Source organism: Gracilinanus agilis, chromosome 3 (genome assembly GCF_016433145.1).
Source record: "Gracilinanus agilis isolate LMUSP501 chromosome 3, AgileGrace, whole genome shotgun sequence".
Taxonomy (NCBI): domain Eukaryota; kingdom Metazoa; phylum Chordata; class Mammalia; order Didelphimorphia; family Didelphidae; genus Gracilinanus; species Gracilinanus agilis.
Genome location: NC_058132.1, coordinates 596,038,803 through 596,110,891, shown reverse-complemented (window position 1 = coordinate 596,110,891; position 72,089 = coordinate 596,038,803). Strand labels below are relative to the sequence as shown.

Below are 72,089 nucleotides of genomic sequence, written 5' to 3'. Positions count from 1 at the left end.
AGGTGAACGGTATCTCTTTTCTAATATTTTTAGCTCAAGCCCACATACTTATTTCTTCCCCACCATTAATAGCCAGTGATTAGAGTCTCAGTTTTATTTAAGCAGTTAACATCAATTAACTCTGACAAAGGCTTATTTACTTGAATGAAGGCACAAAAACAGAAGTTCCAAATATTGCCTCTCCCTTTTCCCCCTCCCTATGATGTCTGGGGGGTGGGGGGTGGGGTGGGGTACAATTTCCTCCATTTTACCTTAGTACTTCAGTCATTAGGGAGGGCAGAGGCAGGCTTTTGCATAGTATTTGCCCCAAGTTTATTTCCAAATATGGTATGGCTAATGGGTGAATGAGTTTGCTTTTATGTTACTGTAAGCAAACTACTCAGATAATTTTCTCTTTAGTGTTTATTTTCCCCAAAATCCTTGCATGGACACTAACTCCCAGACTTCTGGTGGCTCATTCTCCTGACATTTTGAAGCTCACCATGTTGTAGCTATCTTCCACATTCTTCCGGAAAGAATAAACGCAACAGACAAAAGAACTTATATGATTCATGCCAACTCTGGATTAGTTGATGAGTTGGACTTGAGGTCTTTCTCCATTCAAAGGCCCCAGCAACTCCTCTTCTTTCTTTGGAGCTAACCAAGCAGTGAAGTGCAGCTCCAAGACTTACCCTGACTTACTAATGTCTACGAATGTATACTAGTTCTGACAGTGCAGACAGGAACCAGCTCTACAAGTCTGTGCATGCTCCAGATCAAGGAGCTGGGCATTTCCATCACATTTCATCAGACCTTTCTGGAAGCAGGCTCCTTAGCTTCCTCTGTGTGAAGTATTGCATCAGCTCCTCCCCCTTTACACCAACATAGACAGACAGGTCCGCATTTTTTCTTTATAGAAATTGAGAGGTCTAGGCCCATGGATACCTCTTCTCTGAAACACAGAATTACAAAGGAAATGTGACATTGAAATAAAGATGTAGTTCCCTCCCCCTTCACAAATATTTTGAAATCTGTCTATGGATTCTCTCAAATGGGATCCCCCTATTATGAATATTGCTCTAGATAGTATTCAAATGAGATAAATTTCAAGATTGTGCTCATTAAAATTCATTTTTAAAGTTATTCTTTTTTTAAAATTACTTTTGATTTTAAATTCCTTGAGGGAGAAGAATTGTGTAATATCTTATACATCTTTGTAGCTCCAGTAGCATTTAGCTAAACCGACCTGGCTATCAGTAATTATGTGTGGAATTGATTTAAACCTGTTTTGATGTGAAATGCTTAAAGAATATCTTTTACTCGAGACAATTAAATGCTAAGAAACTGCCTTGAACTTGAACTTACTGAGCTGAATTCACAAATTTTGTGAATCAGTGTGTCAATTTGTCAAATCAGTGATTTGAAAAATATAGACAACCTTTTTTACTCTTTTTTTTCTTTTCTTTACATCATGTGACATTGAACAATTAGATCACTAAAACAGGTTTTTGAACTGAAAATATGTTTGTTGAATGTGCCTTTCATTAATTTGTCTTTAAAATTATTTTAATTAAGGTCTTACTTAGAAGGAGATTCTTGAAATTTACTAATTTTTGGTTTGTTTTTCCTTATTTAATTTTAGTCATCATGCTTAATTGTGCCATCTTTAACAAAATTAACTGAGACTAGAAAAACACAAGGGAACCTGGATATAGTATTGTTTATTTAAATCTAGATCATAGCTCAGAATATCATGTCTTTTAATTTGCCAATGTTTTGGCTTTTTCTCATTTCTGTTGTCGTTAGTCTACCCTTATCATTCATGGGTATTGGCTAATTTCATCGGAAGTTTAAAAAGCTGCTCTAGACTTGAAAATATAATTTTGACTACTTAAGTTATTTATCTGTGCATAGTATGCTAAAAATAGAAGTTTACCAGAGAAAATATGTTGGCAAGTTTTTTTTAAATTAAATTAAAATTTTTATTTTCAGTTCCAAATTCTCCCTTTTCCTTTCTCCACTCTCTTTCCTCCCCATCTAGAGGGCAAGAAGTCTATCGTTATACATAGGAATCATGCAAAACATATTCCCATATTTTCCATATTGTGAGGGGGGAAAGCAAGAAAAATTAAGAGGGGAAAATATGTTTCAATATGCACTAAGAGTCCATCAGCTTTTTCTCTGCAAGTAAAGAGTAATTTTCATCATGAATCCATTGGAATTATCATCATTGTATTAATCAGAGTAGCTAAGTCTTTCACAGTTGCTTATCATTACAATATTGCTATTACCATAATATGGTTCTTCTGTTTTTGCTCACTTCACTTCATATCAGTTCATAAATCTCAGGTTTTTCTGAAACCATCCTCTTCATCATTTCTTACAGCAAAATAGTATTCCATCATAATCATATGCCACGACTTGTTTAGCCATTACCCAGATGATGTGCATCCCCACTATTTCCAGTTGTCACCCCAAAAAGCTGCTATATTTTTGTACATATGCATTTTTCTTTTTTCAAGGACATTGCTATCAGTAGAGTTTGAACCAGCTTGCCTAGCTTTCAGCTCATCTACCTGAACTATGAACTTTTGCTCAACACTGGGCATGCTTAATAGCTTTATGAATATTAACTTGCACACTCACAAAGCGCAGTGGCAGCCATTTTCTATACATGCAGTGTATATAATGGGGGGCACATGAAGGGGACAAGTATGTAGAGGCATCTCAGGAAGATTGTACACTTCACCATTGGGGAACAAAGGGGAGAGAATTTTGCATTAGGATTAGGAATAAAAAAAAATTTACTGCAACAAGCTGTTACATGTGTCACTTCTTGTTGTATGTGCCCATTCTTGTAAGAATGGCATAAAACAAGCTTTTATATACTCATCAAAGGAGAGTCCCAAATTTTATTTATAACAGTCATAAGGTAGTATTCCATCACAAGCATATGCCACAACTTGATTAGCCATTCCCCAATTGATGGCCATCCCCTTAATTTCTGGTTCTTTGCTGCCACATACAGAGCTGCTATAAATATTTTAGAAAACATAGGTTCTTTTCTTTTTTGCTTAATTCCTTAGGAAAGAGACGTAATAGTAGTCAAAGAGTATATACATACAGTTTTATAACTTTTGGGGCATTATTTCATATTGCTCTCCAAAATGGTTGGATCAGTTCACAGTTCTGCTAATAGTGTATTAATGTTCTTATTTTCCCACATCCCCTCCAACATTTATCAATTTCTTTTCCTGTCATATTAGTCAATTTGATAGATGTGAGATGATATCTCAGATTTGTTTTGATTTTCATTAATCAGTTATAATTTAGAGCATTTTTTCATATGGCTATATTATCCCCAAACTGACATATCAATTGGGGAATATCTCATATTCTTTAAAATTTGTCAAAGTTCTCTCTATGTTTTAGATATGAGACCTGTAACTGAAAAACTCTATAATTTTTCCCCTCAAATTTTTGCTTCTAATTTTGGCAACATTTGTTTTATTTGTACAAAAATTTTTTAACGCACTCAAAATTATCAATTTTACATCTCACAATGCTTTCTATTACCTGTCGACTCATAAATTTCTCTCCACAAATCTGAGAGGTAATATGTTCTCTGTTCTTCTGCTATCTCATTTTATGTCTAGGATATGTGCCATGTTGATCTTATTTCGGTATATTGGTCTTTACCTAGTTTTCTGCCAGATTGCTTTCTAGTTTCAACTATTTTTGCTAAATAAGGAATTGTTATTCCCAAAGCTTAGATCTTTGCTTTTGTCAAATATAAGATTAGTATAATATTTTACCAATGTTTGTTGTATGTCTGTTCTGTTCCACTGTTCAAATGATCTACTTTTCTGTTTCTTAGCCAGTACCAAGTAGTTTTGATAATTCTTGCCTTTTAATATAGTTTAATATCTGGTACTGCTAGACCTCCTCTTTTACAGTTTCTCTCCATTAATTTTTTTGATATTCTTCATCTTTTATTCTTTCAAATGAATTTTTTTCTAGTTTAAAAATATTTTTTGTCATTTAAATAGGATGGCATTGAATCAGTAGATTAGTATACATAGAATTGTCATTTTAATCATATTGGCTATGCCTACCCATGAACAATGAATACCTCTCTAATTATTTAAATTGGCTTTATTTGTATAAAAAGTATTTTATAATTAGATTCATGGTTGTTCTTGGGTTTGTTTTGCTAGATATACTCCCAGGTATGTTATTCTGTCTACAGTTATTTTAAATGGATCTCTTATTATCTCTTTTTGCAGGGCTTTGTCAGTGATATATAGAAATGCTGATGATTTATGTGGGTTTATTTTATATCTTGCTATTTTGCCAAAATGATTGATAGTTTCAACTTTTTTTAGTTGAATCTCTAGAATTTTCTATATGGATCATCATGTCATCTGTGGAAAAAAAAGTAATTTTATTACTTCTTTGCCTATTCTGATTTCATAAATTTTTTTCCTTGTTGCTGTTGCTAGTATTTCTAATAAATATTGGATAATATTGGTGATATTGGGCATCTTTGTTTCACTTTTGATGTTATTGGGAAGGTTTTGAGTTTATCTTCATTACAAATAATGCTTGCTAATGGTTTTAGGAAGATGCTTCTTTTCATTCTAAGGAAAAATCCTTTCATGCCCTTGCTTTCAAGTGTTTTTAATAGGAATGAGTGTTGTATTTTGTCAACAGCTTTTCTGCATCTATTGTTAATTTTGTTGTTGATGCAATTAATTGTGTTAATAATTTTTCTTATATTAAGCCACCTTTATATACCTGGTATAAATCCTGTTTGGCCATAATGTATAATTTTTGTGATATATTGTAGTCTCTTGGTTAACATTTTATATAGGATTTTTGCATCTATAATCATCAATGAAATTGGCCTATAGTTTTCTTTCTCTGTTCTCTTCCTGGTTTATCAGTACCATATCTGTTTCATAAAATAATAAAGTGATTTATTTAACATTGGAATTTAAATATTTAAGTGTTTGGTAGAATTCACTGGTAAATCCCTCTGGTCCTGATGCCTTTTTCTTAGGAAGTTAATTTATGGCCTGCTCAATTCCTTTTTCTAAAATAGGCCTATTTTAGACATTCTATTATCTCTTCTCTTTGTCTAGGCAGTTTATATCTTTGTAAGTATTCTTCATTTCATTTAAATTGTTAAATTTGTTGGCATATAATTGGGAAAATATCTTCCAATAATTTAATTTTTCATCATTAGTGGTAAATTCACTCTCTTCATTTTTGATGGTAGTGATTTCATTTTCTTCTCTTTTTAAAATCATATTTAGCAATGGTTTATCTATTTTTTAAAAATAAAACCAACTCTTAGTTTTTTTATTAATTCGATGGTTTTCTTACATTCAATTTTGTTAATATAACATTTAATTTTTAGGATTTCCAATTAGGTATTTAATTGGGGATTTTAAATTTGTTTTTTTAGTTTTTTAAATTGCTTACCCAGTTCATTGATCTGTTCATTCTCTTTTATTGATAAAAGCATTTAGAGATAGAAATTTTCCTCTGATTACTACTTTTACTGTATCTTATAGGTTTTGGATGTTGTTTCCTTATTTTAATTTCTTTAATAAAATTATTGTTCCTATAATTTCTCTAATGCACTCATTCTTTAAGATTGTTATTAAATCTCTAATTTATTCTGTTTTCATAGTTTCTTATTAAACATAATTTTTATTGCATTAAGATCTGAAAAGGATGCATTTAATATTTCTGTTTTTCTGCATTTAATTATAAAGCTTTTGTGTCTTAATATATATGGTCAATCTTAGTAAAGGGACCATATATAATCCTGAGAATGAGGTATATTCTTTTCTATTCCCATTCAGTTCTTTCCAGATATGTATTATATCTAGTTTATCTAAGATTTTTTTCATCTTCTTGACTTCTTTCTTATTCATTTTTTTGGTTAGATTTTTCTAGTTTTGAGAGAGAAAGGTTAAAGTTCCCCACTATTATAGTTTTGTTATCTTCTTCCACTTGTAACTCTTTTAGCCTTTCCTTTAAAACTTTGGATGCTATATAACATTTGATATATATAGCTTTAATATTGTTAATGCCCATTATCTTTGCTATCTTTTAACATAATGTCATTTCTCTGTTTATCTATTTTGGTTTTAACTTGGAGATAACTTTTGGTACCCCTGCTTTTTTTTTTTTTTTTGCAGCTGAAGCATAATATATTCTACTCCAGTCCTTTATTTTAACTCCATGTATGTTTCTTATTTTTGAATGTTTTTCTTGTTCTAGGTGGCAGACTGAGCACTGAATCAACAAACAACAAGGCCTGGAGGAAGTTGTATAGGCTACAGCCTCAACTTTGGAACCTTCAGTGAACTGACTGTGAGATTTGAGCAGCTGACAAGGAGAAGATTGTGGGGCCTAGGTGCACAGACCAGATATTCTTTCAAACCGTGGCTACAGAAGAGGAGGAGAAAACACACATGGGTGAGTGCAGTTGATGAGATAACCCTAGGAAAGCAGAATTCCTAGTTATAGTTTCCAGATAGAGGGGTGAGACAACACTTGCAGCCTCTGGAGAGACTGTAGGGAGTGAGAGGATTGGAGGTGAATATTGTTTGGGACCTTGTTATATAGAAATGAGAAAAACTAAAGAGGTCAAAGATTCCCAGAGAGCTCAAGAAATAACAAAAAAACCTGAAACCTGAGACATTATCTCTCACACACAGGAAATAAAGCTTGACACAAGCATAAAGTTAACAATTAAAAAATAGGTTGCTAAAATTAGAAAAATGTAAAAAATGAGTAAGCAAAAAAGAAAGAACCCAACATAGATAACTACTTTGGAAATAGAGAAGGTCAGGGTTCAAATTCTGAAGACAGTGAAATTAGAACATCATTCCCAGAACTTTAGAGAAAAAAACATAAAATAAACACAAGTCCAAAAAGAATTCTTGGAAGAACTTAAAAGAGATTTAAAAAAGCAAATAAATAGAATATAAAGAGACATATAGACATAGAAGTTATCATAAATCAGTTAGAAGATTAGGGAACATATTATCTATCAGATTATTGGATAGGAAAGGAATTTATGGGTACAAAAGATATGGAGAGCATTTAGAGTACATTAAATTAAGAAATTTTTGGTACAAGTAAAACACATGTTGCCATTATTAGATGGAAAACATAAAATTGGGGAAAATTTTTTATAGACAGCTTCTCAGACATAGTTCTCATACCTAAAATATATAGAAAACTTTGTAAAATTTATAAGAATAAGAGCCATCCTCCAACTGATAAATGGTTAAAACATATAAACAATTTTCACATGAAGAAACTAAAGCCACATGTAGGTGTATGAAAAAATGTTCCAAATCACTATTGATTAGAGAAATGCAAAGCAAAGCAATTCTGAGATACCATCTTATACCCATCAGATTGGCTTGACAAATGTTGGAGGGAATGTGGAAAAATGGGGACACTAATGCACTGTTGGTGGAATTGTGAACTGATCCAACCAATTTTGGAGAGCAATTTGTAATTATATCTAGAAGGTTATAAAACTAAAAACTAAAAATATAATATATAAAACTAGACCTAGAAATATCATTACTGGTTTATTTCCCAAAGAAATCAGGGAAGAAGGAAAAGAACCTATATGCTCCAAAAAATCTATAGTGGCTCTCTTTGTGGTGACAAAGAACTGAAAATTGAGGGGATGGCCATTATTCAGGGAATGGCTAAACAAATTGTAGCATTTCATTTGTAATAGAATACCACTGTGCTGTAAGAAATAATGATTAGGGTACTTTTAATAAAACTTGGTAAGAATGATACAAGATGACAAACACAAAATGAGTAGAACCAAGAGAACATTATACACAGCTATAAATTTAATACTGTGAAATATTCCCTCTTTTTTTTGGTACTCTAAGACAACCTTTGGATTTTACTTTTTAACCTCTGAATCATATCTCTTTGAGGGAATGGGTAGATCCTGGTACTATGTTGCCTTTCTAAGGACGTTGTAGTGACCCGTGGCATCTAGAAGACCCGCCTCTGATCTCGAATCCAAATTGGAGGGACTCAGGAAAAGGATGTCATAAGATGCATAAATTGGACTAGGGGAAGGAAATAGTTTTTTTTTTTTTGGACTTGGAACCATGGACAGAAAACGTGGCTAGGAGGGTGCTGGCCTGGTACATGCCTGAGGTCTGGCTGTGAACCTGGTATAGTGAGCCTTGGGAGGAGGTTGTTAAGGGATTATCTGTACACAAAAGTGCCTTCTTTTTCTCTGGCCTGCTTTTTATTATTTAATAAATAATTACAAATTATGATACAGTCTACAGAGAATTCTACAATTTGAAGAATAACTTGTGAATGTTAGCCTCCAAAAAATAAACTGAAAAGTGGAAATGAAAGACATTATCTATATCTATATCTGTTTGCTGGATGATGTCTTCTGTGGTGTGGGGAGGGAAGAAAGAGGCTGAGATATTTGTAAATAAATTATGTTAAAAAATGAGAGAGGTTGAGGGAAAATTAGAAAAAAATGGAAGAAAACCAAGAAAAATTATAAAAAGAGATCCAAAAACTCAATGAAGAAAATAACTCTTTAAAAATAAGAATGCGGCAAAGAGAAGCTAATAACTTCTTAAGACAAGAAAGAATGAAAAAAATAGAAGAAAATATGAAATATCTTCTTATAAAAGCAACTGAGCTGGAAAATAAGAGACATAATATAAGAGTTTTTGAACTACCTGAAAGTTATATATTTTTTAAAAAGTCTTGGCTCTATACTTTAAGAAATTATTAAGAAATTCTCCCTGAAGTTTTGGAAGTAGAGAATAGCTAGAAAGACTCCATTGCTAACCACTTGTAAGAGACTCCAATATGAAAACTCAGAATCCCATTGTAGTTAAATTTCATAACTTCCAGGTTAAGAAAAAAAATGCCACAAGCAACTAGAAAGAAACAATTTAAATACTGTGGAACTATAACCAGGATAAACAAGACTTGGCAACTTCTACATTAAAACAGCGAAGGGCATGGAATACAATATTTAGAAGAGCAGAGGAACCTGATTTACAATCAGAATGAATTATCCAGCAAAACTGAGCATAATCATGCAAGGCAAAAGATGGTTGTTTAGTAGAAGACTTTCAAGTATTGTTGAAGAAAAAACTAGAACTAAATAGAAAATTTATCTACAAGAATGAGAAACATAAGACAAACATGAAAGACCAATTATAAAGAATTCAATAAAGTCAAACTGTTTACTTCTCATATGAGAAAATGTTATATATAAACCTTAAGAATGATATGATAACTTGAGTAGTTTGAAAGGGCATATATAGATAGAAACTTTGAGGTTGAGTTTTATATAATGGAATGATTATATTCCACATATAATGGAATAAAATTAAAATTGGGGAAGGAGGTATAAAATGGAACAGTTCTCTCATACAAAATAGGCATGAATAGTAAAACTAAGAGGGAAGAGAAGGAGGGGATGGAGGGCTGGTAATACTAGCACCTTATTCTCATCAGATCTAGGTAAAAGGGAATAATATAGATATAGAGAAGGGAAAACATATAACTTACAAGGAAACAGGAAGGCAAGGTATAAAGGTAAGAGAGGGACTCTTAGAAGGATATATAGATTAAGAGAAAAGAGGGCAAGAGGAGAAAATAAGTTAGGGAATATTAGAGGATGTTCATATTAAGAAATAGGAGGGTAGGGGGCAGCTGGGTGGTTCAGTGGATTGAGAACCAGACCTAGAGACAGGAGGTCTTGGGTTCAAATGTTACCTCAGACACTTCTAGCGGTGTGATTTTGGGCAAGTCACTTAATCCCCACTGCCTAACCCTCATTGCTCTTCTGCCTTGGAACCAATACATAGTATCGATTTTAATATGGAGAGTAAGGGTTAAAAAAAAAAAAGAAAAGAAATAGATTTAATTGAGGAAATAATGGAGGAATTCTTAGAAGGGGTGTGGATTTGGGAAGTAGTGGTCAGAAGAAAATTATATTTCTGAGGAGGACTAGGATAAAAAGAGAGGCAGAGAAGGAAAAAAATAGAATGGAGAGAAATGCACAACTAATAATTATTACTTTGAATATGAATGGAATAAATTCACCCATAACATGGAAATGGATAGCAGAATAGAAATTACCTTTCCTAGGGATCCTTAGCACTGCTCACTATAGCAGCTCACTCTGATCTATATCATGATCCATAGCTCTCTGTTCATTTCCTGCCTCATCCTCTACATCCATTTTTTGGGAAAAATTGCTTTGTTTTCCAACCCCTTACATAACAATCTGGCTGCTTTACTAACCAGGCTATTTCCACTAAAGTCCTACTCCAGGCAGATTTTCTTTCTCCAGCTCAATTTATAAATGAGGACACTGAGGCAAACAGGGTAAGTTGATTTGTCTAGGGCCCAGTGATGGGCCAAAGGAAAGGAAATGCTCATCTGTCGGTCTGTTTCTAAGGCAACTCTTTCGAAGTTTCATTGTATTGTATCCTACTCGTATTCATCAGATTAGGAATAATGTGGCGCAGAGGGATAGAACATTTCAGGGGCCCATGCGTAGTTTGCCCATCACTGGCTAGGGTGACATAGCTAGTAAGTGCCTGAGGCAAAATTTGAACTCAGAAAGATGAGTCTTCCTTATACCAGTTTTAGCACTTTTTATCCACTAGGTGCTCTAGGCAGGTTCTACCAAGTTAGAAAGACTTCTAGTACAAACTTGGGACTAGTTTTTTTTTTTTTTAATTTTTATCAGAAGATATACCTAAGGTAGAAAAGGTTTATCACCAGAATGATGTCTCCTATGTGGTAGATTTCCTCTCTCCAGAAATTTAGATCTTCCTTTAAAAAAGGATTTGTGATCTTCATGAAGGGTGGAAATATCTATACAGAGATAATCCTAGGATCTAATATAGGATGAGATGTTCAGATCTTAATGAATTATTCTTTCTAGGGTTATTTTTATTTTGAAAAGGAAGTCTTGGAATGCCTCAACCCAGTGATGGGCAAACTATACCCTATGGGCCAGATCCAGGCCATAATTTGCCCATCACTGCCTTAACCAATTTCCTAATCACTACATCTACCTCAACCCAATCCTTCTAAACCAGGGGTTGGCAACATATGGCTCTCAAGCCATATCTGGCTCTTTTTGCAAGAGCCATAAAGTCAATTTTTTTTTCAGGTGCTGTTACAGGAGCGCGCACTGTGAGCACTGTATGGCTCTCACAAAATTACATTTTAAAAAATGTAGTGTTTATGGCTTTCACGGCCAAAAAGGTTGCTGACCCCTGTTTTAAACCTTTCTTTTGGAGGAAGGAAAAGCAGGAATAGGAAAGTAATAGTCTTGTTGCAGTTAGTTCTCATCAGATTTCACTGGGACTATTATGTTCAGTTTTGTTATCACAATTGAATGTCATTGATAAGTTAGAATGGGTAGAGATGAGGGCAACCAGGCTGATCAAACAAAGGCAATATTATGAGAAGTTGAAGGGGAGAAATTTAACCTGGGAAAGACTTAGGGGGACATAGTTGGTAGCTGTGTTCAAGAATATGAAGGGCTTTTCTCTCAAAGGGCAGCACCAGGAAGCAAATTTGGACTTGCCAGGAAAAAATCTGGGAGAAAGGGTTTAAAAGGTAGAGATTTTCTTTGAGGGGTTTTCAAGCAGAGATTGGATGACCTTTTGCTAAGTATGTTCCAGTGGAGATTTCCTTGGCAGGAGTTGGACCAAATAGGTTCATCCTAACGCCCAAATTCTGATTCTTAAAACAAGCCATCAAAAGACACCTAAAATTGTATCCTCGGAGGCTCCCAAGTGGATAGAATCCACTTAGTGAAGGAAGGAGCCCAGGCTCTATAGACTTAGGGCTGAAAGAGGGTTCATTTTATAGAGCTGGAGAAAAGCGGCTTGCCCAATCATGAGGAATAAGCGGCTTAGAGCCTAGGGTTCTTTGCACATAACCCAGTTCCTCTCCTAGAAAACCTCGGTTCTGAGTCCCCACACAAAGACACTTTATTCCCGACTCCGTGCATTTTCACTGAAAGCTCTTCTTCGAGTCCCAGTTCCACCCTCTCCTCCTTCTACAAGCCTCCCTGGATCATTCACCCTTAATGCTTGCGGCTTCCCTCTGAGATCACCTACATTTTAACCTGTAAATTTTATCTTGTCTGTATGTATGCACATTGTCTCCTCAACTAGCCTATGAACCCCTGGGGCGAGGCTGTTTTTGCTTTTTCTTTGTCCATTTTGTATCTCCAGTCCCGTGCCTGGCATGTAGTAGGCGCTGAATACGTTCTTGTTGATGGGCCATTGCAACCTTGGGCAAGCTCCCTTCACTCCAGTGGAACGGAAGCGAGCTGAGCTGAGCTGAGCCAGCTCTAAGATCCTAGAATGCGGGTGCCATTCACCCTCCTCCGAATGGGTGATTAGGACGTGCCCCCCAGTAACAGGGTTCCATAGGAGCTTCGGCACCGCGCTTACCAGCTCGAGCCGCAGGCAGGCAATGGCTGAGGGGGATTGGGCCCAGCATGACCTCACTCGGGTTACACCGCGGGGTCGGCCCGGGACACCCCCTCACCCCCCCAATCACTTACAACCCCTCTTCCCGCTTCTCCTACCTCCCCCCCTAAAGTCTTCGCTCCTTTTCTGGGCGGGGAACGGAAGTGACGTCAGGCATATCGGAAGTCCCTGCGGCCGCGGTGTTGTGCTGTGGGGAAGAGAGAGACAGCTTTCGGATCCAGGAGAGAGATTTTCGCCTTTCTGAGGCCGGTACCGCGCCGAGACCCCCGAGAAGGAGCCGTCGCCATGTCTGACCAGGTAGGCAGTTTTGAGTCGCGGCTTGCCGGGGAATCGACTTGGGGCCTGCGATCTCGCGGCTCCACTAGCCCCTCGGCTGGGGCCAGGAATGGGGGTGGGGAGGAGAGGACAGAAGATACAGGGGAGGGGGCTGTGGGCGCGGGGCGAGCAACGAGCCGGAGCTGGCGCCGGACTCCCTAGACGTCCGGGGATCGGCCTCCAGATGCCGGAATCTCATTCTCTGCGAGTTGTCCTTGCACCTTCCTCTGCCCCCGGGCACTCCAGGCACCCCGGGTCCTCGTCCCCTTGCGCCCGGTATCTACCGGCCGCGGAGCCTATCCTGCTGCCCTGGCGAAGGCCCCCAGGGTGCGGCCGTGTCCCCCGGGTGCCGCAGGGCCCCGTAGCGCTTGGCGACGACCGCGGACGCCTAGGCCTGGTTATGTAACGGGAGAGGCAGCTCGTCGCCGGCGGCCGACATAGCCTCGAGCAGGGGGGTGGTAGGGAGGGGGGAAGGGGGGAACCGAGTGAACCGCGGATTCTCCTTTCGAAGCCGGGAAAGCTGCGGCGGCCAGGGCTGCAAGGTCGCTTGGGAACCCGACAGCGCCAGCTTCCAGCCTGGCGACTGGGCCCGCGACAGGGCCGGTCCCGGCTCTGCCCAACGCTCGAGCTTTTTCTCTTTCGATGCCCCTTCCCTCCCCCCGTGGATGGGGTGGCGGCGGCTCCCCTTGTTCGGTGAACTTTTTCTTTTCATACTTTCGATTTGTTCAACGTCTCCAGATTGAACAACCTCCAGCTCGTCTACCCCAGCCCTTTATCTAGGCATTGGCCTAGTGATGACTGATGTTTGCGTCCACCCCTGAGTAAAACAAAAGGATAGGAACGTAGAGGGAGCTTCCCGCGGGCTTCCGAAAGCTATTATGCCAGGCTACCCTGTTTGCATCTTAGCCTGGCTGAATTAATTTAAGCTTTGAGGCCAACCAGAATCTTGGTAGAGGAGTCTTTTCCCACTTCCTACGTAGTTAGTCCTGTGTTTATAGCTAATTTACTGTGCACTTGTTAATGTTCAAAGTATTCTATTAATGTCAAAATGGAATAATACTTAGTCAGTTAGCTTATGAAAGAAAGGCCTATATTTTTTTCTTTTGATTCAAAACACTACAGCAGGGTTGGAAATTTAAATTTGGCAAACTTAACCACGTGTCTGTTTATTTGCCAGTTCTTGCCATCACTACTATTGAGGGAAACACACTGGATTTTTGGAAAGCGAGACAATTGAAAACGTGTTTCTGTTGTATAAAACGCCAAGTATTATTTAGGTTAGTTCTAGTTGGTAGTAGGCATGTTAATGGGCTAATTCCCAAGCTGGCATCTGAATATCATCATAACATATCTCATTAAAATGTTTTTCAGTTACTAGTCAGAGAATACATGTAAAATGTTTCATCATTTTGTTTGATATTTAGGAATACTTGGGAAACATGTTACAATTTTTTTGTAAAAGTAGTTTGGGGGATAAGTGAACTACAAGGATACAAATAGGCATTTATTAAGCACCTGTTATGTGTCAGGTGATTTGCAAGTATCTTACTTGATCCTTGAGAGGTAAGGTACCATTATTATCCTCCATTTTACAGTTGAGGAAACTAAGGCAGACAGGTTAAGTCACTTGCCCAGGATTACAGAGTTGATAGAGTCTAAGGCCAATTTAAATTCAGGATTTAAAAAAGTTTTAGCTATAGTGCTCTGACACCTAGATACCTCAAAATAGAAGGGAATTTCCTAAGGGAAAAAAAAAATTACTGAATATCTTGCTCCAGAATAAAGTAGGCAAGAAGTATGAAATATTGGTAATTCATTGGAAAGCTCAGAGGTAAATTGATAGTTCTGGATAGGGAATTCAGATCATCCAATTAACACTTATTAAAAGATGAAAGGCTGAATTTAAAAAAAATGAAAAAACCTTCAAAGTTTATAATTAAGAGCAGAAGTTCTACATTTTCAAGTACAATGCTATACAATTTATAGAATATCATGAATAATAAAAAATTCTACATTAAATCCTATTGGAAGGACATCTATTTTAGAGACCTTTCAGTTTATCATTAGTCAGAAGAGGAAAACCAAGAAATAGTTTTTACATTTTTGCCTATAAAATGAAAAATGTTAAACTTTTAAAAAGTTTTATTGGGCTAGCTCTCATTACAGAGAATTACTTGCTTTTGGAGGTAAAATGAAACTTTAATTTTAATGCGGTTAAGGAACAGGATTGACAACCATAAACTATGGATTTAGGAATCTTCAAATGATGACTAGAAAAATCACTGAAAAAAATTCTTTTTTAGAGCATTGGTTTGGACGAGCCATGATCTGTAATGACTGTAATGCTTTGATTGTATTATTTTAGTTGTAGTTCTTGGTAACTCATCCTATCTCCATACCCAAATGTAGGATCATAAACTTGGAACTTGATTTTAGAGATGAAACCTCAGAAGTCCAGAGAGGTTGAAAGACTTGTCCAAGGTCCCAATGTAGCAGAGTTGAGATCTGAAGTTTTTTCCCTTCAGAGCCAGTTTCTTTCCATTACAAAATTTTAGCTTCTCAGAAGACACCTGAATGCCTACATTAAAGCAAAACAACACAAAAAAATCTAGAAGTTCTTACCTGGAAATGGGTCTTTTATTTCTTTACCTGTTAAAGGGAGTATTTTGAGATTTTTTTTTGTTGTTTCTAAGGTTCTTTTCAATTGTGATATGAACATCCTAGGAAAGGTGGAGGCAAGAGTGATTTGAGTGGAACATCCCTCTCATCCTCAAAGGTTCAGAGTACCAATTTTCTCTCCCTGTTTCATTTGAAAGAGGTCCAACATCAGCTGCTTTGTTTTGGCATCAGCAGGCTAAAAATATGACTTCCAGCAATTTATTAGTTGTAGCAATACCTTTGCAACAAAAAGATTTCTAGCAGAATCTGTTATACAGAATTTTACTTGTAGTAACTTTTGAGGTGGGATATCATTTGATTTGAATCTGTTTTGTGTTTTTTTTTAAACCCTTAACTTCGGTGTATTGTCTCATAGGTGGAAGAGTGGTAAGGGTGGGCAATGGGGGTCAAGTGACTTGCCCAGGGTCACACAGCTGGGAAGTGGCTGAGGCCAGGTTTGAACCTAGGACTTCCTGTCTCTAGGCCTGACTCTCAATCCACTGAGCTACCCAGCTGCCCCTGAATCTGTTTTTGATAGGATTCAGCTGTATCATGAATGCACTTTAAAAAAATGAAATTTCCTCTCTTCTACACAAGATTCAGTTATATAATCATTTTTTTCTGTGGGGGTGGCATTATATCCTCCAATTTTTTTTTAATAGCTGTCTAATGATTGTTTATGCTGCTAATCTTAGCATTAGCTTGAAGTTGGAATGATTTTGTTGAACTGATTGTAAATGAAAATTTACCAATTATGTTTCATATGTATAGGTGTATAAATACATACAAACTTAGCTGTGATTTGAGCTAAAGTGATACTGAAAAATACATTTTAAAACTGTATTGATTCCAAGGTAGAAGAGTGGTAAGGGCTAGGCAACGGGGGTTAAGTGGCTTGCCCAAGGTCACACAGCTGGAAGTGTCTGCAGCCAGATTTGAACCTAGGACCTTCCATATTTGGGCCTGACTCTCAATCCACTGAGCCACCCAGCTGCCTGCTGAAAAATACATTATTAAATTCAGTGTTTTTACATACAGTGTTCTTTGGGGCAAGGAAAATTTTTCATTTTGCTGCCTGTATGAGGCTGACTGAGGAGTTGCCACTTGTGGAAGCTGTAGATTGTAATTATAAGCCAGGATAAAGAAACCTTTCGTTAAAGTTGTTGTTAATAGTGTTTTGGAACCTGAATGTAGAGAACATTTTTATATCACAGAGAAGGTTAAATAGGTCATATTGTAAACATAAGACTTCAAGGAGTATAAATATCTTGGGGGTTTTTTTGGCCAAGTACAGCGTTGATATCTCACCTCAGGTGAAATAACATGTAAAGCACTTTGCAAACTTTAAAATGCTATTTCTTGTTAATTATTGTTATTTTTATTACTACGTTTTCCAGTAGGGAATAGGAAATAAGGAAGGTACTTGGAAAGAAATGACGCAGCAGGCATCTTCTCCTTTTTCAGGCCTCATGATTTAGTGGGAACTTATAGCAGAGATTACTTTTTCTTTTAAGTACCTTAATTTGGCCCCTCTGCTTTGAAGGAAGAAATTCCAAGGAAATAAAAGTGGACAGAATTTAAACATATACTTTAATTGATTGAATTAGGATTAATACATTAGTCTTCTGATTGGTTTCCTTGCCTTAAGTTTCTTCCCATTTCAGAGCATCCTCCACTGAGCTGTCAAATTGATCTTCCTCTAAGTTGCAAGACAGACCTTGTCACTCCTCATCTTTGAGGAACTCCAGTGGCTCCCTGTCACCTCCAGTATTAAATATAAAATTCCCTGTTGGATATTCAAAGAGCTTCATAATCTGGTCCCCCTGTACTTTTCTGGTTTCTTTAAACCTTCTCCCCTCCACAAACTCTGTAGTCCAATGATACTAAGCTCCTTGCTGTTTCTTTTCTTTTTTTTAAATCCTTAGCCTTAGTCTAGCTCTCCCTTATGCTTGGAATTCTTTCCCTCCCTATCTCATCTCTTCATCTCCCTTGCTTCAAGTCCCATCTAAAATTCCTTTTCTGATCCCCCTAAATGCTAATGCCTTTCCTCTGTTGATAATCTCTTAATTTATCCTATATGTAATACAGTTTTGATAGTTGTTTGCCTATATACTCCCTCCCAGACCATGAGCTCCTTGATAGCAGTGATGGTCTCTTTTGTTTTGGTATCTCCATAACTTAGCACTGTGCCTTTGTGAAGTAAGGGCTTAATTAATGCTTGTTAATTGGCTTACTAAAACTTCATTCTGTTACTGAGTATTTAAACTTCTGGAGAATCTTAAGTTTAATATTTAATTTTAAGAGGTATATTGTAGTTGTTCAGTCCTGTCTGACTCATCATGACCCCATTCGGGGTTTTCTTGGCAAAGACATTGGAATAGTTTTTTTTTTTAAACAATATTTATTTAAACTATGTCTCATGTCTCTTTTTTTAATATTTTTTTTACATTTTTAAACCCTTAACTTCTGTGTATTGACTCCTAGGTGGAAGAGTGGTAAGGGTGGGCAATGGGGGTCAAGTGACTTGCCCAGGGTCACAGCTGGGAAGTGTCTGAGACTGGATTTGAACCTAGGACCTCCTGTCTCTAGGCCTGGCTCTCAATCCACTGAGCTACCCAGCTGCCCCGATATTGGAATAGTTTTGCCATTTCCTTCTCCTGTTCATTTTGCAGATGAGGAAACTGAGGTAAACCAGGCATTAAGTGGCCTGGCCAGGATCATATAGCTAGTAAGTGTCTGAGACCAGATTTGAACTCAGGAAGATGAATCTTCCTGACTTTAGACCAGATACCCTATTCAGATATGAGTTGTATTCATAATATCAACGACTTTGGGCACTTCTTTTACTTGTAAATGGAAGAACTTAACTACTCTGTTAGGGAGGTTATTTTTCCTCTTCTGCAAGCTGTGGAAGCTAGCTGAAGGAAGCAAGACCTATTAGTTGTCAAAATACCTCCTCTTTATTCATTCAACAAATATTGAAAGCCAGTAGTATAGAGTCAGTCTAATACTAGAATATAGCATGTATCCAAATAACCAATGCATAAGTGCAAGAGAGAGAGGTACAAAGTACCTTGTGAAGTCTTAGATTGGGAAGAAAAGTTATTAACAGCATAAGTAGAAAGCATCTGAATTTTTCTTTAAAGGATGAGTAGGAATTCAGTAGGTTTCAGAGAGGGTTAGTGGAGGAGGATTACAGATGGGAGAATGGAAAGGCATGGGATGGGGATAAATAGCATGAGCAAGGGCATAGAGCAAAGAAAGCATGTGGGGTATGAAGGGAATGCCAGTAGTCTAGTTAGACTTAAGTATAGAGTGGAATTCTGTGAGATAAAGCTGTAAAGTTGATGCCTGATGGTGGAGGTCCTTGAATGTAAGACTAAGATGTTTAAACTTAATTTAACAGGCAAGAAGTGTTTTGAACAGAAGAGTGAGGTGAGCAGATTTATGCATAAGGAAGATTAATTTAGGGGGGGCAGCTGAGTAGCTCAGTGGATTGAGAGTCAGGCTAGAGACGGGAGGTCCTAGGTTCAAATTTGACCTCAGACACTTTCCAGTTGTGTGACTCTGGGCAAATCACTTGACTCCCATTGCCTACCCTTACCACTCTTCTGCCTTGGAGCCAATACACAGTATTGACTCCAAGATGGAAGCTAAGGATTTAAAAAAAAAAAAAAAGTTTAGTTTGTCAGTGACACCAAGGATGTTCTTGTACTGTAAAGGGGTCCCCTGCTTGATGTGGTTATTAAGAATTATTTTTTACATTTAAATATAAAATTGAATTGTATTTAAAAATGTAACAACCATTCTTCTGCAGAACTCCATGCCTGGATTTGCCTCTGTGGTTATAGTTTTTAAACTCCTGGTCTAGGTAAGTGGTAATGAGGCCTAGACTAGGATGATGGGAGTGAAAATGGAGAGAATGAGACATGCATAAAGGATATAGTGTGAGGTAAAATTGATAGGACTTGACAACTGATTGTAATTAGAGAGGAAAGGGTCAGAGATTTCCAAGATGACAGATTGAGTAAATTACTGGTACTTCTAACAGAAGTAATGATATAAGGAACATGGTGAAAGTAAGATTTCGAGGAAAGGGTTTGCTTATAAGTGGTGAGTTTGGGGTATTGGAATATCCAGAGAAAATAGTGCAAGAGTTAAAGCCATTGTACAGTATAGAAGGGGGGGAGGTAAGGGCTTTACTTGTAGAATTGGTCATATTCTGCATAGATTTGCTAATTGAAGGTGGGAATCCTGATAGAAATAGAGCTGGGACTGGCATCCTAGTCTTCTGGCTCTTTTTAATCCCATGGATTCTATATAACATCAAAGGTTACATGATTGACTGAATGGCTGTAGGGGACTAGTGCATGCTTTGTTAAATATTACACAGTGCTTACCCACATTTTGGGAACTGTATGAAAGCAGTTGATTGCTTCTAAAGATCAAGTTTAAGAAAAAAAAATTTTTTTTAAACCCTTACTTTTTTTAAACCAATACTATGTATTGGTTCTAAGGCAGAAGAGTGGTAAGGGCTAGGCAGTGGGGGTTAGTGACTGAGTATCTCTCAGTATCTGAGGCTAGATTTGAAGTCAGGACCTCTGGTCTCTAGGCCTGGCTCTGAATCTACTGAGCCACCCAGCTTCTCCTAAGGAAAAAAAAATTCTAATGAATCCAAGGAAATCCAAAGGGGAAAAAAAGGGATAATATTTGCATGGAGATATGTTTGGCCGTCAGGCCTATACAAACCTCTTCTAATTGGAGAATAGCTGAAGAGGGAACTGGGCTATCTAAGAACTGGTATGATATCAGTATTATTGACCAATATTATTGACTAGTGATTAAAAAAATAGAAGACACAAGAAAGTTTCAGTTAAGTGAAAGGATGTTTCTCCTTGGAAAGACTGTTGTCCAAAGAATAAAAAACATCACATTCTGAGACATTTGGTCATCTCATTTAGCTTTGCTCATGATAACAGAGCATAAGCAAAAGGAGTACTACAAGTCTCTTTATTGCTTGTGTCCCAAAGTATGCTGCAAATGTTGAAGAGGTAGAGATATCAATCTCTGACAAATAAGGGTGATAGCTGATGTCAGTGTAATGCAGTAAGGTTTGTTCTCCTCTGATCACAGCAATAACCTAGTAAAGTCCCTATATAGGAATTTTTATTGCCATTTTACAAAAAAAGCAATTGGGGCTTGAAGTTAAGGCATTTGCTTTTAGTCATGTAGCTAGTAAGAGTCAAAGGTGGAATTTGAATTTTAATCTAGGTGTTACCTTATTAACATGCTACCTTCTAACAAGAATTTGACAAGATCCTCCAAATCCTGTTAGCATTTACTTTGAAATACAATTACTTCAGGGAGGTAAATGCAGGTGAAGATGATGGAAATTATGTTGGAAAAAAATTCTTTAGGATTAAGAATTTTGTGATTTTTGTCCTGCCAAAGGCAGTGTGGTACAATAGAAAGAACTGAATTCAGTAGACTTTTGGATTCATGTGGCATGCTACTTGTGACCTCAGGCAAGTCATTAAAAATCTTTCTGAATTTCTTCCTCTATAAAATGAGAGAATTAGACTAGATGACTGCCTCTTAGGTGTACCTTTCAGCTTTAAAACTGTGATCCTTAATGTCCTTCTACAAATCCTTCTATAAAGAACCTACTCAGGGCACTGAAGGAATTTCTTTATGTCTTTTATGATTCCCAGGGGATTTGTATAGCACTCGGACTATTCATTAATAACACTATGTACTTGTTCCCTCTCTTTTGCAGATCCTACATTTTTATAGGACAATGATGGGACCTTTTAGAGACTGTATGCTGTGCCCTACCCTCCAGAGACCACATGCTGCCACCACCCCCACCCCATCCCCCTCTTATCCCACACAGGGAAGGAGAAAGCATTCCCATTGGGCTGCTGGGTGGTGGGTTTGGTGATGTGAAAAAATGCCATCAGGCATGGTGGAGAGGGGGAAGGGAGCAGCTCTGCCTGAATTCTTCTGCCTTTCTAATAATGAACTCTGGGGGTGGGGGGAGAAGGGGGGTTGGCAGCATACCTATAGAGAAGGCTCTTCATGCCATCTTTGGCACCTGTGTCAATAGGTTTTCCATCACTATTATAGGACTTATTGCATGCAAGTTTTATGTATATATAGTGCACCTCTCTTTTGCTTTTTGGGTCACCCGAAACTTTGCTTTCTTCTGAGATTTGGTGGCCTGTGGCTTCCAGTTGTATAACGTGTTTTGGAGAATTTTGGTGTAAAAAAAGATAGATTTTGTTGTCAGGGATTGATTTAAGGATTTTAAATTTCAGATTGTTTAAAGTTCAATTTCCCAAATTCATGAGCCTCTCCTCAGTCCCCTTTTACTTTTGAGCCTAGCTTATTTGCCCATTATGGTATTTGTCCAATAATAATAGTTGCAATAGCATTTATATAGCTCATTATGGTTTGCAAAATGCTTTACAAATATTATCTCAGTTGAGCCTAACAACAATCCTGTGAGGGAAGCATTATTCCCGTTTTACAGACGAGGAAACTGAGCTCAGCAAACAGATTAAATTACTTCTATAGGGTCACCATTGGTAAGTGTCTTAAGACCAAATTTGAGCTTATGTCTTCTTGATCTAGGCACACTGCAACCCCTACCTATCCAAGATTAATTGAGCTCTCTCTGTCTGTCTGAGCTAACTCACTGCATTGCTGCCTAATATATATCATGGTCTATACAGTGAATTTTTTTTTATCTAGTTGGTTTTTCCAAAGTGGACTATTAAATTATTTCTTTTGTTCGTTCATGGATTTCATCTTATGATCCTATATAATTCTCATTGAGACCCTGTAGTATTTTGGAACTTCCTACAATCTGCAGAATGTCATTTGCAGAGTGTAGCATTTGAAGGAGCTCATTTTAAGGACATTTTTTCTGTTTGGACTCTGCACAGGGCAAAGGATTATAGATTGAGCCCTATTCTCAGAGATAATATAGTGTCTAGCCTGCATGAGATATTGATGAAGAATCTATAGCCAGAGGCGCTAAGTCCTTTGCCCAAGGATACACAACAGTAGAATTAGATTTAAACCAAGGCCTTGAGATTTTATTTTGTTCAATCAGCAAAAATTTGCTGCCCCCATGGACAGTGAAAGAAAAACCAAACCCCTTACATGTTACAAACATGTAGTCAAGCAAAACAAATTTCTGCATTGTTCATGTCTAAAAATATTTTGCTGTATCTGGAATATATTCTGTTCATTTCACTGTCAGTTCATACAAATCTTCCAGGTTTCTCTGAAATCATTCCTTTCATCAGATTTATATGCTGTTAGTCAGCCAGTTCCCAGTCTAAAGGCATCTGATTCTATTCTTTGCTACCTCAAAAAGAAAATATAAAAAGAGCTATATTTCTATATTCTTAAGCTTATTTTGCTTACGGCTGATCCCTGCACTCAAATTTCCCCTTTTTCCTCTTTCCCATGTATTTCCTTGGAAAGCGAAATGTATTTGTGTGTGTGTGTGTGTATGTGTGTGTTATTCTCCTCTTTTCTTTGACCAGTTCACATGAGAATGAGGCTAAAGTCAGCCACTTCCCATTATTCTCTCCTTTTTTATATAAATGCTTGCCTATGCATCCTAGTTATGTGAAATAATTTTCTCCAAACTCAACACAGCTAGAAATTGTTTCTTTTAACATCTGTGTTTGAACTTCAAGATTTCCTCACAGCTCTGGTCTTTTCATTAGAAATGCTAGGGAGTCTTCTGTTTCATTAAAGACCCATTTTTTTCCCCTTGTATGATTTTTATTTTTTTTTTGCTGAGCAATTTATTTTTAACTATAAACCTTTATATCAAATTTGCTGCTCCTTTATAGTAGAGGCTGTTAAATTGTGTTTGACTTTATCACAGCTTCTTGGTATTTAAATTCTTTTTTTTTCCATCTACTTGCAATATTTTTTCTTTGATTTGGAAGTTCTGGATTTTTGATACATTGTTCTTGGGCATTTTCATTTTGAAGTTTCTTTGAAAAGGTGACCAGTGGATTTTTTTTCTATTTCTACTATTTGCCTCTGGTTTTAAGAGACCTGGGCAGTTTTCTTTTAGAATTTCTTGAGATAGAATGTCTGTTCTTTTTTAGTCATAACCTTTAGGTGGTCCAATGATTCTTAAATATTTTCCCTCTTGATCTGTTTTCCAGGTAATTTTTTGCAATGAGAGAGAGACCTTACATCAAAGGTCAGCAAACTATGACCTGTGGACCAAAATCCAGCACTCTGCTCTGTTTTTTTATATGACTTGTGAACTGATTGATTTTTATGTTTTTACTATACAAAAACAGGTGGTGTGTTAGTTTTGGCCAGTGATTATTATGTCTATTCCTTCCTTACATTTTATTCCACTTTTTCAGTCTTTTGACTTTATTCTTTTAACTTTGTTTTAATATTTTTTGTTGTGTCATAGAGTCATTGATTTCTATTTGGTCTATTCTAATTTTCAGGGGGTGTTTCTTGCTTGGACAAGGTTTTATGCTTTTTGTGCCAAACTGTTAATTTCCTTTCTGATTCTTTCCTCTATAAGTCATTTCTTTCCCAATTTTTTAATTTAGCAATCCCATTTCCTTTGTTAAAATACTTTTTAATGCCTTTAAGAACTAATTTCCTCCAGGAGTTGTAGTTGAATTTGTACCTAAGCTGTTACTCTTGGAGGCTTTGCTTTAAGATGTTTTGGAGTCGTTTTCTTTCATTGGATTTGTATCCTGAGCATCTCTTGTCACCATAATGATGTTTTATGGTGAGATTGTTTTTTTGTTTGTTCATTAAAAAAACCCCAAACCTTTACCTTCCATCTTAGAATCAATACTATGATTGGTTCCAAGGCAGAAGAGCTGTAAGAGCTAGGTAGTGTAGTGGGGTGGGGTTAAGAGACTTGCCCCAGAGACACGCAGCTAGGAAGTGCCTGAGGGGAAATTTGAACCCCCCCCCTCCCCAATCTACTTTGACCTTAATATTAGGGTTTGGCTTTGTTCATTTTCTAGAGGGAAGGTCTGAGCAATTTCATTTGCTGCTTTTTTGGGTGTTGTGCCATTCCCGAATCTCACATGCAAACTTTCTGGACTCTCAAAGTGATTTAGGGCAAAGTTTGCATCCCCCCCTTAGCTCTACAAGTTTCTGACTTGGATGTGGGACTGCTGTTGGATCCAAATCTTAGCTTATGCAGCTGGAAAATTACTAGTTCCATGTGACAAAACTATAAGCTTGCTGTCTTGGTTATTTTTTTCTATAGGCTTCAGGCTTCTAGAAACTGATCTGGGACCCTGCCCCACTCTTGGAGTTCTAGCTACCTGGTTTGTTTCTGAGCTTACTCTTTTCTTCACACAAAAAATAGGGTCTGCTGCTGTTCTTTACTTTTGGGTATGGTTTCCCTCCTCAGTCTAACCTGTATACATGACCCATTGGGTGCACCTGTTACTGTCATGGTGCCCTGTTTTGAGTCTGGGACTTCTTCTGCCAGGGTGCACAACCTCTCCTAGCCAGATGTAGTTCTCAGGGTCCATTGACCTCTATGCTGACTAGGACTGGAAAAGTGACTCATTGACTCTTCCTTGGATTTTCCCATCTGGATTTGGTTGGTTGTGTTTTGTGGATCTGTTTGGAGGTAGAGGGAAAGCTGTTTTTGCTACTTTTTCATCTTGCTTTACCTTATTCTTACTTTTCCACTGTAGTCTGTTGCTACAGTAGTCAGTGCCTTTGAATGTACATTTCTCTGTTTATTTCTTTACTTGATAGTAAAAAGCAGGATCATTGAACAAAGTTATCTGATTGTATTTTTCATGGAAGCTTGTATCATGAGAACTTTTGCATAGGAGACACTTTGAGAGCCTTTGAGGCTGTGTTTTATTCTGCTGAGTCAAATGCTTTTAAAAATAATCAACAAATAAGGATTATGTCTACCATATGGCACTGTAGTATAATGCTTTGTTATTGTTGGAGTGTCTAATTGACAGTACTATATAATCACTTACATTATCTTATCAATGATGGAATTTCCATAATGATAATGGTGCACTGTTAAAAGGCTAGAATTTGTTAATAATCATTTTTTAAAAAATTAAAAGCAAAGTTTTTATGCTGTCTAGTAAATATTTTAGTTTGTGTTTCAAAATCTTTGTAAAGAAATAAGTAGAGAAATTCTATGATGATCTTGCCCTCTGTTTTCAGTAATTTCAGAGTGAATATGGGCACTGGGTTTTAGATGAACAAATGACAGCAAACACTTGTCAGTAACTTAGAAGTGTAATGAATAAATATATTCTTTAAGATGAGACTCAGAAGGCATAGACATGGAGAGGGCCAAACAATATTTTTAAATTGAAATTTGTTACTTTTAATGTAAAAAATGACTTACTGATGCAAGAGTCTTTTTAGAATCTACTGTTTTCCATAAAAAAAGTTATAAAAAGTCTTTAATAAACAAATTATCGACGCTGAAAAACAGGAAATGGATAAAAAGTAAAGACCTATTTGATTATTTCCTTTTGCTAAGGAAGAGTTTCACTGATGTAAAACATTTACCATGTTTAGGTAAGAAAGAGCTGAGAAATTGCGTTATCTAGCACACACTTAATAATCTCCTTGTTTTGTGAACAGATATAGAAATCAAATGCCACACTATTTTAGAACCTTTTAAATATAAAAGGAGAAAATGAGCCAACTGGCAGCTTAAAATGAGACCCTGTTAAACCAGATTATGCTGAGAACACAACAAATAGATGTGAATGGAACAGATTTGTCTACTTTTCATTAGTGATGTTTTTATTGGCAAATGCCAAATTTGGAGTGAGAATTTTTATTTTCAAGCAATAACGTTGTTTATGATTTTATTAATCATTTATTCTTCCTTGAGAGATGTTGAAAATTCATTCCTATTTACTTTAAAAATTGTGTCACTTCCAATGTGCATTTCTTTCTGTTTCCTCAAACTGGTCCAGCTAATTATTTTCTGAGGTTTGTTTCATCTTCCTCATATAGTACCTGAATATTGAGAAATTTAGAAGTGTTGGTTATACTGATAATCATTGAGAAAATAATTATAAAACATGGCTGATCTTTGCCTTTTTTTGTAGTCTGTCTCACAGCTGATTATCATACAATATTGCTGATATTCCTGGCTCTGCTCACTTCACTTTAAGTCAGTTCATATAAGTCTAATCAAGGTTTTTTTGTTTTTGTTTTTTTAAAATTTAAATCCTTACCTTCCGTCTTAGAATCAATACTGTGTATTGTTGCCAAGACAGAAGAGTGGCTAGGCAGTGGGGGTTAATTGACTAGCCCAGGGTCACCCAGCTAGAAAGTGTCTGAGGTCACCTTTGAACTCAGGACCTCCTGTCTCTATGCCTGGCTCTCAATCCACTGAGCCAGCTGCCCTGGTTTTTCTGAAACCATCCTGCTCATCATTTCTTTATAGCACACTAGTACTCCATCACAATCATATACTACAACTCATTCAGCTATTCCCTAATTGATGAGCATCCTCTCAATTTCCAATTCTTTGTGACTACAGAAAGAATCATTATAAATATTTCTGTACATTTAAATCTTTCATCATTTCTCTAATTGCCAACACTCTAGTGCAGGCCTTCATCACCTCCTGCTTGGACTATTATAGCAACAGCCTGCTATTTGCCCAGCCTGCCTCTAGTCTGTCTCCATAGCAGTCTGATCTTTTGTTTAGCCACCAAACCGTTTTTCCTAAAGTGCAGGCCTGATCATGTCACACCTGCTACTTAGTAAATTTCAGTGGCTTCCTGTCATCTCTAGGATCAAATACAAAGTACTCTATTTGGCATTTAAGACCTACTCCTCCCCTGGGTCCTGTCCCTCTAGCCTGGACACTAGCTTCCTGGTTGTTCCACTATCTCAGTGCCAGGCATTTTCTCAGGTTGTCCCCTGTGCTTGGAATGCTCTTCATCATCACTGGCTTCCTTACTTTCCATGAATTTCCAGTTAAAATCTTACCTTCTACAGGAAGCCTTTCCCAACCTCTCAATTCCAGAACTCTGTGTTCAAGACAAGTGAGAACTTTGTGAGCCTGTGAACTATCCTTCAGTTCACCTGTTATTACTTGCATTGGCTCTGACTGACCCACCATCTTTTTTTGATTGTGTTTCCTCGAGACATTTTTATGTGGCTTCTTTTGCATAATGTGTTTTTGTGATGTGCTTCAGCCTACTTGTGCTCATCTTGCACCTCTCTCCATTGTTCTTTATATATATATATATCAAAACAACTATAGTTTTCCAAAATGCTTTAGTGGGCAGTGTATCAAAGTTGTCTTTAGACAGCTGTGCAGACCTCTTTGAAGAGATGCTAACTTACCCCTCTTTTTTTTTTTTTTTTTTAACCCTTGTACTTCCGGTGTATTGTCTCATAGGTGGAAGACTGGTAAGGGTGGGCAATGGGGGTCAAGTGACTTGCCCAGGGTCACACAGCTGGGAAGTGGCTGAGGCCGGGTTTGAACCTAGGACCTCCTGTCTCTAGGTCTGACTCTCACTCCACTGAGCTACCCAGCTGCCCCTAACTTACCCCTCTTAATTTGCCATTCATGTCTTGACCCCCAGTTGGGTTCTCTAGCCTCTAAGCCAGGGGTTGGCAACCTTTTTGACCATGAGAGCCACAAACGCCACATTTTTTAAAATGTAATTTCATGAGAGCCCTACAGTGCTCACAGTGTGTACTCCTGTAACAGCGCCTGAAAAAAAAATTGACTTTATGGCTCCTGCAGAAAGAGCCATATCTGACCCTCAAAAGAGCCAGATATGGCTTGAGAGCTATACGTTGCTGACCCCTGCTCTAAGCTGTCCATGTTCTCATCAGTTTTCATGGATTCAACAGCACTGAGCACAGTGCCTGGCATGTAAGTGCTTCTTGATTGGGCATCTTTATGCAGATGGCTCCCAGATTGGTGTATTTAGCCTTAGTTTCTCCCTTTCTTAAATTCCAGTCCTGCTTTACCAACTGCTTATTGAGCACTTCAGACTAAATGTCTGCTTAGGCCCCTCTAGAACAGTATTCACCATCTCTACACCCAGACCCTCTTCTCTGTTTCTATCAAAGATGCCACCACATACTTGGAATCCACCTCATCTTCTTTCTCCAACACCTCAACAACAACTCCAGTCAGTTGTTTGTTATGTTTTCTCAGTTCTATTTTTGCAACATACTTTGGATCCTTGCCCTTCTCTTTCCTTGAGTGACTACTGCTCTGGTTTAAGCTTATTTGGTCTCCTGAGATCAGGTCTCATCTCTCTCCTTATTGCATAGAGATCAACCTTCCCACTGCTACCAAAGAGAAACTCCTCAAGCACAGATTGGGTTCTTGCTCGTGAACCATAATCCAGGGTTCAATCCAGATCTTGTAGCCAGGCTTCAGCCAGCCTTTTCTTTCTTTCTTTTTTTTTTTTATTGTACATTATTTTCCTGTACATGTACTTCCATTGAACCTGGTTATTTAGGTTACATACTCCTCGTTTTCTTCCTCTATGTCTTCTTTTTATTTAAAAACCCTCATCTTCTATTTTAGAATCAATACTGCATATTGGTTCCAAGGCAAAAGAGCAGTAAGGACTAGGCAATGAGGGTTAAGTGATGTGCCCAGGGTCGCACAGGTAGGAAGTGTCTGAGAGCAGTTTTGAACCTAGGACCTCCAGTCTCTAGGCCTCACAATCCAGTGAGCCATCTAGTTGCCTTGTCCTTTGTGCCTTTTTAACAGGGTGGCCCTAATGGCTAGAATTTACTTCTTCCTTACAGCTGACTTCCTTACATACTGAAGTAATTCCCTTCAAGGTTCAGCTCCTGCCACTTCCTATCCTAGAAGCCTATCCCCTTCAGAAAGGACTTTATTTTGTATCTGTATTTTGTGTTGTATTATTTGTGTGCTTAGGTTTCCCACTGTCTTATGAATGTCTTACGTCCTTTGTATCCTAGGTGTCTACTACATTGTCTATTGCACAATACTTGGCCCATACACATAAAAAAGGCACTTAAATATTTGAATTGAATTGCATTGAATGACTACCTAATGTGGAACAGTGGTGTCAGCTTCCACAGCAGCAGGTAACTAACTGTATGGGATCTTGAGTTACGAGAGGAGGCTGGAGGTGGTAGGGAGTTATGTCACAGCTCTTGGCTGAGAAAAAAGTGTTGGCCCATCTCCTGGGCCCAGGTTGGGTGGGGTGGGGTGGGATGACGAACTTGTATTTGATGTCAGTTGTGTAGTCAAGACAAAGGATGAAGCCTACATAGATCTTGGAACTTCTCTTTGTAGTATAAGCAAGCTCTTAGTTTCTAGTCTTTGAGGTCCCAGAAGTCTAAATCTCCCTATTCCTTTGTTGTCCTGAGGCTAAGTTAAGGGAATAGAACTAGTTTATTTACATTTTAGTGAAGAATAGGGTTATCTGTAGGATATAGATTTAAAAAAAAATACCCCTTGCCTTCTGCCTTAGAATCTATATAAGTATTAGTTCCAAGACATAAGAAGTCACACAGTAGGAAGGATCTGAGACCAGATTTGAACCAAGGTCCTCCCAATTCCAGACCTAGCACTCTATCCTCCGAACCACCTGCTGCCTCAGAAATAGGCTTTGAAGAATTTTTGTAACTTTGTTTTTCTTTTTTTCTTTTTTGTGTGTGTGGTTACTTTAAACTCCTGCTTCCTTGTTTTGTGAGCAGTATAAAAAATCCTGTTGATTATTGGGAGGGGTAGAGAAGTCAGGAATCTGTCTTCCATTTCCATGTGAACCTCGGGAGAAGAATTAACTAGGAGGATAAGCACAAGGATAGTGGCAGTGAACCAAAGAGCACAGTTGTGACACTGGAGTCCTGTAGGAGGGAAGAAAGTGCAGCATGGGGAGCCTGGTCCAGGATTAAAAAGTGTTACAGGAAGCAAATACTGATTGACAGAGGAATCTGTGCTCCTGAGAATGCAGCAATTTTTTTTTCTCCAGTGAGAGGTCATTTATTATGTGAGGCATAGAGATAAGAGCTAGTATAAAGGAAGAGGCACACACCAATAGATAGAATATATTTTGAGTAGTAAAAATAGATGTCATGAAGTTCATATTCTATAACTCATATTTTGCTCATTGTTGAATCTCTTTGGCCAGAATTCAGACAATTTATACCTCAAATAAGCTCATATTAAATGAGAGGGAAGTAAGGATTTGATAATGATAACCAATATTGATAGCAAGGAATGATAGAGAAAAACTGTAAAAAAGTAAAAAACACAACAATCTGGATTAATTTAGTTTAGGAATATACAACTTTGAATACTTAGATTTCAAAGGGAACACAATATGATACAGTGTGCAGCTACATGGTATTAGTGATAAAGTGGACTCATCTTTCAGAATTCAGATCTGATCTCAAACACTTTGATGTGTGACCCTGGGTAAGTCACTTAACCTTGTTTATTACTTCATTATCCTTCATCCATAAAAATGAGTTGAAGGACATAACAAACCACTCTAGTTTCTTTGTCATGAAAATCCCGAAAGGTTTTTTTTTTTTTGAAGAGTTCACAACTGAAATGACCAGACAGCAACAAAAATAATGGGTAATTGGTGTCCATGATTATACTCCCAAATAATTAAGAAGTTATGGTTAGCATTTTTGAATAAGGCAAAGAAAAATATGTATTTTTTTTTAAATTTTAAACCCTTAACTTCTGTGTATTGACTTATAGGTGGAAGAGTGGTAAGGGTAGGCAATGGGGGTCAAGTGACTTGCCCAGGGTCACACAGCTGGGAAGTGTCTGAGGCTGGATTTGAACCTGGGACCTCCGTCTCTAGGCCTGGCTCTCAATCCACTGAGCTACCCAGCGCCCCCTGAAAAATATGTATTTTATAATGAATTTTAGAAGAATTTCTGTCCAAAATAAAATCTAATTTAAATGAGTTAAGTAAAAAGTTTTGTTTTTTAAAATTAGTAAGCTATACTTGTCTAGGAAATTCACTTATACAGAATGACCCATTCCCATATTATAGGTTCTGGACATTTGAAGTTTTGTGGTGGTTTCATTTTAAATCTGAAAAGCCAATTCCATATGTAGAATTTTCTTTTATATCCCAAACTGTTAAATACCAAAAAAAAAATGAGCATTCCCATGCAAAAAGAGGATTGTGTATAAAAAAGTGTCTGTTCTATACCACTTGTTTTAAAAAAAAAGTTTAAAGTCAACCTGTTATTTTCAGAATTGTCCTGTTCATCTTTCTGTTCTTTTCTATGGACTTCCAAAGGATTTTAAATGGTTCTCTCTTTTTTTTTGAGGGGAGGTATTATCAAACTTCCCTTCAACTCCCATGCCCTAAAAAAACCCCAAAAAACAACTCGGGGGGTGGTGCGGGACTTAGACAAGCCAAACATCTACACAGTGGCTATGTCCAAAAATGTATGATTGCACTTTGAGTCTGTCACTTCTCTGTCAGGAGGCTGATAAACTTTGCCTCATCATCCTTTGAGATCCTTTGGCGATGCAGTTGGCTTTGATCAGAGTTATTAAATCTTGCAGAATTGTTTTTCTTTATAATGCGTTTATCATATGAATTTTTCTTATTCTGTATCATGTCTTATGGCCTAGAATTCTTTGAAATTATCTCTTTATCATTTCTTATAGTGTAGTACTATTCCATTCTTTTTATTTGCCACAGTTCGTTCACCCATTCTCCAATTTATGGGTATCACTTTAGTTTACAGTTGTTTGCTTTTCTTTTATTTCCTTTTAATTCTCCCTTTGGGAGTTTTGCTTGTGAAACTTCCTTCTCCAATATTATTTTCCTATCCCTGCTCGTTTCCCTGTAGAGTTTGATGTATTTTTCTATACAAGACTCTTTGTGCTTATGTGGCTGTCACTTATCCGGCACTATGCTCAGTTCTGAAAATACAAAGGAAGTGATCTCTGATCTTATGGATCTGAACAATTCATCCTGATGCACATTACACAGCCCCTTCCTTGATACCTGCACATCCCAAGTCATTCTTGCCTATTTCCCCTTGTATATTTGATCAAGAAAGTCCATCTCTCTTAGGGAAGATCTTCCAGGGGAGATCTCAGATTGTTCATCTATGTGACTGGTCTTCATAATGCTGCATAATTTACCAATAAAAAAATAAGCCCTCATTTCAACTGCAGCTATGTTAACATTCAATATTCATATCTCCATTAGAATAGATCCATTCTGTCATTAATGAGCTAACATTTATTAAGTGCTACTTTGTTCCTGACACTCAGATACAGAAAAATTTAGATACATAAGTGAGATAGTTCTCGCCCTCAAGGAGTTTGCATTCATTCCAGTTTATCAGTAAGCATCTCTAATGTGCTAGGTCAGTGATGCTGAACATTTTAGAGATAGTGTGCTGTGCTCTGCCCCAAAGACAGCATGTGCCCTCCCCAACCCCCCGCCCCCAAAGTGCCGGTCATCACCTCCACCACCAGGGAAGGAGAAAGCACTCCTATTGGGCTGCTTTGCAGAGGGGTGGGTGAAGTAAAAAAAAAATGTTCTTAGTGCAGGTGAAGAGGGGGAGGGGACTGGCCTGAGTGCTCTGCTCCCCTTCAGCTTTGCTGCCTATGAGCTGCCCACTTTATCCCGTGTGCTCCCATTGGGCTGCTGGGCAGAGGGGACAGGGGATGTGAAAAAATGTAGTCAGGTGTGGTGGAGAGTGGGAGAGGAACTGGTCCTCCAGAGCTACTCCTCCCCAGTCCCTTTGCCTTTCTAGTAACGAAATCTGGTCGGGGGATGGTGGCGCCCACAGAGAGTGCTCTGTGTGCCATCTTTTGCATGTGTGTCATAGGTTCACCATCATAGTTTTTGCTAAGTGCTAGGGATCTCAAAAGAAGCAAAAGAGACAAATCTTAAGGAGCTCATTATGCACTGGGGGGAGATAACAAGCAAACAAATACCCAAAAATTATATGCAAGATAAAAAATAAATGCCAAACGGGGGAAGTAATTTAGAATTAAGAGAGATTGGGAATGGCTTCCAATAGAAGTTGAGATTTTAGATGGAACTTGAAGCCAGTTGAAGCTGAGAGAGCTTTCCAGAGATGGGAACAGCCAGGCAAAATATCTGGAGTTGAGAGATGAAGTATCTTTTTTGAGGAATAGCAAAGGAGACCAGTGTCACCGATTGAGGGGAGTATGTGAAGAAGGAGGTGGGTGGTGGTGAATGATGTAAGAAGACTGGGAAAAGGCACCCCTCCATCCCAAAATTCCCCCGTTATAAAGATCTTTGAATGTTAGAAGAATTTCATATTTGATTCTGGAGGTGACAGGGAACCACCATAGTTTATTGAGTCTATACTCAATGACATGGTTGAACGTGTGCGTGTGGTGTGTGTGTGTCACTCTTTTCTGGTTCAAATAAGAATGATCCTGCTTTTTTTACCCCTTCATGTTTGTATACTCTTCTTGAATTCTAATAGTGAAAAGTGATGAATTCTACTACTCTTCTTTCTGTTTTCTACAATAAGGTATTCCCTTTACGCTCCTTTTTTCCTTAGAAGAGAACTAATTTATCCCTAAATTCTCTGTTTTTAATTCCCTCAATAATAACCTTAAGACATCCAGGTTATGGAGGGACACTTGTTTCTTCTCCTTGTATTAGAATACTAGTTTTTCCTTTGTCATTTTGCAACCTTTAAAATTGCTCCCATAAACTTACCCTTATAGATTTTCTTGATTCCAATGTTCTTCTTTCATAATTCCTACTCAGCTTTGGGCTTTTTATCAGGAGTACTTGAAAGTCCTCTTCCATTAAAGAGCCATTATCCCCCCCCCCCCCAAAAAAAAAAAAAAAGAATTATACTCATCAGTGCAGGGAAAGATATCTTGATTGTTAGCCTTTGTCTTTTGGAATATTGTATTCTGTGATCTCTTTTCTATTATAGTACTGAAGCTGCTTGATGATGTGTGATACTATGGTTCCTTGGTACTTGAACTCTTTCTAGCTGCTAGATTTTGATTATGACATTCCTCAGACACTTCCTTTTGGGATTTCAGGAGATGACTAGATTCTTTTTATTTTTACTTACTTCTTGTTCTTTTATTTTCCCTTCTCCCTTCTTTCCTTTTCCCCTTATATTTTTTCTTTTTCTTTTTCTTTTTTCTGGGTAATACATATATTACCACGCAAGACATCTCCATATTATTCATTTTTATAAGTGAATAATCATATAAAACTCAAACCTCAAAACATATTCCCAAATAAACAAGCTATAAATCATGTTTTCATCTGTATTCCTATTCCAATAGTTCTTTCTCTGGAGGTGGATAGCATTCTTTTTCATAAGTTCCTCAGAATTGTTCTGGATCATTGTATTGCTGTTAGTAGCAAAGTCTTACCACGTTTGATTATTCTACAATATTTTGGTTATTGTGTATAATGCTCTCCTGGTTCTGCTTATTTCACTTTGCATCAGTTCATTTAGGTCTTTCCAGCTCTTTCTGACTGACTTTTTGTTCTAATCTGTTTTCTCCTAATGTTCTTCTCCACAAATTGTATGTCATGGGGGGAAAAGTCTCCTGCTTTACTTTCTAGGTCTTTCCTCACATAGTAGAAAATCCATTTTTCCTTCTACTAGTCTCTACTTGCAGTTGTTATGAAGTTAATTTTCTTCTAGACTGGGTTTTTGATTATATTTCTATTATAATTCTTTTTTTTTTTTTAAACCCTTACTGTCTTAGTGTCAGTTCTAAGACAGAAACTTGCACAGACTAGGCAATCAGGGTTAAGTGATTTGCTCAAAAACACACATCTAGGAAGTGTTCAATGTCAGATTTGAACCCAGGTCTGTCTACCCAACTCCATGCTTGGCCCTCTACTGTGATACCTGGCTGCCCCATATTCTTTATAGTACTCCCATCTTATGTTTACCTATTTCTCTAACCATAATGAGGCTGTGCTATGCTTTTGGTTGGGCCAATTGGACCTGCTTTTGTCATGTGGATTCTGGCACTGACATCTAGCCCCTAGGGTTAGGCTTCCTCTGGATATTTGAGGTTCAGAGTTAAGTGTTAGATTTTCAGGTTATCTTTGGCATCTCAGGACATGAGGGCTAGCCCCTAGATGTTGTTGAATTAACTAGTTACTTCTGTTCCTGGTCATTTCCATGGTATCTACTGAGTTTCTGACCATCTGAGGGCTTTTTCAGGGTAGCCCTCTGTTCTCACTGTTTTCACATATAGAACCTTGCAAGAAACACCTGTCTATTAGACTGATTTTATTTTTATTGTAATAGAAGACTACATTTATTTATTTAAGCTAGGTGGAATTTTCTGGTGTCTTCAATATTGCCATTGGATTACATTTTGTGTAGTCATGGAGTGAAAAAGTTTCTTGCTATAGTTCCCATTGCATTTCTTGATCATTATGAGATAATGGTGTGATTTTTAGGTTTTTGCTAAAGTGGACCCCCTCCACCTCAATATAGAATAGAAGTTTCATAAGATGAATATTTTTCAAGGTAAAGTACTACAGCAATGACAAAGTGCAAAATAAATGAAGCTAAAATTAAAAGGAAACAGTTAAGTGGGAAAAGAAAATCATGCAATAAGTTTCTTTGAAAGTTTCATATAGGGGCAGCTGGGTAGCTCAGTGGAGTGAGAGTCAGGCCTAGAGACAGGAGGTCCTAGGTTCAAACCCGGCCTCAGCCACTTCCCAGCTGTGTGACCCTGGGCAGGTCACTTGACCCCCATTGCCCACCCTTACCAATCTTCCACCTATGAGACAATACACCTAAGTACAAGGGTAAAAAAAAAAAAGTTTCATATATAGGGTATATGAGGAGCTTATTAAACCTCTCCAATAGATAAGTTGTTGACAGTTTTCAAAGAAAGAATTGCTATCAGAAACCATTTTTTAAAAATGCCCCCATCACTGATAGAGAATTATAAATTAAACTTACTCTGAAATTTTACCTCATACCCATCAGATTGGCAAAAATAACAAAAAGGTAAAGTGTTAACTATTGAAGATTCTTTGGGGAAACAGGGACATATTCAATATTGGTGGGACCGTGAATTTATTCAGCCATTCTGCAAAACAATTTTGAATTATTCCCCAAAGGCAATAAATTCCTTGACATTGAGAAATGTAGAGGAGAGAGGAAAATAACCTATAGGTATAAAAATAATTTGTAGCAATTACTTTTGTTAGAAACTAAGGAGACTATCTCTCTGTTGGGAAATGGATGAACAAATTATGGTGCATGAATATAATAGAATATTATTGTGCTGTAAGAATGATGAAAGGGACAAGTTTCAGCCAAACCTGGGAAGACCTGTATGAAGTGTTACAGAGAGTAGAGTGAGCAGAACTGGGAAAACAATAATAACAAAGTTTGATAAAGTTTGCTATTCCCTGACAGAAGAGGTTTGATAAGACGCAATGCAAAATGAGACTTCTTATTATTGGACATGGCCAATGCAGAAATTTTTTTTGTTTCATTGTGCTTATTGGTAAAAATCCCTGCCATTGGAGTAGGAGAGATAAGGTAGACAAAGGAAAAAAAAAAAAGAAAAAAGTATCATTGAAGGACTTAAAAAAAACAAAAAACAAAAGCAAAGAGGACAGAAGTCCATAAAGAAGCATAGACAACCAGCATAGGTTCAAAGTTACACATTGATTTTATTATAAATATAAAAGAAAAGGAAGTGGTGTACAAAATACAGGTTCAGTTTGACATTTTTTTTTCTAAATTACCATATATATGAACATGTCCATTTTGATGTTTAAATTCAGAATAATTTTTTAAAAAAGTCAACAAAGTTCATAAATCAATTTAATATCAATTCAACAGACATTCATCAAATTCAGACTTTTATTAATAAACACCTAAAATGTATAAGGTGCAAATGAATTGAAGATAGACACTTAAAACATGCCTATCTAGAGTTTTTAGGGGGAAAAAAAGTTTCTTAATGCCTTCAAAACAACTTGTTCTTTTTTGTTTTATATTCCTCTAGCCATTCCACTCAACAAAGAATATTTTTCTGAATTCCTTTTCAAAAATTTTTGACCAGATCTATGATTTCATATAGTATATATTGTGTAAATAGAATTAGCTCAAGCCCATTCATAGTTAAAAACACTAGCCATTAAAGATAATGTCATCCCCACCTCCCTTAGTGGGGAGGGGAGATGAGTTACCCACAGGTGACAATAAGTAACAAATCAAGAACAAGGGACTCCCCAAAGGGCAGTCCAAATCAGTGTAGAGGCTGCCATTTGTCCACTTGAATTAGAGGTGGACCCACAGGAAGTGATGAAAGACAATCTCTTCAAGTATGTTGGTTACTCCCTGTTGGGGGAGTTCCCGCTTTGAACTTGTTGCTGAAGGATCTCAGCTGAGACCTCAGGCTGCTTCCACTCTGAATGGTCATGTGGGTAACTTAGGCTGACTTCCTTGGCCTACCTTGGCGTTTCCAGACTCTACCTTAAGTAGACTTCTTGCCTCCCTAATTGCTAAGGCCTTGTGGTGTGTAATCTAGTTTAATTAGCCTTTTAATCCTCTCTCTCTCCATCCCGGCCTCTGCAGGCCTGGACTAGCCTCTCTCTCTCTCTCTCTCTATTTCCCTTGCCTTCTACCCTTCCTAATTGTAAATAAACTGCCTTAAACCGGATCCTGACTTGGGTCTATTTTAATTATGGAATCAATCTCAATTATTGATTCCTGGCGGCCACACCTTTATATCTATATCTATATCTATATCTATATCTATATCTATATATCTATATCTATATACATATATATATATCTATAAAATACCTAAAATCTTCCTCTTACAATATACAGGATTTTCCTGTAAATTTCATATAGTTTTCATTGATTTTACCAAAGCAGATGGGTTGGTTTATTCTTATTGGGAACTCCCAATGAGGAAACTACCTTTGTTGAGGTAAAATGTCAACTGCTCTACAACTCCTGGAGTGTTTCCCAGGACATTGGGAGGTTGGATGACTTAATCAGAGTCACTTTGGCTGGGAGAGGTGAATCTTGAACCTTGATCTTCCTGGCTTCCTGGCTTAGCTTTCTATCTTCTATTCACAGCTATCTTCATTGAAGTTGTTTAGATACATTTATCACAGTCTTTCTAAGTTGCTTTGTCCTTGGAAAGACTTGGGTTTAAGCACTACCTATTGGCTTTGTGGCTCTTGCCTTGTTCACTTTGCTCTCAGGCAGTGCCCTGGGAATATGGGGGAACAAACTCTGGGGAGTTCTGTCCTACTGTAGATTGATATTCTATTAAAACATTAGCTTTCCTAAGTATTTTTAAAAATCTGAATGTCCATAGAAGCTTGATTAAAATGTGGCTAACCTCAGTTTTAGAATGTTTCAGAATTCTCATGATTTTTTTTGTTATACACAGGTATTTTAATTTGGTAATTTCATAATGGCCTTTGATTTTTACAGATGTTAATTATTTTGAGGTTTATTTTAAAATACTGAAAATTTAAGACTTTAAATATATTTTTGTTCATTTTTATATATTTAATCACATTAGGACATATCTAAGATTCTATAATGATATAAATGTTGTAAAATATTAGCAGTATTACAAATTTAGCAAGATAAGAAATTTATTAATATCGTATTTGTACATGGCCTATATTTCTCATCTTTCTTAGCAATTTTGTAAGGAATTAAATTTAGAGGTTTCACTAAATATGTGAGAATTCTAAAATAATATGGTGGTCGGTGATTTAAAATATTATAGCTCAAGTCAAAATGACTTTTAATAGCTTTTATTTACAATGAGGTGGAAAGAGGGAAAGTAGAAAAATGCAAAAAGAGGGTAGAGACAAGAAATGCTTTCCAGGCATAGAGATCAGACAGTAAAAAGGTACAGGGACAAGGACTCCATTGCGTTAATTCCAGAGACCCCCACGATTCCCTGTTTCATTGATATATAGTGCCACTCAGCCTTGGATCACTTCTATCATCTAGTCTTTGCTCCCACAAATGTGGCATTAAATGAAAGTGGAGAAAATCTAATTAGTTTCACTTTAAATTTACTATTATACAACCTCAAAACAGACCCTCATTGCTGCTAAGAATCCTACTATACCTTACACCAGTGATGGGCAAACTTTTTAAAGAGGGGGCCAAAGGAAAGGAAATGCTCATCTGTCAGTCTGTTTCTAAGGCAACTCTTTCGAAGTTTCATTGTATTGTATCCTACTCATCATATTTGTCAGATTAGGAATAGTCTAGCCTATCACACTAAATATTGCTCCAGTGCTTGGCTTGGCTCAGCCCCGCAGGGCTTTTTAACCCCTCAACAGGAGGACCTGGTGTTTGAGGACCGGTATTCCACCCACGTGGCCTCTTCCAAGAGGGGAAGGCCTCTCTGGAACTAATCTTTCCAGAAGTCAAGAAAGGAAGGCCAGCTACTCACTCACCCAAGAAACAGTCTTAGAACCAAGGTCCCAAGTTGAAGCTGAGGTCTAAGTCCAAAATCACCTCAAAGAGGCAGGTTACCAGCCGAAAGCTCCAAGCCAACGATTCAAGTTGAAGCCCCCAGCTGAAGAAGTTCAGGCATTTTCTGACCCTTCCCCTCTTTACAGGGGCCAGTCATAGTTTCCAAATTGCCTAGCACTGTCCAGAAGGCAGTGTCTGTGGGATCCACCTCTCATTCTCTGAGGGTGTAAACCCTTGTGGAAGGATTCACCAAGGAGTTTCTGATTGATTGAGTTAAAAGGGTGGAGTTCTCCAAGTAAGTGACTTGTGAATTCTCTTACTTGAAAGAGAATAAAGAATTCCCTTTCATAATTTCTTATAATAAAGGAGAATAAAGAAAAATCAGTTCAACAAAATTAATGTGTGATCATACCTGCTTTTGGATTATTGTTTTGGCAATAAATTTGAATATTTGTCAAAGTTTATTAAGAATATTTAATGTTATGTAGTATTTAGATATTGGTCCAAGATGTTTTTAATTGGTAAATAGTTAATTGGGAGATGATCCATTAAAATTCTCAATCCCTACCCACTCTCATAGATCTTCTAACAGGAAGAGCTTCATTATCTTCCCTATTTATTAGTCAGGTTTTATGGGAGGGACATTCCTTGGAATTCTCAAAAACAAAGGAAATGTGTATAAAAGTCTAGGAATTGGTTGGAGCCTCAAATTCAAGACCTAGATTTTAGTAATAATTGAGTACATATAAAAAAAAATTCTTTCAATGTTACTGAGACCTAGAGAGGTTAAAGGTCACATGGCTTGAAGGTGCTAGAGTTAATCCTAGAACTATCTTCTTTTCTTTTTCTTTTCTTTTTTTTTAAAACCCTTAACTTCTGTATATTGGCTCCTAGGTGGAAGAGTGGTAAGGGTGGGCAATGGGGGTCAAGTGACTTGCCCAGGGTCACACAGCTGGGAAGTGTCTGAGGCCGGATTTGAACCTAGGACCTCCCATCTCTAGGCCTGACTCTGAATCCACTGAACTACCCAGCTGCCCCTTCTAGAACTATCTTCTAACTCATTTTAAGGGCCTTCTTGAGAGGTTATGGTCAATATATTTTTTCTTTTCTTTAAAAAAAAAAACCTTTTATTGATGCTTCTTTTATATCACTACCACTTCTCAATCTGCTCCCCTCAGCAGTCTTTTGTAACAAATAAGTTAAGCAAAACAGATCAACATATTGACCATGTCTGAAAATGTATGTCTCATTCTGCATTTAGAATTTCCATCATCTCTTGAGAGGTGAGAGGTATAAAGTCATGTAAACTAAACATTAAGCCATGTTTACATGTTTTATTAAATTGTAATTGGTTATTGTACTGATCAGAGAGTTGAAATCATTGTTAAATGAACAAAAAAGCGTGACAGACACATGTCGTCAAGAAGTTTCTGTATCAGCAAAGAATTATTAGTAGGGGTTGCTGTCTAGCATTTGGAAATGTTTCAGTATATTAAACTGACTGGCAAGAAAATGTTATATCATAACAGTTTATTAAACAACAAATGAAACCAGAGGTCCTTAATATGTTGTAATATATTCTTGGTTGTAACTTGGAGAAAGAGAAAATTATTTGAACACTGGAAAACCAAATTAGTAGAGTTGAGTGATAACTGAGAGTAGAATACATCTTGTAATTTAAAGCTTTAGGACTAACAAGATGGATCATCCAGGAAATGGATTAGAAAATTTATTGATCAAAGCTTTTTAAAAAAATATTAACTTTTTTAGTTTACATGACCTGTTGATGTCTGCCTTAATTATAATTAGCATTGACCACAAAAATCTGGCTCCAGTGTCTTATCATGGTATGGAGGTGTTTCTGAATTCTCAAAGGCTAAACCAGGAGAGTGTAAGCCCTAGGAAGATCTATCATGCTGGAAAGGAATATAACCCTGGGAACTTAAGCTTGTTTTCTACGGTCTAGCAACTCTTAGAGATGCACCACACCAATAGATTGGCTGCTTGTTCATGAAAATTATTTGGCCACAGGAACACATAAAGCAAAGACAAAAAATGGCTCTTAGTCATGTTTGATCTTCTGCTTCTGCAGTGTTTGTGGCAGAACTAAGCATCACATTTTTTAGACTGTCAAGCTTTAATTTGTTCCTTGAACAGTGATCAACAAGTAGATATATTACTAAAGGAGTTAAAATCATTCTTATTAATTATTAAATGGACATTCTTAACTATACATGAAACCAGAACAAAGAGGGCAGTTGCAGTATGGCTTATAGATACTCTTTTGATAGGCAAAGAAGGAAGTTGACAGAGTATGTTTTTTTTTTTATCATGAACCCAAAAGCTATAAGAAATATTTCATGGGATAGTTAAGTCTTCAACTTATAGTACTAGTGATAAACTACCATAAAAGTAATTGCAGCATATTGTAACAACACTGGTTACAAAAGTGGTGGAGAGATTTTACAAAGAATTTCTTAAGTCCCACCATATCAAAACAATATACATCATGATTCTGTTTTTTCCCATGCCAATGGAGGAAAAATTGAAGATGGAGAAAAATATTTGAAAGTGTATGATTCAGAAGAAAAAAATGAGACTTAAAAGGCTTGTAAATCATACTTCTGTATCATCATCACTTTCTTAGAAAAAAATTGATAGGTGCTAGTGGAAAGCATCATGGAAAGCATCATGTAATGTCAAAAGAATGAATTTGACTACATTTTAGCAAAATAGGAAAAGACTTATAATGGATGTGGGAATTAACCCCAAGTCATCTGTCTTGGACATGGGCTATTGGCTCATTACAGAGTTAAGATCAGAATTTCAGATGAACAAGAAAAAATAATCTATTTAATTTAATCCTAAATTTATTAGATCCTAAATTTAATTAATTTAATTTAGATTTAATCCTAAATTATTTAAACAAATGATTAAAAATAAGCAGTGTCCAAAGCACAATAGGGCCTTAATAAATGCTTGTTGACTGACTGTTGACAACATACATGTCATTAGCATTAACTATATAATTTCATCTAAGAGAGGGAGGATTCTCAGAGCAGTTTCAACTTTCACTGTTACTTAAGCTGCCATTTTGATTCTGCTCCCTCATCTAAGACGGGTCAAAATCTAGCCCTTCACATTTTTTTATAAGGCCCTTCAGTTATGAATGGTTTTTACAACAAAACTTTATTTTAAAAAAGTAAAACCATTCTTACCTCTCTCAAATTAATGACAGAAAATACAAAATTGCACAGAGACCAAAAAAGTATAGTACTTTAGCAAACATTTGACTCATTTTCCAAGTAGATGACTACTAAAGACAACACTGAACAAGAATATGTCTGTAAAAAATCTTGCTTAGAAAGATGTTTATTTCATAAAACAGAGAAGTTAAAAAGAAAGCAATCGAAAGAATGATTGGCAAGATAAATGCTAATTAAGCAAAGTCATTTGAGATACAGTCAAGGATGAAAATAAAAAGAGGACTACACATAGAAGAAAAATGGAGAATATTTGTGAAAAATGGAAAATGTTTGCAAAAAATGTTTTAACCATCAAGGATAGTGGGACTAACACACTTGGACCCTGATATAGTCCTTTAGTTGTTTGCAAAAGAAGGGGAAATGGCACAAATGAGATAAAAAATGGGAAAAGAGCCAGATTTTGTCAGGTATATAATAAGAGAAGATCTGTGGGTGATGATACAATTGTTGAGGACATTGAAGGGTCTTTTTACAATGTATATCAAGGAGAGGAAGCAGCTAAAAGTGTGGGAAACATCTTAGATTTATTGATAAAAAATAATAATACATGAACAATGTCTAAAAGGTATAGGCAGCATAAGTTTCCATTGTGATCATTGTTTATTAATTATGAAAAAACATTGATTTGATAGATTTAAAGCTCTTTTACAAGGAGACTCCCACTTATATGTTGAGATCATTTAGGATTACTTGGAAGATGTAACAATAAAAACAGTACTTTTCGATGATGCTGATAATAAACACCAGGTAAGGCATAAAACAGAAAGATATGCATGTTTGCAAAAGTATTCACTAAAATGATGGTGGAGATCTAGTGCAGAATCCTGGTTGGATAGTACTGCCTTGATTACATCAAGACTCAAGACATTGCAGCGCCTTATGAAAAAGATCACTTAAAGGAATTTACTCTGTCCACTTACATAGTAACAAATGGATGAACAACATCTATTTCTTAGTTTTCAAGATGGATCTGAATGGAAATCTTAAAGAATTTTCCAAAGTATGACTCTTTGGGAGAGATAATACAGACAGACAATGAGCTGGGCCCAAAGTTGAATAAGAAGAGTGCTTGGGATTGCTTTTGTGAAATTGCATAGGATTTTTATTGACCCCAAGCTTCCTATAATAGCAAATGCCTAGCTTTTAAAAAATATAAGCATTTTACCGATGTTACTGCATGACAGCAAGACCTGAGACATGACTACCTTTGAAGAGCTAAAGATGAGTATCAGAGGACAGTGAAAAGGCTCACTTGTAGCTGTGAACATCTAACTTCAAAGAGCTGCATAGGAGAACAGGAGTAAAGGATATCAAGGAATTATAGGATAGAGAAGATGAGCTTGTCATATGGAAGAGCAAAGTGTGACAGATGAATGGTCAAAAGTACTGAGTACTCTTTCAAGGACTTGTGAGGATAGGCACCTATGAATGGATAGATTGTGATCATGAATGTCAGCTGGTAAAGTTGGAGAAAATATTAAACTGAACAACTAGTTTGTAATTGTTTTTTAAAGTTGCTATTATTTAAAAAAATGTATAACGTAATAACAATATATAACAGTATTATAATTAAAATATAGTAATTATATTTAAAATATTATTGAATGTTTAAAAAATTCATGTCTTAATTTCTGAGCAATATTTTTACATATTAGTGATGTGATATTGGAAATTTGGGGGTCCTTGAACTAATTTTGAGTTCCCTGATCTAAACTTCCTGTGGACATTTAGGACTTCAAACTACATTTCCCATGATTCCTGGCTTATGTAGCAATTACCTAATAAGGCAAACAGAAGGTTAAATAGGGAATGCTGGTACTGGCTTGCTCTCTTTGTGATGGTGGAGGAGGAGCAGGTAAATGGCGGGTCCCTTTAAATTAACTCAACAGGCACATGGCTTCATTTTTCTAAATGGCTTTCAATAAACCCTTTGAAACTATGATATTTTTAATTTTATCACTCTACATTAATTTTATTTCTTACATTAACTATAAGCAAAGCATAGAACTTTTAAAAAATATGTTCAAAATAAAATTATATCATCACTCAGCTCGATAGATTTACTAATGATTCTTAAATAATGGTTGAAAATTCAGGGAAAAGGATCCTCTTTGTTCTTTTGTGGAGGATTATTATTTGTTAGCTTAATAATAGTATAAATTCATGAGATCTGTAATATTCTGATTAAGGCTGGACCCTGCTAGGAAATTTACAACTATACATTATTCCTGTGAAATTCAGTGTATTGCTTGTTACTCTCCATAATTTAATGTAATACATTTGAAGAGATTTTTATGTAGTTGATCACAATTCATTACTGGAAGTTTAAAATAGGACTTTTATCTTGTGATGTAATACAAAGACTTCTACTATAATAAGTGGATTGGAGTAGAATCAGAATAGATATCCGAAGGTCAAAGCTGGTAATAGGTCTGGAATCCAGGTTTTCTGGCAAGACCTATAGGATTAAGAAGGCACCAGAAATTATAACCATGTAGCTAGGTGGTGCAGAATAGAGTGTGGGGTTCTCAGATATTTAATAGCTGTGTGACCCCGGGCAGATTACTTAAGCCAGTTTACCTCTAGTTCTTCATTTGTTAAATGAGCTACTAGAGAAGGAAATGGCAGACCACCTCAGGATCTTTGCCAAGAAAACTCCAAATGGGGCTATAAAAAGTTGGATATGATTTAAACAGCTGAATAAAATAATTTATAACTAAGTAGACAAGCTGAAGTTGGAGATATTACATGAGTTGTGTAGTGTAAAGGTCAAGAAAAGTAGTAGATTTGATAAACTGAATAAACACAGTGGAACCAGCATAATTTAATTATTGAAAGTCAGAGGAAAATAAACACAAGGCTAAAAAATAAATAAGAATTAAGAAAATTTATGGAAGTTGAAGGACACAAGGTCTTCCTGCAGGAAACCAGATTGGACGTGCCAAAGAAAATATGACCTTTTAACTAAGATAACCTTTTGCTATTCCAGCAGCTTTTTAATTTTTTTTTGACCATGCAGCAATTAACTGACAAGTGTGGTTTAGAACTTGCAAATGAAAGTTAGTGAAAATACTTTACTTATAGAATAGTGAATGAGGAAGGAGAGAGGATATAATTCTTGCTTGTTGAATCATAGTTTTATTATATTGAGCAAGTTAGTTATTCTCTTAGTGTCCCAATGATTCTATTTACAGAACGATGATAATAATACTGAATGAGGTGAGGTAAATGTGTTTTTAAAATTTTTTAAATGTATAATAAAAATGACAATACTACCCAAACTAATTTACTTATTCAGTATCATACCAATCATACTACCAATGGATTGCTTTATAAAGAAAAAAAAATGATACTTTTCTGGGTAAACAAAAGGTCAAGAATCTTAAAGGGAAGTAATGAAAAAAATGAATACCAAATCTCAAACTGTACTGCAAAACAATAATCATCAAAATAATGTGGCACTATTTAAGAAATATAGTCAGTGGAACAGGTTATATATGCAATATAAAGAAGCAAATGAATCCAAAGACATTAACCAGTAGGATTAAAACACTGATGAAAACTGTAAGAGAAACTGAGAACACTGGTAAAAAAAGTATAGATTAATATTTCAAACTGTTTATTGAGGTAAACCTCCAATAGTTATATGACTTGGGCATTAAGAGGGATAAAAACAAAATGGATAATTTTGTTTACATAAAATTAAAACCATTGGTGGTAGTATAAACTAGTCTAAGCCATTCTACAAAACAATTTGAAATGTTACTAAGATGCATTCTCTTTGATTCAGTGATATCACTATGAGATTTATACCCCCAAGAAATCAAAGAAAGGAAAAGGATGCATAAATGCAAAATATTTGTAGTAGTTATCTTTGTAGAATCAAAGAATGAGAAGAGAGTGCCTATCATTTGGGGAATGACTGACCAAATACTTGTGTATGAATAAGAAATGATGAAAGGGATAGTTTCAGAGAAATTTTGGAAGATTTGGATTAACTGTTGCATCATGAGGCAAACAGGATCAGGAGAACAATTTATACATTGTAAAGGCAAACAACTTTTTGAAAGCTATAAGAATTCTGATCAACAAAATGACCATTCAAAATTCCAGAAGACTAATGATGCGTCCTTAAAGAGATGATGGACTAATGTGGAAAATGAGATACATTTTTGGACCTGGCCATCGTGAGAAATTGTTTCGCTTGAACCATGCATGTTTGTAATAAGGGTTTTTCCTCCCAAGTTGTGTGATGGAAAAGACAATTTCATTGGAGAAAAAATGAAATTCACTTAAAAATGATTTAAAAAATAATTTATTAAGTGGTATGGTCAACACTGAGAAATGAGACCATAGCTTTTATTTTCTAACTTGTCATTAATCAGCAAGCATTTATTAATTGTCTACAATGTTCCAGGTACTGGGGGTACCAAAACAAAAGAGAGGAAAGTATTGCCCTTAAGTGGCTTACATTCTACTTGACAAAGCCCTGAATTATCTACCCATTAGATCAGATCCTATTAATCATTCCTCCCTACCTTCCCCCTTGCTCCTCTGGGAAATAAAACGTTATTAGGAGTAGAATGACTTTGTTTTTGATGATATGCCAGTGAGGAATAATATTAAATAAAAGTAGAATTTGTCATTATGAACATGAATTGTAGATCTTTCCATTACTTGTTGGGTGATCAATTTTTGTTCCTGGAATGTTACATTATAGTATTTTGTGATTTGCAGTCAGATTGCATTACTGGAAAAATATAGGTTATTAAAAACGGGTTGGGGGTTTGTTTTAGGAAGAATTTGGGGGAGAGAGCAGCAGTGTGGCACACTGGATTGAGAGCCAGGCCTAGAGATGGGAGGTCCCGGGTTCAAATTTGTCCACAGACACTTCTTACTGTGTTACCCTGGGCAAGTCACTTACCCACATTGCCTAGCTCTTACCCCTCTTCCTTGGAGCCTAATACACAGTATTGATTTAAGGTAAGGGTTTAAAAAAGAAAAAAAAAGGAAGTTTGGGGTCACTAAAAAGCACAGCACAATTTCCTAGTTTTAATCCATTTTGCTTTCTTTCCTAAGATGTTTATTGTCTATTTGTGGTGTCTTATCTCTAAAGCATATGAGCTAGTGGACTAGCTCTATGGACTTTTCATCCAACTGCATATTATAGTGTCCACTTTTTTTTTTATGTGAATAGTTATGCTGGACTCTTATGAGGTTATGGTTCTCATTTAGGAGGCTTTGCAATACTGTGGACTTGACACAGTGAGCATGATGTAATGGCAAACACAGAAGCATATGGAGAAGGTCATCAACTCTAGAGACTTCATTTGGATTTGCCCCTTTGTGACAGTAGCATACACACTTGCTGAGCATTCATCCACAATATTGAGTGATCTGGAGCTGAGGTATCAAACACAAAACCCATAAAAATCTCCATTGCATCTCGAACCAGATTAAAATATAATTGGATAATATTTAATAAGATAAGTAAAAATACAGTAGAACATAGATAATGTTTACAGTTGTGACTTTCTAAGTCAATATGCAATTGCAAGGATCTCTATATATGGTTTCTGGCTTCCAGTTTCTATTTGAGATTGACATCCATAATCTAGATGGCCCTTAGCCTGTTGGGTGGAAACCCTATGGGAAACATAGATAAGGACCTCACGAGATGAGAAGCTGTGAGTAGATACTGCAGCTACATTGATGGGATCATAAACCTGTATCACACACTTTTGGACATTGAACTTTAGTCATTTCCCCTGGTAATGCTAAACAGTATTTTAAAAATTTACATATATGTACATATGTATAATGTACATATATATATCACATATATATATTAACCTTTTTTGGGAGAGGGAACAGTAAAAAGATTTGTAGCTTGGTTGCTACCATTTGGCCTTCTTGGTGTTCTTAAAAAAAGTTATATCTATTTTCAATACAGATATACACACATATACATACATGCATATGTCATTGCCCTCTTAAAAACCCCAAATCAGACATGCCTGGGTGAGCAGTTGCTTCCCCTGAATGTGAAGTAACAAAAATATATTATCAAGATAATAATCTGATATTTTATTTGATACATATTAATTGCATATAGCTATTTCATTATTTATTGCTACTTATGCTGCAGGATTATTGATTAGAAGGGTATATTGGTTTGTCAAATACAATTTTATTCTACCAATACTTGAAAAAAGCTGACTTGCTTAATTTAAAAAAAAAGATAATAATCTGAATATTTTCTAAGTTTATCTTCTTAAACTTTCAGGTTGAATACTATAACAACTGAGAAGGCTACTTTTATCTACTGTATACCATTTGCTGCAGTCAGCAAAAATTCAAAACACTGCAGCGTGACAAGCAGGCAGGGGTTCATACTAACCAAGCAATTCTGTGATCCTAAGCTGTTTTTATTAAAGACACACAAAAGCTACAACTTGTCTAATATAGTCTGTAAATTCTTGAATGTAAGCATTTTGCTCTTCATAAGATTTATTGGTTTTATGTTGTTAGCATGAAGTGGATGCCCACATTTAACTACAGTATATAGTTAAGTTTCGTTCTTTTCTGAAATGTTTGTTAAATTTCTGAAGAAGCAATGAAAGGTAGGAGAAAGTTTAAGTTTAAATGACCAAGTAATATGGTGGTCAATGTTTATTGTTAAATAACATTTCTAATGAAATAGGGAATTTTCTTACTAATTTGTATAGTGCTTTCAAATGAATATGAGACTCATTTCCTAAAAATGGTTCATTTTCTTCATGAGATGCATCATGATGAAGCTATTTTTCATAATTCTATTTATTTCCTTCTTTTCCTCTTGGGATTCATGTTTTATCTTCTTTCTCTTACAAATAGGTTGGATTTTTCCCATTTCTTTTATTGCATGCCTATTCCATAGTGGTAGATAACCTCAAAGCAGTTTCTCTTTGTGAAATGGATGTCACCATTTTAGCAGATTTTCCTTCCCAATCCTGTTTTATTTTCATTACTATTAAGGTTAATTGAGTATATGCAACCTGCCAGGGTAGCTGGGGATCCATATAATTATGCTTGACAGTGAGGAGAATATGACCTCAGACTAAAAGTATTCTGTGGATAATTTGCATAGAAATAATAAAGAATTGACTTCATCAAAATATATTAATAGTAACAAAACTATCCTTTGTTTCCTCATACTCCCTCATATTAGTGTTTTCGCTAAAGTTGACTCACCACCATTTTTTGGACTGATTTCACATATGGAAAAAAAGCTAAGAGTATTTTTCAGTACAGGTTTTCTGCTTTGAGAAAGGTAATGGTTACTTTTCATTGAGTATATGAAATAGAAAAATGAGAAATTTATCTTAATTTTTTTTGTTTTTTGGGCAGGAAGCAAAGCCTTCTGCTGAGGATTTGGGGGAAAAGAAAGAAGGAGAATACATAAAACTCAAAGTCATTGGACAGGTGAGTACCATCATTTGCCTAATCAATCTGATAATGATCTCCTGCCCTTTCCTCACCCTTTGTTTTATTCTTCTTAAACCTCTTTACTCTTATGGAGATCTGCAGTCCCTTTTGACTTCCTTTTGCTTCCTTATCTAGATTAACTCCTTAGTAGACCTGGTCCTCTGGTCTTGTATTCTTTGCCACTTCTTCATATCACCCACCATTCATGCTTTGCTGAATTTGGACCCTGACTTATCCTGACCATCCATCCCTTTTCTGCTCTTACTGGCGGGGGTGGTGGCGGCAGGGGGAAGACACGATTGACTGGAGCCTGAGGAAATCATATGCTATTCCAAATGGGATTTTTACAAATGTTACTTAATCTCCTCTAGACCTTTTATTATTCTCTGATTTAATACTCTTATATATCTCTATATATGCCATTCTCTTCATTTTAGTAGAGGATCACCTCATACTTTAGACAACAGAGGTGATCTGTTGTGAGCCCTTTTTTTTTGCCCTATTCAACTTGTCAGAGCTCTTTGCATTGTCTACTTTCCTCCTTTCGAAAACCAACTGTTCTACTTGTGCATTTTATATGGTCTCTTCCTGAAGGATCACCCCCTTTTCAGAGAAGACTAGTAATAGTAAGTCTGGTGTAAGGGCTTGCTGAGCCCTTTTGCAGCCAGGTTTCTTCCTTTGGTGTCTTTCTGCCACCCAGCTTTTACCTGGGCCTCCAAGAAGCTGTAGCACATGCATAGTGGCCACAGCCTGAAAAACCATTCTGGCAGGTGTGCTAAACGGGGTTGAAAATACTTGACAGGCTTTAGACCTGTTGGTGAGTTAGGGGGTTGTCCACCCCAAGCATATGAAAACTTTCCCTCCCAGGGAAAGGGCAGATGAGAACAATATAGTCCAGCAGCCACGAAGGCAGCAGAAATGGGCAGTGTGGAACACTTAGAGCTCAGTCAGGCATTGAAGCAGCTAAGGTCATCCACTGCATCCTGGGACATTGCCAGTTGTCTTGAATTTTATCTTGTCACTGGATTTCAGTGACTCCGGAAGAGAGAGTAAGGTTGATGACTTTGTGCTACTCTGCCTCACTTAAATCCAGTTTATGCATGTCAAAAAACTATTAATTGTTCCTTGTTGCTTATAAGTACATCCACATCTTCCTCAGTGCCTGATACACAATAGGCATTAAATAAGTGTTTGTTGACTTGACTTCCCCATTCCCAAAATATCTTCACTTGATTCTACTATCCCCTTGATCTGTTGTCCTGAAAGTCCCATTTTTTTTTAAAATTTTATTTTTTTGTGTCACATTTTCTGGGAAAAGTCTGTATGCTCTTTGAGCCTGTTTCCTTACTTTTGTTGTTTCTCATTCTCTTGTAATCTGATTTCTGATTACCATTCAACTGGAAATACTTATTCTAGTGATATCTTAATAGCTAATTCTAATGGCCTTTTCTCAGTCTTCATCCTTCTTGACCTCTCTGTGACTCTTTTTATGCTTGACTACTTTATCCCCTTGGATTCTATTCTCTCTTCCTTTGGCTTTTGTGTTATTGCTCTGTCTTGATTCTCTGACTGCTGGTTCCTTATCCATATCTCATTTCCCAGCTAGTTCCTAAGGCTTTGGCCTAGACCCCTTACATTTTCTCGTATATACCTTCTCTTGGTGATGTCCTCTGCTTCCATTGGTGAAGTTACCATCTCTATGTAGGTGACTTCCAAAGCTATGTATCCAGCCTTAATCTCTTTATTCTCTTGAGTTCCAGCCTATATCACCAACTGTCTTTTAGAACTCCCTTCTTAGATATGTAAGCAGCTCAAACTTAATATGTCTATACAGAACTCATCTTATTTGTAATTGAAGTTGCTTTTGACATTCTCTCTCTTCTCATATCTGTTCAGTTGCCAACTTTTGTCAGTTCTTGCTTACAACATTTCTCTGTCCCCATTTTTAAAATTTATGTGATCACCAGCCTAGTTCAGGCCTGAATCACCTCTTGACTATATTATTGCAACAGTTTCCCAATCGAACTTCTAGTTTCTGATTTTTACCTTATCTAATTCATCTTTGACACAGTTGCCAAAATAATCTTCCTGAAAATTTCATTGTGTTATTATCAGACCAAAAAAAAATCTTCAGAGGCTCCTGATTGCTTTTAGGTAATTCTACTGCTTGACATTTATAGTAGACAAAGAACCAGTATTTTAGCCAACATCTGGAAACAGAATGTTTTAGTTTTTCATTATTGTATCAAAGTAGCTATGAATATTATTATGCAGAAGGATCTTTTCTTCCTTTTAATAATATTACATTATATTCTTAGTAATGTGATCACTGACTCAAATGTTATAAATCAGTACTGAAAATTATTCTCACCTCCAGTAGTAGTAGAATTGCTTTCCTTTAGTTCACCAACATTGAACTTAAAATTTTTTCTCATTTAAACCCATTTATAATGAGTAATTCTATATACCAAGTACTTTTTAAAATTTGGCCCATCTTTTGATGAATATAAGGTGGTATAAAAGAGTTATTTTATATACCATTTCTCTGAGAGCTTGAGCAGTTTTAAAGAATTATCTGTTCATATTCCTTTTTTAAACCACTTAATAATTAAGAGATTGGTAGGATCCTAGAATTTAAAGTGGAAGGGACTTTGGAAATCATTTAATATAATTTCTTCAATTAATAGATGAGGAACCTGAGGTTCAGATAGGTTAAGGAACTTGTCTAAGTGGGGGAGGCAGAGCCAGCTTTGAACCCTGGTCCTTCAAAGCTGGTTTTCTTTCTACTATAACATAGGATATTACTCCTCTAAATTTTCATCAGTTTCTTGTCATTTTGAATGCCAGATTTTTTTTTTAAATTTAAACCCTTACCTTCCGTCTTGGAGTCAGTACACAGTGTATTGGCTCCAAGGCAGAAGAGTGGTAAGGGCTAGGCAATGGGGGTCAAGTGACTTGCCCAGGGTCACACAGCTGGAAAGTGTCTGAGGTCAGATTTGAACCTAGGACCTCCTGTCTCTAGGCCTGGCTCTCAATCCACTGAGCTACCTAGCTGTCCCCTGAATGCCAGATTTTTATTAGATATATTTGCCACAAAATCCCTTCCCCACTTCTTTAGAAAATATTTTGGTTACGTTTCTCTTTATTGTATAAGCACCCTTATGTAGCCATCTATTCATTTTTGTCTAGTAAAATTTTAACATTTGTTTGATATAACTTTCCTTCTCTCCAAAATTGAGATAAGTATATTATTTTTCTGCCATTTTTTCGTTTCTTTCTCTTTATTAGATCAAAAATCAAGTTGGAGTCTATTGAAATAGATGATATAAGTTGGGTTCCTAAATTTATTTTTTGCTCTGCTCTTAATTGATTTCTTTAGTGATATTTCTCAACTATTTATTTCTCTTAATGTTTGATAACCTTAGGTTTCTTTTGCATGTTTTTTGGTTTTAAGTCTTCTATTTGTTCCATTGACTCAATTTTTGGCTTGTTGTACAGTACCAAAAAATTTTAAAGCCTTCAAGACAAAAACATTCTTTTTTAGCTTTCTTAAATTTTGAGTTCCAAATTCTTTCCCTCCCATCCCTTCCTGCCTACTGAGAAGACAATCAAAATGAAAGGCAAGAAAATTATACCCCTGTTTGCACTCTTAAGAGATTACCCATTCTCTCTTGAGGTAGATAGCATTTTTTCATCATGAGTCCTTTGGAATAGCTGAGTCTTTCACAGTTGATCATCATTATAATATTGCTCTTACTATACACAATGATCTCTCAGTTTTCCCTTTACTTTGCATCAGTTTATATAGGTTTTGCCATGTTTTGCTGAAACCATACCTCTCGTCATTTCTTTAAGCACAGTAGTATTCCATCATACTCATATGTCATAAGTTGTTCAGTTATTCCTTGATCAATGGGCATCCTTCCAATTTCCACTTCTTTGTTGCTACAAAAAGAGCTGCTATAAATTTTGTACAAATAGGACCCCTCATACCTTTTTAAAACACTCTTTTGGGAATACAGACTTAGTAGTGGTATTGCTTGGTTAAAAGATATGCATATAGTTTATAGCTTTTTGGGACTCGTTCCAAATTGTTTTCCAGAATGGTCCAGCCAGTTCACAACTCTGCCATTGGTTCATTAGTGTACCTATTTTTTCCTCATCAGCTCTAGCATTTGTCGTTTCTGAGAGTTATAAGGTGAGTACCAAATAGTTTTGATAATTTTTTGATTTATTTGCAGTCTTATAATGTAAGGCTTCTTTCCTTTCATCATCCATCTTATTTTTCTTCACAGTTTCCCCTTAATATTCTCTTAGATTCACCTTTTTGGAAGAGATAAGGATTCACACTGGGCGAGGGGTGTATGTGTGGGGATGTAGGAGGCAGGGTGGGGTGCAGTTAGGAGCTGTCTTTACAAAGCTATTTACAATGCTTTTGAAGCAATAGTGAAAATATGTGTGATAATCATTTGGGACCAAATAAAAGAAGTCCTTGATGAAAAGAAATAACTTTTTTCTTTTCTGTTCTTAGGACAGCAGTGAAATTCACTTCAAGGTGAAAATGACAACACATCTCAAGAAACTCAAAGAATCATACTGTCAAAGACAGGTTTGTATTGTACAGTTTCCTTTTATCAGGAAAAAAACTTTAAAATTCTTTGAAAAAGAATAAATATAGGAAAAATTGACTTGGGAAGTACACTAGCATCACCTTTACCATATTTGCTGGGATTTACTTCATATAGTCCATTTCTTGTTGAGAATTTGTAATAGTAGTGAAACCATTTTGAAATGTTGAGTGCTATACAAATACTAAGTATTAAATCATAACCAGTTAGCATTTTTTCCACGTTAATTGGTTCATTGTTGCATTTAAAACTAAAGATAATTTTATCCTTACTTTCTGAACAGAATTTCTTACGGCTTATAAATTATAAAATCTAGATTTAAGTGAATATACTATAAGTTTGTTATCCCTCTTCAGAGTCCAGGGATCACTGCTTAATGAATTCTATAATGTTTCTTAGTGAAACTACTCATACTAATTCTAGATCAGTGGTTCCCAAACTTTTTTGGCCTACTGCCCCCTTTCCAGAAAAAATATTACTTAGCCCCCTGGAAATTAATTTTTTAAAAATTTTAATAGCAATTAATAGGAAAGATAAATGCACCTGTGGCCATCACTGCCTCCCTGGATTGCTGCAGCACCCACCAGGGGGTGGTAGAGCCCACTTTGGGAATCACTGCTCTAGATGTTCTAATGTCTGATGAAAATTTTGGTGCTGAATACTCAGAAATACCAATATATCTTATTATTGGATCTATAGCGATTCGTTTAAAGTAGGTTTTCTTTAGAAATGTTTCCAGAATTTATGGGAGACAAATGGACTTTTGTAACTTTTTAATAAATAAAATTGTGGTTTAGATGGTTAGTGAGGATGACTCAATTTAATCAGTTAATTTGTAAAAGTTAAACTTTGCTGTTCTATATTATCTTTTTTTTTTTAAACCCATATCTTCTGTCTGAGAATTGATGCAAGTATTAGTTCTAAGGCAGAAGAACAGTAAAGGCTAGGCAGTTGGGGTTAATTGATTTGCTAAGGGTCACACAGCTAGAAAGTGAAGCTAAATTTGAACCTGTGTCCCTTTGACCCTAGACTCTATCTACCGAGTCACCTAGATGCCCTATAAAGATTTTTAAAAACTAGTCCCTGGAGTCAAAGGTGATAGCTGTTTAAAATGTCTACTATAACAAAGTTTTTAATCATCCATATCAACTTGCAACAAATGACATCCTAATTAAATGTTTTCTTATTTGCTTAAAACAAAAATTTTAATGCCTTCTATCAGGTTTCTAGTTTAGTTAATGTGTATACTTTCAATTAATAAAATTTATTCCTTATAAAAATATTTTGTAATTCACACTTTTAATTCAAACTAGGATTATTACATCCTGTTATCTAAGTGAGCAAGCTTTTAATCTCTTTATTAACTTAAGCAAATTAAGTTTCACCCATCTGATTAATTCTAGCTTTGTTTTATTGGACATCGCATGTGTTTTTTTTTTTCTGATTTGTCATTTTTATTATCAAGGACATTGAGGCCATTTTATTTGTACTTTAACATCACCTTTTGAAAATATATCAATAAAAATACTTTAAAATTAAAAGATAAGAGGAATTTAGTAGGCAGATAAGGAGAATGAATGCAGGAAAAGCAGCTAGATTAGACCAAATGTTCAAAGAGGAGATATATGATGCAGGTGACACTGATGTGAAGATACCAAAGGTTCGGGAAAAATCTTCAGACTTTAATAATATTAGAATAAGTGACTCAGAGAACCTTTGACTTATATACTGTTCATTTCCATAAATTTTTGAGAATTGTCTGTACATGCATCAGGGGTATTATTAATAGTGTGAAAGAGAATTTAAACTCTTTTTATTTTAACTTAATCAAGAACTTGGAGTTCCCTGCCTTCCACACTTACTTAGTTATTAACCCTTAGTTCTAAAAGGCCACAAGCACTGCCCCCTCCCTTCGCAGTGCTAGTCAAATTGGGAGATTATGGTAGACCAGCCCACAGTGAAAGGTACTAGAAACCAGAGAGATGGGAAGTAACATGGAGAAAACTGCTTATGAAAGCCAGCTGAGGGCATTCTGATTGATTCTGCTGCCTTGGTGACTCTTGCTGAGGGAGGACTTCTGCGTTGGTGTCTCCTCATTGGATTTCTGCTGCATTGGTAGCTCTTGTTGGACCACTTCTGCTTTGGAGGGTCTTCTGCATTGGAGGGATTCTTCTGCCTTGGACTTCTGGATTGGTGACTCGGGTTGAAGAGACTCTCACGGACTTCCACCTAGAGATTGGAACCTGGAGGCTGAGACTCTCCTGCTCTTCTGGTTGGAGATTGGGACCTGAGGGAGCCTTTGTTGGAGTTGAGCTGGATTTCTTCAGATTGGCAATTATAGTGTATTTAGCTAGGCAATATTTCTACCTCTTTCCTACATTTCCCCCTTTACTATCTCTACCTTGCAGTAATAAAACTTCTAAAAACTACTATAGCCTCGTGACTTAAGAGTTAATTTTTATAATCAGTGACCACAACAATTTTTTAAAATTCTTATATTTGTCAAACCCATTTTAATTATTACTATAGGAAAAGGTGGATTTTCAGAAATTATAACCCACAGGTGATATTTCTTTATCGTCACTGCAAGATGTAGAGAAGGCAAAGTTCCTCTGTGTTTATTGTTGATTATAAAAAAAAAAAATTGACCAGAGGAAAAAAAACTCTACTTTAGTGGTTCTTTTCTAAAAAACATATCTCCTATCCTATCAGAATTTTTCAAGATTCTCTGAAAGATAAAGGCCTAAAATGGTATGTATATATGTATATACAAGGAATTTGCAACCATAGTGGAGGAGATCTAATGTAGAGTCCCCTGTGTAGGGACTTCCTTGTGCATGATGAGATCCTTTAGTTGTTCCTGGTTGAAGAAGATCTTTTTCTGGTTGTCTTGAACTTCTAAACATTGCATCAGCTTCTGGAAGATGCTATAGTTGATACAGCATTAGACTTGGAATCAGGAAGGCCTTAGTCCAGAACACACTTCTTAGTCCAGAACACACTTTGGACATTTACTAGTTCTGTGGCTCTATATAAATTACCTTTTTGGTCCTCAGTTTCTTCAGTAAAGAGGAAAGTACTTGATGACTTCTAAGGCCCATTCTGACCTAAATCTAAGATCCTATGAAGAGACCCATGACTTTTCAAGAGTTTAATCATTCATACCAGAAAAACAAGTAAATGAAGAATGTTTGCTGCTCACATTTTTACATATAGTATTTGTCCAACAGTATAGTTATTAGACAGATAATACAACTGGATAGTGAATTGGAATTAAACTGGAAGAAGAATGCCAATTTGTCTTGAGGGAATTGCAGAAATCCTTTAATAATCTCAAAATTTCAAAAGGGCTCTCTTTAACATCATATTCTATTATATTTTCAAGTCATGAAATTCTCTAAAGGATTAATAGACACATGGTGGATTTGACCAGGTTGCAATATATAATAAATAAGGAACATCAAAGAAGAACTAGAGTAAAGGATGTCATTAAGAAAATCTATGATTAAGAAAATATGAATGAACAATACTTATTCAGGGCTACCTATGTGTAAAGCATAAGAGGGTAGACTTGTCACCTGGTAAAAATGAGAATAACAGATAGTCTGAGTACTGGTATCCTTGCAATATCAGGAGATAGAGAAAAAGGTTTCTAGTATCTAGTCTTTGTGTATTACATTTAGTTTTCATTCTTTTTATTTTCATCCCTTTTTTTCTTCTTTTTTGAGGTCCCAGATCTATGTTTTTATCTTTGGTTTTGTTTTAAAATTTTATTTACTCATCAATCCACCTACAACTCTAGTTTCAGTACATAATAAATACTTATTGATTTAATGTCTTTGAGGACAACAGTCACTTTTCTGGGCCTTGGTTTCTTTGTGTAAAATGAAAGTATTAGAGTAGGTCAGGGGTCGGCAACGTATGGCTCTTGAGCCATATTTGGCTCTTGAGGGCTAGATATGGCTTTTTCTGCAGAAGCCATAAAGTCAATTTTTTTTCAGGTGCTGTTACAGGATTGCGCACTGTGAGCACTGTGCGGCTCTCACGAAATTACATTTTAAAATATGGCATTTATGGCTCTCATGGCCATAAAGTTGCCGACCCCTGGAGTAGGTGATTAGTTAAGGTCCTTTCCAGCTTTAAATATTATATCATATATGGCTTTTGTTGTTTCTGTATTATCTGAAGTTATAATTAGTTTCTCCTGTGCCCTTCAATAAACCAAATTTTCAATAAAGTTTTTTTCTGAGAAATTTTTAATGATTATTTAGAGCTGAGAGGGACAGTCTACTCCAGATTCCTTATATGATGAGGATGCTAACTACCAAAGAGGTGAAGCAGTAGTGGTATAATAAAGACAGAAAGGGTTTTTAACTTTACAAAGCACTTCATGTACATTGTCTTATTTGATCTCTACAACAGTCCTGTGAGATAGTTGCTACAGTTGAAAAATGCCCAATTTAATGATGAGGAAAATGATTTTGAGAGAGATAGGTGCTATGCCTGGGTATACTTAGCTGGTCATTGGCTGAGGTAGGATTTGAATCCAGGTATTTCTGACTTCAATTCCAGGGTTATATTCACTATTACACTTAACTTGCCCTTAGCCTTTCAGATCTTTTGACTCACAAAGTAGTAGTTTAGTTCTTGGTATACTAGAGCATGTTTATTTTTTATAGTTTATAAGCATTATAGATACCTTTATATGTAATGTGGCAAAAAGAACATCAGCCTGGGAGACACTGGGATCTCTGTCCAAATTCTTGTTCCTTGATTGATTTTGGGAAAATGAAAGAGTCTCTTTCTGATGCTAAAACTGTGAGCTCTTATCACTAGACACAATACATGCATGTACTCACATACATACGTACGTACAGTGCTCTTCATTATTTTTTTCGTGTCATACCCGGAGTAATGAATATAACAACAAATTGTTCTGCAGGAATCTTCTTTTCATTTTATAGTTAGCAGAAATAAAGCCAAATTAGGAGATTTTAATAAGAGCTCATAGTTCTTTTTCATCATGCTTAGAGGCAGTATTCTTGTTTTTTAATAGACGTGGAAATTGAGACACAGGTTACATAGAAAGCCTTTGGGCTTAGAGAGTTAGTGCCATGTTGGTGAACCTATGTCACATGTGCCAAAGGAGGCTGCTTTCCCCTCCCTCTCCACTGCACCTGAGGACATTCCTCCTATCACCTTCCTCTCTGTCCAGTAGCCCAATGGGACCACTTCCTCTATCCCCTGTCTGGAGTAAGGGGTCATTTGGGCACTCAGTCTCTAAAAGGTTCTGCCATCACTGCTCCAGTGTATGACAGCTAGACTTGAAATGAAGTATTGTGATATTAGGACCAATGGTTTTTTTCTCCTGCTTATTTTAATTTTTCATACTTATTTTAATTCCATGTGGCTGAGTTTTAAACTGATATATAATACATATACACATATTTTAGGGGATCTGTGACATATTTTAGGGAATCCGTGATTACATTGATGTGGGTAATCTTTCCAACACTAAAGATTGCACAACATCCATGTCTCCTTTTCTCACTTTTACTGACATTTTCTTTTAAGTCTCCTTCATTGTGTTCATCTAACATACATAGTAGAGAATTGCCTCTTGGTCTTAAAAAGTCAGCATATACAGTAGAAAAGGGAGTTAGAGGACCTAGGCTCAAATTTGGATTTTATTCATAATTCTTAATAGATCTAGTAAAGAATATCGGTATTCTGTTTTCTGGTATTGAAGAGGAAAATATTTTAATTTATAGAATACTAATTTCACTTTTTAAAAAAGAAGTGTCGCATGTACCTTAAAGTACAACATACATGTACATTATTTTATTTCTGTTGTTTATATTCGGAAATGAACACCTAGCCTGGAAATCCATGTTAGGTTGAATTGGTACTTTACAGTTCTCTAGATTTTCCTTCACTAAATAAGAAACATAGATTCCCACATTTCTGCTTTTCCACAAGTTGCTCATCAGACCATGATACAAACGAGTAGCTAATTGCCTCATTTATTTTTAGCAGCCTTAGCTTAGTGCAGTGTTGATGAAGGTTTTCAAGTTTGCGTACTTGTCTTTGAGCCCCCCTGTATTACTCCAGAGGGTGGAGGGAAGAAGTGCTCACTTTTGTGGGGCTGGACAGAGGGGTGGGGCATGCAAAAGATGTCCTTGGGCGCCCAAAGAGGGGGAACAGAGCTGCTCCCCAAGTGCCAGCTCTGCAGACATGTCAATATTTTGCCAATGCTGGCTTAGTTTATTATATATATTTTTGGTTTCAGCTTTAGAAAAAGATTTTCCCTCTTTCGATGGTGGCCTATGGTGAGAAAACATTTTTGATTGCTTCTGGGTAAATCATTTGGCTTCCAGGAGAAATACTCTAAAAGAAAATGCTCCAAACTTTGCCATAAGATTAAAAAAACCCCATTTATATTTTAAAACAATTTTATATAATTTAAATATAAATTAAATATAATTTAAAACAATGAGATACTGTAATGCATTTCAACATATCAGTATCATTACCTCTGTGGGTGCCTCTGACTGTTTTCTCTTAACAGCTTGTTAGATTGTCACAATTAGGCTTTTTTATTTCTGTTTGCCTTTCTTGTGCTGATTTTTGCTACAGGAGGATTCATTTTGTGAACTGGCAGTCTGTATCATTACCATTCTTTAACCCTGGTGGTCTGCAGTTGGCAGCTTTCATTTTGCCCATTCTCTTAGGTAGGGAAATACCTACTTTCTACAGGTTGCTTTTCTCTCAGTTGCCACTTTACGGTTTCTTTCTTCCTTTTTCTCTTCCCCAGTGTCACTCAGCTAATGAGATGACCTCTTCTTGGCTAGCTTAGCTTCTCCCCTTGGCCCAGTGTCCTTTCAACAGGTCTGTTGAGTATAGAGACAGGACCAACAATGGCAAGGAGGGGAGGGGGAAACTCTTCACTAATCTTTCTGTAGGCTTCTCTAGTCTTAGGGCTGGTTTCCTAGGTAGCAGCCCCAGCCTCACCCCATCTTCTCAGCAGCTCCTTTCTAAGGGAATATCCAGGAGAATTAGTCTTCCTCTGAAATAGAGCTAAATCTTATTTCAGTCTTTTGCATTCCCCAAGGTCCACCATTATCTCCTTTGTATGCTGTCTTGCTCTCCAGTGCTTAATAATCTTTGTAGCTTATGTTCATATATTCACCTTCTGCCTCTCAGAGAGGTTACTGAAAGCAGTATTTGAGGGGTGGCTAGCACAAGAGAAAGGTAGCATGGTTTATAGAATAACTTTGAGTCAGGACACATTGAGGTTTGAAAATTGCTTCCTGCCACAGATGCTTGTCACCATGTGACTTGGCAGATCACTTACATCTCTCTGCATCTTGTTTATCTTATTTTACAAAAGGATGAAAATAACCTGAGCGGGTTTTTGTGAGAGAAATACTTTATGAAGCTTAAAGAACCATAGACATGTGAATGTTTGTTATTGAGATCTATGGAAGATTGACTTCTGACTTCAGGTTCATTGACATCCACTACAAAGTCCTGGCCCAGCCTCCTTAAACAAGAGAAAATAGTGGGGTGGGGATGGGATGGGATGGGATTGGATAATAATAATTAAGCTAACTAGCATTTATACAGCACTTTAAGGTTTGTAAAATGCCTTACAAATGTCATATCATTTGATCCTCAACAATCTTGGGAGATAGGTATTATTATCAACTCCATTTTATAGATGAGGAAACCGAGGCAGACAGAAGTTAAGTGGTTTTCCAAGGAACCCGCAGCTAAAGTGTTTGAGGTAGTATTTTAACTCAGAGCTTCTTTATTCTAGGTCCAGCATTTTATCCTCTGTACCACCTAGCTGCCCACATAAGTAAAATAATTCTTAATCTTTTTTCTCCCTATTTAAAATAAAAAAAAATTAACATCTTTTGTTTTTGCCACTCACATTTATTTCCCCAGGTATTTCCTCCTTCTTGGAGAGATTATAAAGGAAGAAAAAATCAGTTCAGCAAAACTAAACTGAAATATAAGAAAGTCTGACTTTAAATATAGTGTTCTATAACTATATTTCCCAATGTTGCTACAAAAAAAAAACTTTTAAAGAATTTTAATAGGACTGTGTGCTTGCTTTAGGGAAGGGAAAGCTGTGATTTGGGAAGTTGGGAGGGTGGAAAGAGTTGTCCTGGAGAAAGAAACCTTGGTTGGAATTTTAAAGCAGTGACTGTGGAAATGGAAGACTTGTCCCCCAGTTCCTGGAGCTCTTCGCTCCAGCTGAGAAATGTACAACAATTGGTTTCCTAGTTTCATACCCCTAATCCTGCAAAACCAGATTTTTCTACCCTTAGCTCCTGCCTTGGTCCCCACTTGCTTGGAATGAGGAATATTCTTATTGTTGGATAAAGGGTAAAGGATAAAGGGCAGGTTCCTGCTGCAGTGAATAGAATGTGTTCCTGAAACACCAGGTTGGAACAGTGAATACGTTTTTCCTGAAATAATAGAACCACATGGCTAGTTCTACTTTTAGTACAGTAGGAAAATTCAGTTGTATCATAGACTTGAGTAAAGTAGACTTTTATGCATGCTCACATAGAAGCCTAGCTACCATTCCCAAAAAATACATTTTGAGTTGGAAACAGTGGACTTAAGAGCAAACTTTTAGAAGACCGTCTTTTTAGGCAAAATGAGCTCAGAGTAGGTATTAAGTTTGGACAAATAATTACTATGGCTAGTTTTAGGACAATAATTAAATTTTATTTTTAAAATATTTTAATAATGTTTGGCACATTATGGGAATCTGTAATGGCAAGTAAATATCTCAGGCTTGTTAATGGTAGCTTAATTTTTTTTTTTTTAACATTTTTAAACTCTTAATTTCTGTGTATTGGTTCCCAGGTGAAAAAGTGGGTGGGCAATGGGGGTCAAGTGACTTGCCCAGGGTCACACAGCTGGGAAATGTCTGAGGCCCTATTTGAACTTAGGGACCTCTCATCTCTAGGCCTGACTCTCAGTCCACCAGCTGCCTCCGATAGCTTAATTTTGAAAAGAAGATACCTTAGTAGATCTTTTCATCTTTTGTCTTTACACTGAAAAAATTGTAATATGTTAACTTTTCAGAAAAGAGCAATTGATATTGCTTGCTTTTACTGTTGAGAAAAAAGATCGCAATGAAGGCCCTAAAACAAAAATGAAAATTGAGCCTTAATGTCTAGAACTCTGAGAAACAATTAGTGCATAAAGGTTATCTCTTAAAACCTATGATCCTTCAGAGCAAGTTCCATTTTTCTTTAGAATATTCTTTCAGTGATTCTCAAACTAGATAATTTCTGAATACTATGTCAGATTTTTCTCATTTTGGGTATGAAATGAATAGAAATACCTGAACCATATAACGATGAGATTTATTTCCCCCAAAAGACTAGAAAATAAATATTTGCATAGCGAATCCTGTTTTTTCCATTCTATTTTGGAGTTTTGTTTCTACAGAAACTTTATTATCCCCAGTACACAATAATTGATCCCATTTATGGATCCTAATGTTGATTTTAAGAGACATTCTGTCTTTGTCAATTTACTTGCATTTAATTCTTTTACATGTCCCCTATTTTCATATGCATAATTAATTTATATGATATCTCAGACTCATTTAAAAGCTCATATATAAAAAAATTAAAATTTAGTATAAAGCATATAAAATCAAATCATGTATAATTATTTAAAACATATAATGTACTAAAAACATTTTTTATATGCAGAGACTGCATAGTGTAGTGGATAGAGAACTAGTCTTAGAGCCAAGGAAGACCCTAGCTCAAGTGTCACTTCAGACACATCCTGGTATCTGAGAGACATATAATCTCTCAAGGCTCCAGGCAATTCTCTAAGACTAAATCACAAAGCAGGTACTTCATCATTGGCTGAAGTATTTTTCCTCACATTGTAGATCCAAATCCCAAAATATATTCAGATATGGTCAATATCCATTTCTTTGGAAATTCTCTTTGACTTTATGGATCTTGAATGTGTTAAGTAGCACTGGGAACTATACCACTACCTTGGGTACCAAGTGGGAATTCTTAGATAAAAGTTTTCATATTTGTAATGATGTAGATAGTCACTAATTTGCACCTGGTAGTAAGTAGTGTGTTCATTCTTTACTCTCAGTTATTGTTAATTTTAATGGCTTATTTGGTTGGGGGTGGTATCTTGGCCACCAGGGCTTTCTCACATGCAGCTGGCAGCTATCGGGAGACACTAGATTGTTATCATAAAATCTCTAAATTTAGACTTGCATAAAGCAAAATTTGCTAGCAGTGTTGGGAGTTATATTGAGAGTTGTTGAGCACATTTCTGAGTTTGACTTTTATGCTAACCTTGTGATCTCAGTCATTGCAAGAAGTATTCAGATGGATGAGATTACAGGCTTTTTTGAGGGTGTTAACTTTACAGTTTTCATTTAATGGGTTATTAGTTCTCTACAACTCATTGGAGCATCAGAGTTTTGAAATTTTATGCAAGAAACAAAGTTAATATGCTTTTCTAAATGCCTCTTTTCAAAAATTTTTTTAGGGCGTTCCGATGAACTCACTCAGGTTTCTCTTTGAAGGTCAGAGAATTGCTGATAATCATACTCCAAAAGAGGTGAGTAGAGTCTCTACTAAGTTAAATTGTGTTAACAAAAACATCTTTTGGATCAAGTTCCCCATTTGTTTCTCTTGGGAAAAAAATTATTGTTTAAAAAAATATATATTTACAAATGAGTCATAAACCATGAATTTATTTTGTATATTTAGCTACATCTGCTTTCTTGGGCGAACAGAACCCAAATATTTTTCTAGTATGGCATGTTCAATAGTGAGACTGTGGATCAGCTCTATATCTTTACACATTTAGAAAATTAGCAGAAGAAATTTATATAATCCCATATAATTAAATTCAGTTTAAAAATAGCTCTTTGCCCTACTATTAAATTACATTTTTCTTTTTTTCTCACAGCTGGGCATGGAGGAAGAAGATGTGATTGAAGTTTATCAGGAACAGACAGGGGGTCATTCAGCAGTTTAGATCATCTTTTTTTTCCTTTTCCCTTAATCCTTTTTTATTTTTAAACAATAGTTCTTTTGTAATGTGGTGTTTGACACTGAATTGAAACTGGCACCCTATCTCTGGGAGTCTTACTTTCAAAGTCTGGTATTTTGAATTCTAGTGCTCATTATACACTATCATTTGTTTTCATTGTGCTGAACTCTTGTGATCAAGCCGCAGCCCCCTTCCTACTTCCCTACCATCTTTTTTGAAATATATGTATGTATATACATGTCACATTCACTAGGACTGTGCATTGCAGGCTTGAAGGTGATAAGATCTGCCAGAGCGAGTGTTCTAAATGACTTTCATAGTGACCCTGAAGTTCTGGTGTGTCATTGCTTCACTCCTGGACTATAACTTTCAGTGGGCGATGGAAGTTTTTCAGAGGACTGAACTGTGGAAAAATGATGTTTCCTTAATTTGAAGCTACTTTTAAACAAATCTGATGGCCTGGACCAGAAGAGGAATATCAGGTTGGAAATGGAGATGATAGAACAGGTTACAGTCATGACTAACTCCAGAGGTGCTTCACTGAAGAGACAAACCATTTTCCGATTTTAAATCTTGTCAGAAGAACCCAGAAAAGTTACTAATTTTCCATTAGCAATTAATAAAGGTATTGATGCAGAAATGTATGTAGCAGACCACTGCTATCTTTTGACTTTATTGTACTTTTTGGCCTGGGACATGGGTTTTAAATGGACATTATCTGTACCAGCTTCATTAAAATAAACAAAATATTTGTAAAAACTGTATTAATGTTCGTTTCTTTGCAGATTTGTAGAAAAACAAAAAACAAATATTCCAAACAAGTTATTCTTTTAAAAAAATACTTACCTTCTGTCTTAGAATCAGTACTGTGTATTGGTTCCAAGGCAAAAGAGCGTAAAGGCTAGGCAGTGGGGGTTAAGTGACTTGCCCAGGGTCACAAAGCTAGTATAGACACAAAAGTATCTGAGGCCAGATTTGAACCCAGGACCTCTTATTCCTAGGCCTGGTTCTCAATTCACTGAGTCACCTAGCTGCTCCCACCAAACAAATTATTCTTAACAGTATGACATTAGTTTATCCTAATTCCAAATGATCATTTCCCTCAGTACTGTTGTAATTGTCATCATATTAACTCTAAAGCATCAGACTGTGAATTCCTTCTGAATCTGCATAAAAATTACTAAGTCGTGTCCAATGTAGCTTTTGTGTTAAGTATGTTATTGTATTCTGATTTTTAAAAAATTGGTAATCTGTCTATATAGTAATTTCTCAGCTAACCAGAAATAGGACCTTTTCTAGTTCTAGATAAATGGGAGTTTACTGTAAATAATGAATGATGCTCCAAAGTCTTATGTAAATCCTTACCTCTATAGTGATAATTTTAATACTCTTTTTAACACAGATTGTTCCCTTCTTGGCTAAGGTCTGCTATACTTATAGATTGTATACCTTTCTTGAATTTTTTTTCCCTCTAGTCATTTAAAAGATTGATTCTTTGTATAAAATTAAAAAAAAAAAAACTTTGTTTCAGATTAGAGTACTGTTTTCCTGTGATCCATTCAACACCAAAACAAAAATGTTTCTGACATCTCATTTCGTGTTGGGCTTGATTCTAAATCATATTCACCTTCCAGATTTGGCATGTAAAAATCAGCTGAATACACTTGAAAAGAACAAATGAATTTTTATGTTTTGGACAATATCTGAGCTTTAAAACATTTCTGGTATTAAATATGCATTTCATAATCTATCTCACATATCCTAATAAATTCATTTAATTGGAAAATAAAGTGATTGAATCAGTTTTGCCACATTTAAGGTATTCCTGTATCTATGACTTTAGAAAAGAAATAGTTTTCTTTACATATACACAGTCTTTGAATAAGTTATTAGGAGAATTGAATGCTGAACTGTTTGTTTGGCACCTGTAATTAAATACTTGGCAAAGAATTAAACCATGTTAAAAAAAAAAGAATTAAACCATGTTTTTTTAAGCCTACAGTTGCATCTTTTAAAGTCTGATTGGTATTTTCAGTTGAATAAATCGGCTGTTTGAAAGAATGAATATACTATTTTGCTACTTTTAAGGACATATTTTGAATGCTTTGATATGTTGGGCAGTAGAGGTTAGGGAAGGAAATTTCTTATTTTTCAACTTGGAGTCTTATTAAGAAGACACATTCTGCTTTGACACTGTAGTTAGATTATAGGTGTATTTAGTGTATTAGGAGAAAAGAAATTTCAGTGTAAACAGTTTGAAATATGAAAGAAGAATTGGTTTTTCCACAATTCTATTTTGCTTGGCTGGTTCATATTACTGGCACTTTCATAAAGCAGCACAAATTAGAGGCAGGTTGTTTAGATCTACCTTTTCTGTTTCCCAGAATAGGGGCTATGGAGCTGTACTATCTGATCTGTTTTCTGTTGAATTCTAGGAGAATTGAATGCTGAACTCTTCATTTGGCACCTGTAATTAAATACTTGGCAAAGAATTAAGCCATGTAAAAAAGTAAAGTTGTTAGTAAAAAATATCAAATTGGAAATTGTGTTTGCCCAGTAGTAAAGCAACACAGCAGTGTGGTTAAGTTCCACTTGTACACTATTAATTCCTATTCAAATTGAGACTGTCAAAGAAAAAAGATCTTGTTTTTAGGAACAGGAGGAAGAGAGAGAAAAGAACCTTTAAAAGGACAGTGTAATAGTCCCCAAATCAGCTTTCCTTGGGGATTTTAGGAATTTGTTTAGAATGGTCTTAATGAAGGAGACTTGTCAATCAGTGACAAATAATTTTCAGTTAGCCTCTGCTTAAAAATTCATTTCAGGATTTAGGCATAAAAGATAAGAATCTAAGTCATTTGACTTTGTATGAGTGGATAAAGAAGATACTCTCAAGACATATATACATACATATAAAATGAATATACATATATTAATCTTATATAATCTCATTTTTTATATAGAATATAAGTTCTTTTCATATTCTCTCTGAAACACTTAAAAAACTAACACCTTACCAAGGTAGAAGAGAAGGAAGGACTAGGTAACTTGGGTTAAATGACTTGTTCAGGGTCATACTGTTAACAAGTATCCGAGATCAAATTTGAACTCGGGACCTTCTGTCTGCAGGCCTGGTGCCCTACCTCTGCTACCTAGCTGCCCCCTCATTTATTTTTTAAGATGGAACTTAGAAATGAGTCCATTTGGGGTCCACACGTGGAAGAATATTTTGACTAACGATGGAATGGCCTCATCTTAAAGTTTTGAACCTGTAATTAGGAATGTTAAAGTTGTGGTAGGAATACCACCACTCAGGGATAGTTGGGAAGGTTTCCAACACCAGTGTAGGAACTTGGACTAGATGACATCTAAGATTCCTTCCAGTTTGTAAGAGTCAGTGATTCTTAAGTGCTAAACCCCCAATTTCTAGAAGAAGCCATTCACAATTCTCTTAAATCTTGGTGCCCCTTTGAAGATAAATTCTCTTCAATTTACTGTTACTGTTTTTGCATTGCTGTTTGTGCCTCAGATGCTGAACACCTTGTTTAGCACATTTCTTGGCATCTAGTAGAGGCTTAATTAAGTGTGCATTGACTGAGCTTATTTTCTTTTTTTTAGGAAGGATAGCAATTCTAAGAACACTCAGAAGGTGCCTTAATGTGACCTTTCACTGATAATGAAAATAGAGTTTAGTAGCATGTTATTGAATATTAGATAATTAAAGGTGTCATGGGTGGATATAGTTGCCAGAGTTTATCCTAATTTTATGACTGAACAAACCATCATTCTGTGTTATTTGAGCATTTAGTGGCTGAATATTTATATAGAATTCCTTAAATATCCTGTGGTACACAAATAGAGCAGAGCATTTCCTTATAAAACATTGCTGCTTTTGATCAAAGTTTAGTAGGTAATGGGACCCAGTGTGGCAACCCATACACCAACAATGTTCTTTAAAAAGAAACACCCCCCCCCCCCACCTAAAAATAGCCCCAAGCTGTGATCTTAAATAAAATATTTTAAGTATGGATACAATATGAAAAAGTATAGACATAGCTCATTTAAAGCTAATTGGGGGTGGGGAAACATTGTGGATAATACCATTGTGGAACTCTTAAAATTAAGATTCTTTAAATAGATTTCCCATAGCTATTGAATGGAATTTGACCATTTCTACTTATAATTTTTCAGGGGTACCTTTATTGAACAAAATATATAATATGAATGGCCCGAGGTCAGTGTTTCTGACTGAGAATGTGGAATTAGCAGTTTTAGGACATTCAGTTGTGTATTAACAGAGGTATGTAAGCTTAAAAGATCTGACTACTAAAAGCTGTAGTCTAGCTAAACCTTTCTGTTGTATTTTTGGGATTGAAAAAGCAATCAAGAGTAGCCTCTTGCAATAGCTTCATAACATTGCCTCTTCCTAGTCCAATTTAGCCAGCATTTTTCTTTAAAGTACCTTCCTGTGTCACGTTTGCACACACGCACACACAAGCACATCAAGTATAAAGTCCTTTGGCACTGGAAGTCTTTTGTGGCCTGGTCTCTTTCTATTTTTCTAGTCTACTTAACTTGACTCTACACACCATCTATTATCCAGCTACGTTGACCTACTTACTCTTCTTTGTACAAATTAGTAGGAAACTAAGACAAAACACCAGTTGCTGCCCTTAAATAACTTCATGTTAGTTGACTGAGACTAATCTTTCTCATACATTGATCTGATTTTGTCCTTTCCCAAAACACTTCAGTGACTCCTTGTTGCCAATGAAGTAAAATTTAAAATCCTTAGCTTTGGCATTCAAGACCTTTTACAACTTGGTTGCATTCTGTCTTTCTAGATTAATATGCATTTATCAAGTGCTATATGTATAAACACTTGCTAGGTATTGAAGAAATAAAGGCAAAAGTGATATTACTTGCCATCAAATTTATCTATAGGGAGAGATAATGTGTATATATACATGTAACATGTATATACATATATATACATACATACCAATAAAATCAATGGAAGATAATTTGAAGGATGGAACAGTGAAGGATGTCAGCAGAGTTTGAAGTTTGAGATGAGCTTTGAAGGATACTAGGGGACTTGAAGGTGAAGTCAAGACAAGACTATTCCGGGCATAGGAAAAGACAGACATGAAATGGAACTTCAGGTATGAGGAACAATAAGAAGGCAAATTTGACTTGAATATAGAGGGCAGGTTGGGGCCAGATTATAACTATCACAGAAGTTTATATTTGATTCTAAAATTATTAAGGAGCCTCTGGAGTTTCTTATGTAGGGGAATTGACAAAATTAGAGCTGTTTTAGGAATATCATTTTGGTAGCTTTATGGAGGAGCCCTGGCCTCCTGAGCTATAATTCCAAATTACCAACTGCCTTTTGAATGTCTCAAAGTAGATCAAACAACACAAAATAGAATTATCTTCCCATCTTTTGAGCTTCCATATTACTATTGAGGGTGTTATAATCTTCCCAGGCATCCAGGTTCAGACCCTCAGTGTCATTCTCAATTTCTTAGCCCTCATATCCAATCCATTGCCAAATCTTGTCATTTCCAATTTGATACTCTTGTCTTCCTCTCTCTCTCCCCCTCCCTCCCCCTCCTCCCTCCCCTCCTTCTTTCCATCTCTGTTTCTGTGTCCCTTCCCCTCTCCCTCCT

At 36.2% G+C, this 72,089-nt stretch overlaps 1 protein-coding gene across 1 annotated transcript; it reads left to right on the top strand.

Moving 5' to 3' along the window:
* The first annotated feature begins 12,712 nt into the window (after nt 1-12,712).
* On the top strand, nt 12,713-67,181 carry SUMO1 (small ubiquitin like modifier 1). The gene is made up of 5 exons (XM_044670643.1): nt 12,713-12,839; nt 50,645-50,719; nt 55,254-55,331; nt 65,908-65,979; nt 66,334-67,181. Exons 1-5 carry the CDS (start codon nt 12,828-12,830, stop codon nt 66,400-66,402), a joined length of 306 nt encoding a protein of 101 aa, XP_044526578.1. The 5' UTR covers nt 12,713-12,827; the 3' UTR covers nt 66,403-67,181.
* Nucleotides 67,182-72,089: the final 4,908 nt, after the last annotated feature.

Coding starts and splice junctions, on each gene's coding strand:
- SUMO1 (XM_044670643.1), top strand. Junction 55,332..65,907: donor AATCATACTGTCAAAGACAG/GTTTGTATTGTA, acceptor AAATTTTTTTAG/GGCGTTCCGATGAACTCACT. Junction 65,980..66,333: donor ATAATCATACTCCAAAAGAG/GTGAGTAGAGTC, acceptor TTTTTCTCACAG/CTGGGCATGGAGGAAGAAGA.